Raw genomic sequence first — 69,371 nt, forward strand, 5'->3', positions numbered from 1 at the left:
TCCATGTGAGTAGATGGGGAGAGAAGGGAGCACTGGAATTGAAAATGAACATGAGGGAGGGACTATAGTGAAGCCCAGGGTAAGGTGGTAGGCTGGGTAAGGAGGAAAGAGGCACAAAGGGGACGACAGACTACACAAATGTGGCAGGTCAAAGGATTAGAGAACTGGGAGAAGTATTCTGATATGCTCCAGTTTCAGATGTCATTTTAGAGGAACTTAAAAAAATGCAATAAATACTTGTAGAAGGCCTCCTATAATTTTTAAAACTACGTACAATTTGTTGAGCACTTACTATGTGCCAGGCACTGCACCATGCTAAGTGTTGGACATTTACTGTATCTCATTTAATTCTCGTTGCACTCCATCAAGGTCAATACTGTTATCCCCGTTCTACAGATGAGGACACCAAGGCCCAGCGAGATCTAGTAACGTACACAAGAATGCACAGCTGGTTAGTAACTAGATGGTCAGGCCATTCAGGATGGCTGTTCTCTTGCTCTCTGTACATCCCCTGCTTGACCAGGCTGTGCGTCATTCACATGATTATCCAATTCTCTTAATTATAGGGCTTAATTAGTCCTGGTAACTGATGAACTCACCTGATGTCAATTTCCCCTATAAATAGTTTCCTTCTCCCCCAGGTAGTGAGGAATGCTGCTTTGTCTTGTCCGTCGTCTGCCACACATGGTATCGGTCCAGAACCCTCTGCGTAAGAGCCACCTCCCCATCCAATAAACCACTGATGTCTCTGTTGCTGTCTCTCTGTTGATGTCTTTTTCTTCGGTCTCAAGTCTGGACAGCTACAAAGCTTGCAGGGCTGCGGGGTGCAGCCCAACCGTAGCAAAGAGCTCTGTATAATTACAAGGCCTAGGGATTGTCACTATTGTTCTCTACCACGTGCCAGACACTGAGCTGGATTCTTATAATGATGACGTTCAGCTTCAGGTACTTCTACTTGATCCCAGCCTGAAAACAGGGCACCTGGCTCCAGTTGCCCAAGGGTAGCAGTTGGGAGTAGGGGTGGAGGTCTCTGGAATCTTGCCTTATGTGCAGTCTTGATGGAGCTGTCAATCAAGGTGCCTGCCTTCCTGAGCAAAGGGGAGGGCATGTTCCCTGAGCTCAGCCAACTGGACTCTTGCTCCAGGGATCTTGATTCGGATCAAGAAAGATCTGATCAAAATAAGGGAAGAAAAGGATGGGATTAATTCATTTTGGCTACCTAAACACCCAAAGCATCTTCAGGCTCTGTCCTTTTCTGAGCCTAATCCTCCAGTTTCCTGTCACCTCTGTGAATTAGCCACTAGCCTGCCGGTAAGCTCCTTTTTGCTACAGTTAGCCAGAGTTGGTTCCTGAGACTTGCAATGAAAGGACTTGCACTAACAAATCGGGGCCAGGGCTGAGGGGAGATAAAGTATTGTAAAGCTAATGTGAATGATTCATTCCTGGGATACATGGGTACTGAGCCGGACCAGGACTATGGTGAGGCAAGTGGGGTACCCAGGGCCCAAAATGTAAGGAAGCTTTCACTCTCAGGGTTGTGTCAATGCAGGGCTGACTCTGGCAAACAGATTACCACCCCCCACCCCCAAGAAAAGTCAGTGGCTTAAAGAACAAAGATTACTTCTCTTTCACATAAGCATATGAAGTGACCTAGAAGAATTCCAGGTCAGTAGGTAGCTTTCTGCTCCATGTGATCACTGAGGGACCCTGGCACTTCCTAGTGGTGTTTCTATCATCTCCCAGCACATCATCATCATCATGCCAAGGTCATGGCAAGACCCAGCCAGTGAGAGGAAGGAAGAGCAGGGAAGAGGCAGGCCCACTGACTCAAGGCCTTGCCTGAAGTTTCACACATCACTTCCACTGGCAAGAACTTAATTACCCAGCCATTCTTAACCGTGAGTAAGGCTGGGGAGTGAATGAAGCTTAGCTGGGCAGCTGTGTGACCTTGGGAGACCAGGAAAAGGGGTTTTGGCGGACACCTAGCAGACTCCACTGAAGTCATTGCCCACGGGGAGTCCATTTCCCAGCAGATGCTAGTCTCAGTCACACAAGACTGCTGGGTGTAAGCACGTTGGGGGCTCCAGGCAGGAGAGGTATTCGTGGGCCACAGTAAATGGGGAAGACAGGAAGGAATGGGAGAATGTTCCCTGAGAGGAGAATGACAGGAATGACCCCTGGAGCCTGGGAAAGGTAAGTGAACTTGGCCTGTCGTCTTGCAATGGGGTGGGAAAAAGACCTCTTTGACCAAGGTGGACTCTCCTGCCTTCTCACAACCCAGGGTGGTAGACGGGGAGACGGCGTTGGGAGTGAGTAAAGCTGGATCTGAGTTCTAGTTCCTGAGTTGACTGCAGTTGAATCCTTAACCTTGCCAAGCCTTTGATTCCCCCTTTGTAAAATGATGAGGATGATAACATCATCAACAATAATAATACATTAATAATTTAAAGGGAACGGTATGAATAATAACAAGGTTGCTGTGAGGATCCCACAAAACAATGGTCTGTATAAAGCTTTGATATCCAGCGTGGGCAAGCTACAGCCACAGGCCATGGCCTATTTTTGTAAATAAAGTTGCTCTGGAACACAGCCATGCTCATTAGTTTCCATATTGTCTATGGCTGCTTTCACACTACAACAGCCCGGTTGAATAGTTCTGACAGAGACCCGATGGCCAAAAAGCATTTCCTATCTGGACATTAGTGGAAAGTTGGCTGATGACTTCTGCAAGGGCTGTAGCGATGTTAGCTATTACTAAGCCTCGATCTCTCTGAGCATCCCTGTATTCACTGGTAAAATAAGACTAGTAAAAATCATCTTCAATTTCAAGATGTTTTGAGGATCAAATGAAACAACATATGTAAAACTGCTTTTCAGATGCTTTGCAGACTGTGGCGTGCCACATAATTAGTGGTTGTTATTTAGTCTCCTTGCGGAGTTATCAGTTTCATTATTTAGTCTCTCCGTTGAGGATCTGTAGAAGAGACAACGAAATATCCACCCTTCAGGGAGTTTATAAGGATCTGTGAGGCAAAAAGGTGAAAGCATAAACTTTAGAAGCAAACAGGCTCAGGCTCGCGTCTTGCTCTGGCATGATCCCTGCATCAGAGTTGCTGTGCGCGTAAAGGGCGATAACACGAGTGAGGCCCTGGCACCGTGCCCGGCCTTATTCCGGATCTGCAGGTGCAGTGACGAATACTACCTCCCACGGGTCCCTACCAACAGTACAGCTGAGCTGTACCCCTCTGCCTCTGCACCGCGCCCACGGTCAGCGCTGAGTGCCGGTATAATTAGCTCTATCTCGGTGGTGAACAGCCGCGGCTGCTCACAGCCTCTGACACGACTGTCACCTCCCACTCAGTTCCCCAAACCACAGTTATCCCACAGTTGAGTGCGTAACATGCCTGCTGGGCACGGGGCTGAGTGCTACCAAAGGACATCCGAGCGCTCAAAACCTCTGATTTATCACAAGGAACCAAAGCATTTTCCTTTACACCCGGGCTGTGCCAAAAGAAAAGTCTAGGGGTGGGAGGCGAGGGAATGCTGCTTCTTACATTTGCTGACAAATCCCATTCTTCCAAAGCCCATAGCCCGCGGCGGGTAAGGCAGCCTGTGTCTTTAAGAGGCCTCGGCTAGCCGGGCGGGGACCGCCGGAGTTTCCCCCAGCAGCTGGGCCCGCCTTCTCTTGAGTGACAGGTAAGCAACCCAACTGAAGAAAGAGAGTTCAGCGTGACAGAGAAACGGAACAATAGGAGCCCGGGTCAGCCTGCGCGGGGCGGGGTCCCTGGGAGGCGGGGTGGGCGGAGGCTGGAGGAGCGGCGGCGGTGAGAGCCGGGCGCGGGAGCTGGGCCTAGGTCGGCGTCCTGGTGAGTGAGGGGCGCGCCGGGCCGCGGAGAGGGGCCTGGCCGGAGGGACGCAGGGAGGGGAGGCCAGGCCTGGAAGTGGGCGGAGGGCTGCGGGCTGCTTCTGTCAGGGGGCTGAGGAGCTGGAGAGAATGGGCCTGGGCTGCTCCGTGCCGGTTCTGTAGGCCCCCAAGGGGTCGCGGCCCAGCTGGGTTCTTCGTGCCAGGAGGACGGGGTTGGGGGCGAGGGCACCGTCTCCGACCGGCAAGGGTCGACGGGTGGTGACGAGGGCGGCCCAGGCCTGGAGGAGCGGGCGCTGGGCCGGCCAGGGGTCGGGGTGGGGGCGATGGGGGAGGAGGAGGGTGGGAGGATGGAACCTGGGGGCGCATCGAGACGGTGGGGGGAGGGGAGGGAGAGGGACCGGATGGGAGAGGGCTCGATAGGAGCCCGGAGAGTGTTTGGGGCTGGGTGGCACCCGTCAGAAGCCCAGGAGTCTCTCTTGACATCGCCACCCCTCCTCCTACACATACGGCCACTGCTCATCACCCCGCCCCGTCGATCCGGCCGGCTCAGTAGCCCCTAGTCCATGTACTTGCACCTCTGCTGCTTCCCTCGCCCCAGTTCAGGCCTCTCTCGCTTCTTACCTGGATTGAGGCAGTGTCTTAACCTATCTGCCCACAGGCACTCGGGCCACTCCCCAGTGGGCCTCACACCTTGGCCAGAGGAATTTTTTCAAAATGCAGATCAGATCCGGATACTCTGCGGTTTGTAACTGGCCGGCTTGCACCTCTAGCAGGGCCAGCGCTAGATCCTCAGCCAAGCCCTGGAGATGTGAACCCGCCGACCTCTCCTCCCTAATCTCAGTGTACTTACCCTTCTTGCTCAATACGCTAGTCACATTGGCCTTTTCCTGTTCCTCCTCATACCAAGCTCTGGCCCTCCTCAGGGTCTTCACCCTTAACGTTCCTACTCCCCTGGCTTATCTTCCCTGCTTGGCTTATTCCAGTAAACTCTTCTTTATCTTTCAAATCTTCACTCAAGTATCACTTCCTCCGAAGGCATCCCTGGTCCCCACCTGCCCCACCAAGTGAATTCCCCACTGTCATCACACTGTGTACTTCTCCTTTACAGTGCTTGAACAGCTGCAGTTTTACATTTATTTATGAAAGTATTCATGTCTGTCTATCCCACCAGATTAGTATGTTCCACAAAGAAAAAGACAGTGTCTGGTTTTGCTCCTTGTTTTTCCAGCATCTTGCACAGGCCCAGGCACTGTTAAAAAAAATGTATTAAATAAATGAATGGATGACTTGGCTTTGGCAGGAGGAACAGTGTGTGAGTCGTGTCCCTGATGTCCTACACAAAAAAGTGTGCCAGGCTCTGTGCTAGAGCAATGCTGTCCAACAGAAATAGAATGCACTATATGTAATTAAAAAAATTTTAGTAGCCACATTAAAAAAATAAAAAGGAACGGGTGAGATTACTTTTTGGAATCTACTTAGTAGATTCCAAAAGAATATTATTTTGGCATATAATCAGTATAAAAACATTATTAATGAGAGAGTTCACATCCTTGTGTGTGTACTAAGTCTTTGAAATTTGTATGTTTTACACTTAGAGCCCATCTCAACTCGTGGTAACCACATTTCAAGTGCTCAATAGCCACTCATCTGGGGTGTGCAATGCTGGAAGCTTTATATTCTTGCAGCATTTAATTGCCTTTAGCCTTTTGAGGTAATTATTATCTGAATTTTCCAAATAAAATTAATGAAGCTCCTAAAAGTTATGTTGTCAGCCAGCAGTCATCCTAGAGTTTGTGAGCAGAGGAGGCAAGATGAGGACCAGGACCCCAATCTGTTCATCTGGAGTTTGATCTTTCTGTACCTGTGCTGCCTCTAGGAGGTTCTCTGGAAGCTTGGGGGTGCAGGAAGTGGGGGTTAAACTTCTTGAAAACAATGGCACCTATGAGTATATTGCGTATTCTGTCTTGTTCCATGCACAGACAGGGATTCTGGATGCATCAGTACCACTTGCCTTAGTGGCTCAGGAACAAGTGTATTTGATGCAGTTGAAGGAAAAATCTGCAAGGCAGGTGCTTCTTGATCCAGTCACCATAGCTCAGCACAGCCCGCACCAGCTCAGCCTGGTCCTAGGATCTGTGGCATCTCAAAGGTGCTGGACCTACAGGGCTTGAGTTAGCAGTCCAGCTGTGCAGTTCAACAATTGCTCACTGACCGAGGTCCTCACTACTGTGAGGCCAGCACTGCTCTGGGCCATTTAGGGTGACCGCGGAGCATAAATCATAGCCCTCATCTTCAGGATGCTTGCTGTGTACTTGGAAAGACAAGAGCACATCACACAATGATTTGATGAGGTGTGGGACAGCGTGCGGTGTGATGAACCGGAAATGGTGTGCAGAGGCTGCTGTGTCTGTCTAGGCCAGGCTGCGTAGTGTGTTTAGAAGTGCTGAGTTTGAATTCCTCTAGGCAGGTCGGGTACTTCATAGTTGACCACAGTTCCTACATAGATGCTGCTTAGCTTATTTACCTACCTGCCGGGCTGCTTAAGACATTTAAATTTGTAACCCCATTAAACATACTGGTTTTAATTGAGTCACTAGAAAAGATTTGTCAAGCACCTGTTATGTGCCAGGCATTGTATTGGCCACTGTTCTGGAACTATGAAACTCCCGAGATTCTTCTGCTAGGAGATAAATAATAATAATTTTATGTTAGTTTTCCTTCCTGATTACCATGGAGTATGTGGTCTCATTTTGTCATCAGTAAACTAAAGCCTGGCAGCTGGGGCTTTTTTACACTGCGGAAACTTAGTTACAGTGTTTTTGCATCTTCAACTTCACAGTGTTGGAATTTGGCTTACTCTGTGCAGGTTTTATGCTTTAATGATTTACATATATTATCCCACCTTATGTTCACAGCAACTTTATAGAGTAAGGTTGATTCGAATCCCCATTGTATAGATAAAGAAATTCTTAAAGCTGGGATCCAAATCTAGGTCTGTCCCACTCCAGAACAGCAGCTCCTAACCTAGTTCAGTTACTCTGTCTCACTAGAAGGTCAGGGCTGGAAGAGACCTCACAAACGTCTAGTCCAGTCTCCTCGTGTAGATCAGGACCTGAGATCTAGAGAGGCTCATGCTGGTGGCAAAGCTGGGCGGTCAGGTCTCCTGCATTGCAGAGGCGGGTTGACCGGGGGTGGAGGGGCTAGGCCTTCTTTTATCCCTGACTGGTGGTGTGGCTGGCTTCTCTGGACCTCATTTCCCTTATTTATAAAATGAGAGGCTTGGCCTGATTTTTCTGTGAGAACAATGCTGTGTTGTTGTGGTCGGCATTGAAGGGTTGAAGGATTCAGGCCCACAGCCGGGGATTTCAGTCATAACCCTGGACGACTCCTCAGCTCGGCACACTCCCTGCCTCCTCAAGCGCGGCCTTCCTGCTGCAGCCATGGCAGCCCCATGAAGGCAGCCGGTTTCTTCCACTTCATCAGTATTTTCCACTTCAGTTTCTCTTTGATTTCCAAAAACTGGGGCAAGTGGTCAGTAAACACTGACCCTTCTACAGTCTATCTTGATGACTGTAGATAGGGATTTGCAGAGTTCCAGACAACAGCTGATCCTCTGTCATGAGTGTTTTATTCTGTTTTAAAGACAGACTGGTTTCGGGGCCTCCTAGAGGGTGTTCTGGGTGTGGCATTCTGTGAGAACAGCTCTGTGCCAGGCACTGTGCTGCCAGCTTGAGGGAACAGAAGGCAGGGGAGTAGGCGTGGACTTGATGAGTCCCTGCCCTGATAGCCAACCGCCCTGGCCCCTTGGCTCCTGGCTTGGCCACTCATTAGAACCCCCCGGGGGGGGTTGACAGTGACCAGGGGCAGTGATGAGGCACGACTTGAGTTGAGAACCGCTGGTCTAGAGTCTGCTTCTCAGACGAGAACGTGCATGTGAGCCAGCTGGGGATCCTGTTGGAAGGCCGGTTCTGATCCAGTGGGTCTGGGCCAGAGTGGGTGATTCTGCATGACTGTAGGCTCCCAGGCAGTGTCGATGGTGCTGGAGTGCAGATCACACTTTGAATAGCAAGACAAAAGGCTGCATGTGGAGAATTATTCATCAGTGGGATTATAATGGTTTGGATAAAAGATAGGAACACAGATGAGGGCACAGTTCATTTTGCCTGAGGTGAGAGGATTAGGAGGGCCACATGGAAAAGTGACTGTCTGAGCTGGGCCTTGAAGCCTGAGCAGAAGTTTGGCAGCTTATAGTCAATACCTTGTAATGGCCTATAATGAAAAAGAATATGAAAAGGAATATATATATATATATATATATATATATATATATATATATATATATATATATGAAACTGAATCACTTTACTGTACACCAGAAATTAACACGTTATAAACCAACTGTACTTCAGTTAAAAAAGAAGAAGCTCGTCAGCTGGACAAGGTAGAGGGAATAACGGCAGAGGCTACAGTAGGACTTGGAAGAAGAGCATGATGTTTGAGGGAACAAGGTGGCCTCCTGTGACAGTGTCTCCGAGGGTGGTCTGGAGGCCGCAGTGAGGCTGGAAGGAGCTGGGTGCTCTCCTGGGGGGTCTAAGCTTTGCTCTGTAAGGAGGGGAACCCTGCTGTGGTTTCTGAGCAGGAGAAGAGAAGACGTAGGCAATCCTTAGGGTAGGTGTTGAGAAGCCCAGTCAGTTACCCTGTTTCCACGCCCGTCCTCACCGTGCTCGTGGCTCTAAGTGGCTTTTGACTACATGTTGGGGTGAGTCTTGTGTCTAACAGATTTCAACGAAAAAGGGAGACCTCGGCTGCCATTGGTATGATGGTCCTTCTCAGCATTTCTGGCAGTACTTGTCACAACCTGCATCTGTGAATCAGTCTCCCTCTCTGCACCTCAGAGTCTCACCCTCATGCAAGGGTCTGAACGGAGGGAAGTTGAGTCACTTCTCACTCTAGATTTCAGAGGGAGAAGCCTCTGTTGAGATTTTGTTCTCGATTAGAAAGAGGGTGTGACCTCTGGTCCCTTCCTGGTGCGGTGCATTCCAAACTTACTGAAGTCTCCCCCACGAAATCAAAAGCTAAAGAACAGAACAAAAAGCATGTGGCAATCTCACCCTTAAAGGAATGAGTGGGAAGGAGGGGAACTGGAGACCTTCTGGCCTCCTTCCATCCGAATTCCTTACTAATGGAAAGGGATCATCTTTCACTTCCTCTCTGATCGGCTCTCAGAACCCAGCTCCCTGGAGCAGGGCCTGCTGGGGCGGTGGATTGATGGAGCTCCATGGGACCTTTTGTAACTGTGCTCATTATATACGCACACCTTCCAGAAGCTGCTTAGAGGACGCTTGATGGTGTTTTTCTCTTGTTTCCCCAGCTTTGCCTTTGAAAACCTGGGCTTTCATTCTCATGCCTTAGAGTAGAATTATCTTCGTCAGATCAGTGTGTGCCTCTTTCTTGTTTGGTGACATTTAGAGTTTTCCAAATTGTCTTTATATCTGTAATACTTGAAAGAGGTGGGAGGAGGGGATGGAGAGTTGATTAATCCGGAAGGGTTTATTACTTCTTTGCCTTCTGGGCCTGGTTGTGAATCTATTGCTCCCTTATGCTGGCTGTTTGCTGTTGAACTCTATAGTACTGCTGAGTGGTAGAGCAAGAGGCTATTTATAACCCTGAGAATTTTGCAATGTTATTGAACTGCTTCGACCTAATTTCCACTTCCTTTCTAAAATGAAAATGAAAAGAGTAAGCAGACGAGTGCTGGAAGGGTTCCCCATGAGGAGATCCTTTATCCGGGGACTGTTACCTGGTGAATACTATTCTTCTAGTCTCCTCTCTCCTGACGTTTCCATAGGGATCAAAGCAGAGGGATATTCCCCTCTTTCTTTTAACTGGAGTCAGGGGTGCTAAATCTGATATTCCAGCGAGACACGTCCTGATGTTAGATATGAAAACAAAACTTTAAATGGTGGAGATACCGTGGAGGTAGAAGGTGGTGGGTCATGGAGGGAACACCATACAACCTGAGTGCTTCATGCCAGTCCCTTTCCAGGCAGAGCCAGCCGTGGTTTGTAGGAGCTGAGGTCAGAGCTGTGGGATTTGAGCAGATACAGGTGCTTACTGAACCGTGACTGTGTGCCAGGTGCTGTGCTTGGTGATGAGACTGCAGGGTTGGACCTGCCCCAGAGGAGAGAGTGAAGGAGAGAGCGAAGGAGAGAGCTGTGTGAATACCTGACTATAATGGAGCAGGACAGGAGCCTCCCAGAGGTGTGAAAGAATGCCGCAGAACACAGGGCCCCTCCTCTTTTGCTTTTCTGGGGAGACGTGAGGAAAGCTGAGACTAGTACAGAGGAAGTGACATCTGAGTGGGGCTTTGAAGCTTGAATACGAGCTCTTCTGACAGTCAAAGGAAGGAAGAGAAAGTGCAGAGGTAGAGAAGAGAAGGAGGAGGATGGCCTGCCTTGTAGAAATAGCAAGCAGTGAGGAGAGTCTGGCTGGACTGTGAAGGGCTGAGTACTGCGCAGGCAAGTGGGGATCACTTTAGGCCGTGGGCTCTGTTACTGGTACAGTGGTGAGCTCTTGGTGTTGGTCTTTGAGCTTCAGTGTGTTTAGCTTCAGGTGCCCAGACCCAGATCCTCCACTGAGCTCCTGCTGTAGGTACAGCACAGCCTGCTTTCACGTGGCTTTCAAACAGCCAGACTGCCTGGGGCCAGATTCTGGTTGTGCCGCTTACAAGCTGTGTGACACTGAGCATGGTAATTAATTTTTCTGTGCCTCCATTTTTTTACCTGTAAAATGGAGGTAATAATATACCTCACAGGTTGCTGTGGGGATTAAATGAATTAACACTGCCTTAGCAGTATGTAATTGTTAGCTAATGTCATCATCCTCATCAAAGGAAGTGTTATAGATGGAAGGGAACTGTTGAAGTCGTAAGACCCAGTCTTGAGACCCAGTTCTGATGTGACTTCTTTCTTTCTTTTTTTGTGGGGGGGAGGTGGGAAGGAGACATGTGGAAGACAGGTTTCTCAACCCGTCTGAACTTCATTTGCCTCATCTGTGAAATGGAGATGACTTTCACAGTTCGTAGGAGCATCATAAAAATGCTACAGACGTGAATGATAAACTATAAAGAGGCTGTGTCCATGTTACTATTACATCCAAGATGACTACTATAAAGTCACCGTATAATTGATCTGTTTTAAACAAACCAGACTTATCTAATAAGGTTTTGCTCATCATTATTTCAGCCAGTGTTAATTAAGGGCCTGCTCAATGCCATCATCTTATGCCTGTTATGCTGCTGTCTATTCAGACCTCTGTTTAGAATTCCTTCAAAGCTTGAGGTCAACCTTAGTCTTTTTAGTTGCAATGAATAGAAATGCAGCTAGTTTAATTGAAGGGAGTTTTACTGGCCGAATACAGGGGAATTTCAGGTACCCAAGTATAAGAGATGTAGCCATGGAATCTGGAAAGTCCTCAGATGCAAGCTTTTTCCATCTCTTTCTGGGATTTTGTGGTTTCTGGCCTCCAGTCATCCACACATTTCTGTATTCTTCCTGCTGAACAGCTTCCTCTGCAAGGCTCTTGGTTTTTACTTCTCCATATCTTTGACTTGGAGTGGTACCTGCTCTGAAGCTGAGCATGACCTTTCTGCTCCAGGGCCCATTGTCATCCATTTCCGTTAGTCTGTCTTGAAGCTTACGAGAAAGAATTGGATTAGTCCAGCTAAGGTTCTGTGTTCACCTCGGTCCCACTGGCTGTGGCCTGGGTGGACAGAGTGCCACTCAGCACACGTGCGCTGCCTGCACATTGTGGACCAGGGCAGAGTCGCTGAGAACAGGGGCTTGTAGTATCTCTGGAATAGTCCTGGTGGTTGCAAATCCCCGTGCTTTAGAATGGGTGTGAATTTTTGGAATTAAAGTCGGGGCTGACTTTAAAAAAGAGAGAATCAACTTAGGAAATGCCATGTGGGGTCAAAGTAAAGTATAACTGTAAAATAATGAGCTTTAGCTTTGTTTATCTTCAAAGACAGTATTCAGAAAGGAGTTCCCCAAAATATGGTTTGTTTCTTAGCAGCACCATTGGAATAAAGGTGTATCTTCTTTTGATGAGGACTTTGAAACTGGCAATCTTCATCTGGAGTTTTAAGCTCTACTTTAGAATCTTTGACGGCAACTGACACGTGCTTTAGTTCAACATTCTCACCTCACAGTAGGAGGAAACTGAGACTAGGGTAGTAGGGACACGTGTGCAGCACCCAGACACTTAGCGATGGAGCTGTGGCTAGGTCCTGAGGCCTCTGAATCCAGTTGCTTTCTTCAGCGGGGAAATCATCCCAGCCCAGCACTCTTCCTCTTGTACCTACACTGCCTACTTATTTTTAAAAAGAAGAGACTAACCTAAGTAACAAATGGTCTAAAAAGCCATACTGTTCAGTTCCATATATATGAAGTACAAAAGCAGGCCAAACAAATCTATGGTGATAGAAGTCAGAAGGAAGTTGCCTCTTGGAGGGCTGGAAGGTGGGGGATTGACTGGAAGGAGGTAGGGAGTTTTGGAGGGTGTGAAAATGTTCAGTGTCTTGTTTTGGGGGGTGGTTACAGGAGGATGTGTGTGTGTGTTTCTATTTTATGTATATATATACACATATATACATAAGCTCTGTGCATTTTATTATATGTAAATTATAGCTCAATTTAAAAAAATGATCTCATATCTATACAGTCATACCTCCTAATTATGGCAGATCGAGATAAGGATAAAGGTTCCTGCGCTAGGCATCCAGAGATTCATGGTACCACCCCTGTTTGCTGTGTCACTGGAGCAAAGCATCTCAGCCAGGACTTACTCCAGTGGGCCAGTTTCTTTTCAGAGGTTTGTTGTGTGTCTAGGCACATAAAAATTACACGTGAAACATTCTGCCTGGAGCTGCAGAAGTTGTGGAAGCTCTCGGGGCCATGAGGCCAGCCCACTTTACCTTTAGGCTTGATTTAGTTGCAATGAGCAGAAATTCAGTGTAGCTCAGCAGGGAGGGGAGGAGCACTGGCCAGAGTTTTGTCCCCTTTACTACTTATTAGCTGGCTGAACTTGGGCAACTTAACCAAACTTGAGTTTCAGTGTTGTTATCCTCAGATGGAGGTAATAATCCTATTCTGCCTACATCAGAAGGCTGCTGGGAGGACTCAAAAAAATAAATGAAAACACATTGAAAACCATTTCTTTTAGACTAAATATAGACTTACCATATGATCCAGCAATCTCACTCCTGGGCATATATCCAGAGGGAACCTTAATTCAAAAAGACACCTGTATCCCAATGTTAATAGCAGCACTATTTACAGTAGCCGAGACATGGAAACAACCTAAATGTCCATCAACAGATGACTGGATAAAGAAGTTGTGGTATATTTATACAATGGAATACTACTCAACCATAAAAAATGATAAAATAATGCCATTTGCAGCAACATGGATGGCCCTGGAGAATGTCATTCTAAGTGAAATAAGCCAGAAAGAAAAAGAAAAATATCATATGATATCACTCATATGTGGAATCTAAAAAAAAAAAAAAAGACAAATGAGCTTACATATAAAACAAACAGACTCACAGACCTAGAAAACAGACTTGTGGTTGCCAGTGGGGAGGAGGGTGGAAAGGGATAAACTGGGAGTTCGAGATTTGCAGATACTGACCGGTATATATAAAATAGATAAACAAGTTTATACTGTATAGCACAGGGAAATTTATTCAATATCTTGTTGTAGCTTATGGTGAAAAAGAATATGAAAATGAATATATGTATATCCATGTATGACTGAAGCATTGTGCTGTACACCAGAAATTGACACAACATTGTAAACTGACTATACCTCAATAAAAAATGAATAAATAAAATAAAAATCAAAATCAAAAAAAAAAAAAAGAATACCATCTTTTAGCAGTGTTGGTATTTTTGACAGTTGACTTCTGAAGCAGCCCACCCTTTTCAGGAAATGGTCATGGAAGCTTCTCTCTGAGATCTGCTGGCTTGTAGGGGGAGGGACTTGTACATACCCCTTTCACCGAGGTTTGTGCTTAACGAGTCTGTGAGAACTGACATCTGTTTGGGCTGAAAAAAATGATAGCATCCATGAACACTGGCTTAGCACCAGCTTAGCTGCATATTCCAGGTCTCCATTAGTGAAGCATGAATTGCGGGTGAGTGGTTAAACCTGGAGGATGCAGGAGAAAAGTCTTTTTCATTAAAAGAGAGGCCTCTCCTGAACCTGCAGGCATGGAGTGTAAATACACATTGAAATAATCCATCAGTGGAGTGACTTCCCTTCATCAGACCTTGGGGAGAGGATGCTTTAGCTACTGCTTGGAGCACCACTAAGCTAACAGAGTTGCCTAGGATACCGGTCACATGGGCCCATCTTACAGACTTGTTCAGAATGATTTATTTTCCTTTATTTTGGAGAGCAGTGGGGGAGGGGGTCAGAGGTACTTCCAGAGCCTTGTCCTCCTAGAGTGGGACCTTTGTGTGGGGGTATCCTCATCTCCCTACACTTGTGCTCTCAGCCACCCTTGCCCTTGGCAGTTGGGACTAAAATAGCATTTCCTGTCCCGTTTCTCTTCCCCATTTTCTGAACTCTGTGTCATCCCACACAGAGGAGGCTCCACATTGTGTCCTTTGAGGGGGAAAGAATGGCAGCAATAAGTAGGGAGGAAGCAAGAGAGCATTTGGCCCAGCCCTGCTGACTCCAGGCTCTTCCTGGGATGACAGCAGAACAGAGCAAGCTGGCTCTGTCAGCCAACTGCTCAGCCAGGAAAAGGCTGTGTCTGTTCTTATCTGTCTCAGGGCATATGCTTCTCCCTCTCAGGGTCCCAGGACAAGACTGCAGTAAATATGCTCCCCTACCGCAGACCCTTCCTGGCCCTTAAACTGAAGTGTCTCTTTGGCAGATCCTGCTACTGGCTTATCTACAGTTGATAGATAGGTTTGTCCCATTTCTACTTGCTGATTTAATCTAAAGAGACTAAAAGCCCAAGGAAAAGGTGTAGTGTGATCTAGAAAAATTCAAGCCAAGTAGTTCCATATGTTTCTTTGGACAATATTCTCCGTTTTTCTGAAATAAGTACTAAGAGTGAAAAATGAAGGCAAACTCTGACCTTTTCTTTCTTTCTGATACTTTCTTCCCAGGCAGCTGTGTCTGTGTGTGTGTCTTGGAGAAGCAGGACCCAGTGGGGACGATGCCACCACCATCAGACATCGTCAAAGTGGCCATTGAGTGGCCAGGTGCTAATGCTCAGCTCCTCGAAATCGACCAGGTAAACTCTGGAAATGAGGAGTAGCGATGCAAGGAGAGGGGCCTGGGGAGTGCACGGCAGAGGATGTCTTTAGGGGTGGGGACCACTCACATCATGAGTAAGAACCAGCGGCAGGAAAGCTGAGGCCTGTCCCACCCTATGGAAGTTTGGTCCCCAGGACCTAGAGAGGCTTCCTCTTTGAGAAAAGCTCTCAGAGAAGAAGTCCGTGCTCAGGCCGCAGGTTGACCCTGCTTGGCAGACCCTCTCATATGGGCCTTGGCACTGGCGGGATGGGGCTGCTGGTGAAGAATCTCTCTTGCTTTCTCTTTCAGAAACGGCCCCTGGCATCCATCATCAAGGAAGTTTGTGATGGGTAAGTTGAAACTGCCCTCGTTTTGGACTGTGACAGACTGAAGACTAAGGCAACTGCCAGACCTTGAAGGGAATTCTGCCAAAGGATCCCCAGGGCGGGGCTGTTGTGGATCATTGTCTTAGGAAGGAAGTATAGCAGGTGGGGATGGCCCTAAGACCACCTATCAATCTTTAGTTTTCCCTTTAAGCCCAGCAGTGCCCCACCTGAGGTCCTGGTGGGATCTGAGACCCGTGGTGAATTATTAGCCACCGATTGTGGGGCCAGTCTTTACAGAAGGCTGAGGGGGTTACTGTTCAACGTCTCAACCCAGAGCTTTGTTTTCTTTCCCCTGTACTTCAAATAGACCACCCATTCCTTTAAGCAACTCTATTGAAAATTACTTATTTGCAGCTTCTAAACAGGCTCCGAGGCATGGCCAAACGAGCTGTACTGTTTTTCTCTTACATAGGTGGTCACTGCCAAACCCAGAGTATTACACCCTCCGCTACGCAGATGGTCCCCAGCTCTACATCACTGAACAGGTTAGTACCGGGAAAGCAAAACCGGTACAGGCTTTGCTTTGAAGGGAACCAGCCAAGGGGGCGGGCTGTTTTCCCTCCTTACATCCAGGGTGCATCCACTCAAGGGGTAAGAGCTGCTTCCTGGGCAGATCAGGGAGCGCCAGCCCTTGTTCTCCTGTGGTGGCTGGGAAAATGCGGCTTCTGCTTCCTGAGAGGCGCTTGAAAAGGATCTTAGAAGTTCTTTGCCAAGAAATAAGCAGGAGAAGAGGGCCTGACTGAAGAGTTTCAGTTACAACTACTTTAAAAATGACAGAAAGGAGGGGTGGGAGTATAGCTCAGTGGTAGAGTGCGTACCTGGCGTGCATGAGGTCCTGGGTTCAATCCACAGTGCTTCTGTCAAGGGAGAAACAAAAGAGAAAAAGAAAAAAAAAAACTCATTTAAAAAAACAGATAGCATGATCCTATTAAAAAAAAAGAATGTTCTTGTTGATTCAGCTTGCATGCACAATTTTAGTTTATCAGCTGCTCTTTTTTTTCTCTTTACTACCTAGACTCGCAGTGACATTAAGAATGGGACAATCCTCCAGCTGGCTATCTCCCCGGTAGGTATTCACTTTCCTTAGGAATTCCTTTACTTGACAAGCATATATGAACATCTACCATGGAACAGACTCTGTTCTAGAAACTAAGACTTGTGAAGGCTGAAAACCCAATCTTTGCTCTGACAGCCTAGTTGAGAGTAAGCCAACAAATACAATATAAGGCCTCTCTCAGGGGTCTTGAGAGAAAGTTGCTTAGGGAGCTTTGGGAACTCAGAAAAGGGACCACCTAACTTAGCCTGAAGATTCCCAGAAAGCCTTTCCAGAGAAGGGGACCCTTGGCTCAGATGCTGAAGGATAAGCAAGAATGACCTGAAGAAAGAAGAAAAGGAAGTGTATTCCAAGCAGAGATGTGCTTTGTCTGGGTGAGGCAGGAACGCTGAGTGGCCGAGGACAGAAGCCAGCTGAAGGTTCCTGGGTGGCCTGTGTATGGGTTGGACTTTATTCAGAAGGCAACGTGGGGGCGTTGAAAGAGCTCAAGCAGGAAGGTATGTTATGCTTAGATTTACGTCTTAGAAAGATCACTTTAGTGACTGTGGAAGATGGGCTGAAAAAAGGAAGATTGTGGTAGGAGGAATTTTCGAGAAGCTAATGAGCAGTGTCAACAGCCCATGGAGGTGATGGCAGTGGAGATGAAAAGATGGGCAGGAAAGGTACTTGGAGGTGGACTTGGTGAAGGAGGGCATGCACAGGCTGTGGAAAGAGTGGGAGAATCCAGGATGGCTCCTTGATTTCTGCAAGAGCAGCCCTGCAAGGTGACTCAGGAAGCCCCCAGAAGGGTAGAAAGAAAATGAGTTTGAAATGGCTTAGGAGCTGAGGGCAGTGAGGGTGTCAGGATGGAGGATGGCGTGGTCTGCAGTGAGCAGGGAGAGAGTAAACTGAGGACAGAAAAGCAGTCTGTGATCTGGAAAACCAGTCAGTCACTGGTGGTCCTCATGAAAACAGTTTCATTGGGATGCTTGGGTGGCAGCCAGACTGCAGAGGTTTGAGTGTAAGAGGACCTTGAGTTTGCCATGTTATCAGGAAGCTTGGTTACAAAAGGAAATAGCTAGAGAAAGTCCTAGCTTGGGATATGGAGTTGAAAAGATACGCTTTTTGAAAAGAGGTAAAAAACATTCATGTGTTTTAGAATCAAAAAGGTTCGACAGATAGGGTGAAAGGTCTCCTTCCCACTCCTGTCCCTCCTCTATCCTGCTCCCTGCCTCCTCCAGCCCTTCACAGTGGTTAACTTCTGTCACAGTTTTTTACATGTCCCTGAAAATATGTTAGGATGGAAGAGAGGAAGGCTGATGGTGCAGGAAAGAGAGGGTAAGTAATGGAACAGGACCTTACTAGGTCAGGACAGGAGGCGCCCACAGCCCAAGGGGAGGGATTCGCCCTGACTGCTCTGCCTCAGAGGAGGACCAGTGGTGTGGGGGTAGCTTAGGTACATTTGTAGAAGGGCTGCCAAAATTAAGGGCATGATGGCACCTGTTTTCTTGTGAGGTGAGAGACTGGTCCATCCAAGAGGAAGGGAGGTGTGGAGTAAAGCAGCTAAGTAACATTTGCTGAGCACCTCTGTTTTGCTAAATACTGTACGTATATGACATCACTTAATCTTGGCAAACCCCATGAAATGAGCGCTCTTGATAGCCTCGTTTCTCAGACAAGGAAACAGACTGAGAGGTTAAATACCTCGCCAGCCGTTGACAGCTCAAAACACGGCAGGCACCTCTCAGACCCAGGTGTGTTCGCCTCTAGGCCAGTGTTCTGCTCCCATCTCTCCTCCTGAGCTCTTCACGTCCTGAGGACTTCATTTCTCCCCGCTGAGCTCTGCTAGTTTAATGTAGCAGTCTGCGAGCCGTGCACTTTTATAGAAGTGCCAAGGCATTTTACAGACCTCTTACCCAGAGTAGCTGATTTTCCCGGAAGCACATCTCTCTGGAGCAGGAGGTGGCGGCCTGGAAATGGCTGTCTTGAGAGGAAAACTAACATTTGGAGTTGGAAGCTTCTAACTGTGATGCAGACCAGTGCTCTTCAAATTGTTCTGTCCTGTGATCTTTTCTCGTGGAGCATATTTTCCCCAGCGTGGAGGTAATGGCGGGTTTCTGTGTGCTCACAGGCAGTGTGCTGGTAAAGAGCCGTCTTTGTTACAGGGAAAGGGAGAGAGCAGGGCAGGCCTGACTCCTTGGCAGCAGCAGAACCTGGGCTCCAGTCACTTGCTTAGCACTGTAAGAAAAATAAAGACCACAGGAGCATTTTTCTCTCCAGACTCTTCCATTCCAACCAAGAACATTAAATTAATGCACAAAAAAATAGAGAATGATGAAAAGGTCAATTGTGAGGCAGCAACTATAAAGGTAGTAAGTCCAGCAACAGTACAGATGAGTGAACACGAGAGGAGGGATTATAGCCGCCGCTTACAGGAAGCGGGCGGCTGTTCCTCTATGAAAAGTTCCCGTGCTAGGAGAAGGCTCCATAACCAGCTGTCATTTTCAAAAAGCTATTTTGAAATTAGCTGTTTTTGGCCCCTTGACATTTTAAAAACTTCCCCAGGGCTGTCACTTTGAGGAACAATGATACAGGCTTTGAAGGAAAGTTAAAGAAAATTTTCAGGCTTATCACATTTTCAGATTGAAAAAGCTCTTGAAGGTCATCACATTTAATTCTCCCCCCTAGTGCAAGAATCCCTCTGATAGCATCTTTGACAGGTGGTTGTCCAGGTTGTCCTTGATTGCTTCCAGTGACCGAGAGCCCAGTACTTAAAGAGACAACTTCTTCCACTGTCTGACGGCTTTAATTAATAGGAAGCTCTCCTATATTGAACCAATGTCTGTTTCTTTGTGACTTGTCGTAGTTAGTGGACTGTCATCGCCCAATCTCCCTTGTATTCCCTTGGTGAGTTTTTTAATCCGTAGACCGGAGTGGTACAGGAAGGATACGTGTAACTACAGACTGGTCTTGTCATACTGGGGATATGCTAATTGATTCAATAAACATTTATTTAGCAAATCTTAAGCAGTGTGAAAAAATAGTTCTGCCTCGGGCTTGGAAGTCCACAGAAAGGCCCCTGTGAGCTATTCACAGAGCAGTAACCTGCCACAAGGCGCAGATGGCATGTATCTCATCCCTGGTCTCACAGTCCCGGGCTGCACGCCAGCTGATGGAGAGGACCCAGTCATCCAACATGGAGACCCGGCTGGATGCCATGAAGGAGCTGGCCAAGCTCTCTGCTGACGTGACCTTCGCCACTGAGTTCATCAACATGGATGGCATCGTTGTGCTGACGCGGCTCGTGGAAAGTGGAACCAAGCTCTTGTCCCAGTGAGTGTTACTGAGGTCTTGTTATGGGGACTCTCAGAGATCCATGACACTCCGCAGGGCATCCTAGTCCCACTTCCATTGAGTCAAATGAGCTTATTGAGCACCTTCTGTATACAGAGCAGTGCGCCAAGCATCAGGGTCCCCACGGAGGGGTAGAATTCACTATTGTGGTCCTAATTCTTACAGTCTAGCTGGGCTCTCACAAATTAAATGATGGTACAAAACAGTACTGTGCCAAGTGAGGAGTGAAAATTAGGGCTGCAGAAGTCAGAGAGAGGTCAGTGCATGGCTGAAATCATTTCTGGAAAATGATTGACCTGACGGAGGTTAGGGAGCAGACTGTCATTATCACCTAGAACAGGTATCTGTCTGTTCTTAACCTTGCCCCTGCTCCCTCCCTCGCCTGTCACCCCCTCGCTCCATATGCACACAGAGAAGCACAGGCCTTCCTCTGTGTTTACCATAGCTCACCCCCACCAATTCACCATCTCCCTGCCACCCATTTTCACAGGGAGAGGGAGATCTGGAACTTTGCGATGCACCATGAACATCTTTGTGATAACTCCAGTGCCAAGGTGAACGTGGCGGGAAACTGCCTTGCCATTATCAGCAGTGAATAAACAGATGTTTAGTTTCTAAGCCTGTGGAACCTAAGCTGGCAGAGAGGGAGTCAGAAGTCTTCTTTTAGCTGATGGATCAGTTACTGAAATTTTTAGCCAAATTGAGCAACAGATCTTGGGTATTTGTTTGAAATCTTGGATTTTCCAGCTGCATTGAAATCTTGAAGGCTTTGGCTGCCATCAGCACCGACCCAGGAGTTCTGCAGTGTCCCAGGAGTGCAGGATTGGACTGGCCTTCATTTCTTCCTCTTTAAAATGGGAGTGATACCTCCCTTGCCGTATTGTCCTGAGGAGTATTGTTAACAAGAATGGACCAGAACGTGCTATGTAAATGGGAATATAATTTGTTGATTATAGAGCACTGTACAGATGTATAAAGGATGAAATGTATACAGAGGGAGACAAAGGGGAGAAAACATTTTACCCTTGTTCTCCGTCAGCACTGTGGAAGGGTTTCACATACATCATCATCTTGTCCTCGCCACAACCGCGTGAGGTTAATGCTATGAGATGAACTCAGTTTTACAAAGAAAAAAATAGAAGTTTGAAAACATAAAATTTGCACAGTTAGTAAATAGTTGAACAGGAATTGAACCCAAGTGCAAAGTTCAACCCTTTTCCCCCTGCACTCTGCTGCCCTCTGGCCTTAAAGGTGAACCTGGGACATAAGCCCCCTTAGGTGCCGCCACCAAGGGTTGGGTTTGACAAAGGTCTGATGTCTTTTTTGTTCTTGAGAAATGGATAAGTGATCCAGTTTCCTTGAGACCCAGCAGCCTTTTCCTCAGTGGTAGATGCATGGGGAGAACCTGCTCCACACCTGGCCAGGTGTTTGCACAGGTGCTGGCTCACAGTGGCACCCGCCGGTTCCTCACGTGGTGCTGGCGTTGATATCTGTCCCTGCTGTGGCTGCCTTCATGCCTGTGCTCCCTGGTTCTGAACCACTGCGTTGTTGTGTGTGTGTTTTGTACATGTCTCAGCTACAGTGAGATGCTGGCATTCACCCTGACTGCCTTCTTAGAGCTCATGGACCATGGCATTGTCTCCTGGGACATGGTTTCAATCACCTTCATTAAGCAGGTGAGGCGTCTAACATTCTGTCTTTCTCTCCTCCCTCAGTCTCCAGTTGTTCTCCAGGCTTGAGGGAATACGCAGGCAACACAGCTGTTCCAGTGAGGGTCGGCCTCACTGGTCCCTGAGGCCAGATTTTTCATCCTCAGGCTCTGGCCTTCCTGTGGCTCCTGAAAGATGTACCTCGTTATACTCACAGGGCCTGCACTGAGAAGATGGAACTGTGCTCTCACAACTGCATATGGCCAAAGTGGAGCTGGATTGTCAGTGAGACTTGGGTTAGCGCCAGCCAGCCAAGCAGAACCATCCCTAAGTCTTCTGACCTACTTCCTGAGCCTTCCCTCCTCTTTGGTTAGAAAAAAAAAAATGTTCATTTCGTTTGCCTTATATTTACTACTCTGTCTTCTGTTTACAATTCTGCAAGGTATCCTGTTTGATTGTCAAATTGAACTTAGTGGGTGGGAAGAGATACTTCTGGTTTGGGCCTCCTTTATTCTACAAGGAGGGTCAGTGTCAACTCAGAAAGCTGAATTAAAACCAATGAATGACATATCTGCTGACCTAGAATTACACCTGTCATTGGCTTGGGATGTTGAGAGCTTCCCATGCTGGAGATATTTGGGCAAAAGTGAAATGACCATGTGTCAAGGATACACATGTGTCAATGGTGATTGAGAAAAGGGACTAGATTACAAGACTTCGAGGTCCCTGCTGTTCCACTTGTGTATGGGGACAAAGTGTCTGTCAGGAGACCAGTACATGGAGAGCAAATGAGATCCCAGTATCAGTCAGATCCTCTGCTTTCCACCCTCCACTTTCTCATGCCTGAACCCTTATTTTGAAAACAAAGGATTAAGTCCTTTGATCTAAAGAAGCACAGTTGACTGGATACTGTAATCTGAAATTGAGCTATCCACGCCTAGGGACTGCCTGGCACATTGGCCAAGGTAGCCATAAATGAGATACCTCTGCCCACCCAGGGACAGCTGTCCAAGTGTGGGCAGCACACCCAAGAGGAGAGCCTTGGCGAGCAGGCAGTCCAAGACCTAAGCCTTCAGCTTTCTGGGGCCCTGAGCTTCCTAACTGGCCTGCCTTCCCTGGCTTTAGATTGCAGGGTACGTGAGCCAGCCCACGGTGGATGTGTCAATCCTTCAGAGGTCCCTGGCCATCCTGGAAAGCATGGTCTTGAATAGCCAGAGTCTGTACCAGAAGATTGCAGAGGAAATCACCGTGGGACAGCTCATCTCACACCTCCAGGTGTAAGTAGAGACCCTGCCCAGCCTCCTTTCCCTGCCTCTTCTCTTCTCCCCCCTTTCTCTGTTTAAGTCTTCCAATTCTACTTCTGCTTTGCTTGTATTCCAAGATGCTGGTCTGCTTGTTCATCCACTCATCCCCTTTCCACTGCCAGAACTCCTCCCATAACTCAGACCCGTTCACGTTATGCTCCTGCTTGAAATCCTCTGTAACTCTCCTCACCTCGTAGGATACAGTGAAGTTTTTCCCACCATGGTACCAGACAGAATTAGATGCCTTCTCGTCTATGGGCCAAATAGCCTCTGTTTATACCTATGACAATTATATTTATATAAAATACTGTATTTTTATTATCTGTTTCCCATTTTAAACTTTGAGCTCTCTGGGAACAGGGACCAGTCATTTTTGTATCCCTTGTTTTAATTTAAGTAGAAGAGCAATTAGTATTTGTTGAATGAACTCTTGCTGAACTCTTGCTGGGGGATAGTAAGAAGTATTGTATAGGGCATGAGTTCAAATCCAGGCTCTACTGCAAACTAGGTCTTTGCCTTCAGCAAGTTACCTAATCTCTTCTGGCCTCAATTTCCTTGTCTCTAGACTGAGGTTAATCATCCCCACCTCTCAGACTTGTGAGGATCAAAAGAGATAAAAAGTCTAGCATAGAGGCCAGCACAGGATAAGTATTCGATAAATTCAAAAGGGTTTTTTTGCTTTTGTCTGTTTTTTAAGAAACTTACCACATCGTAAAGCATTTTACTAGACAGTAAACCAAAACTGAAGATAGATGAACCCTTTGGAGCACTGTTCCTCTCCTCCTCATTCTTTTTACTTCACTTTCAAACACTCCACACAATTTAAGGGGACTGGACTTCCCAAAACAAAGGTGGTGATAACACCACTGACTCTTTCCTAACTCTTACTCCCTTCTGGCATACGGGACGTTGACAGAACGCCCTGCTGGTCCCAGGGGAAGCCAGACTTGCTTGTTTACAGCAGCCTTGTCTTCACTCAGCTGTGCTCTCAGCCTGTACCTTCCCACTGGTCCAAGTAAAAAGAAAGCACAAGGAGATTTGCAGCTCTGATTTCTCCTTGTCACTTCTCTAAGGAATTCTTCAGCCTCTGTTTTCATGCCCAGAAAGCGAGAAAGGTTGATTGAAGTCAGGGGGACATATAAACTCCAGATGGAGAGTTCTGATTTTCCTGACCTCAGATTTCTTTGTTTCTGAATTGAGAATGACCTGGTTACCTCCTTAGGGATGGTAGGAGAGCATGGCATTTCTTAGGGGTCAGTCTATGAATACTTTCAGCCCTTTGGTGTCCCCAAAAATTATGTCCTCTGCTGTTGGGCTGAGGGACACTTAGTGCCCTCCGTTAGATGTCCAAGATGCCCCGCCTGACCAGGAAGCCCAGCAGCCCCTCTGAAAAGAAGACCACAGAATGCACCCTCGACGACCTCAAGTGGCAGGATTATGAGATTCCAGAGAAGGCTTGTAGTTATTTTGTTTGTTTCAAATAAAATAAGTTCATAGTTGAAAACTCTGAAAATACAGAAAAACACACATAAAAAAATCATTTGCCTATTATCCCACCTCCAGACATAACCACTGTTAACATTAAAGTGACTGTCCCACTGGTCTTTTTTTTTTCCTATGCATGTTTTTTTAACAAAGTTGGAATCTTACGACACATTCTATGCGTGGCTTGACTTTTTTACAGAATAATAGAGCTTGAATATTTCCCCATGTCAAGGAACCTTCTAAAAGGGTAGTTCTAAAATTTTTTGCATTCCAGATGCCTTTGAAAATCTAATATGGATTCTGATCTCCCTGGAAAAAATGTCACGCAGTCCGCCAGCTTCATGGAATGCACCATTTCCAGTTTTCACAGACACTCTAAGCCCATCCCTAATCCTAGTTGAAGAGCCTTTATGCTAAAACATGATTTTTAATGACTGCTTAGAATTTCAACATACACGCACAGAGTTGCTACTGTGGACATTTGCATTATTTACTGTTCGTTCTTTTTTTAATAGTACTTCAGTGAAACACCTTGCACTGCTCTCTGATGACTGTCTTTGGGTAAATTCCTGTTAGTGGAATTGCTGAGTGAGGGAGTCTGCCCTCCTTGAAAGCTTTTGAGACTTAGCTTCAGATAATTATTTGATTACAGTCTGCACGTGATTGTTTTAAACCATCTCTGAGTATCGTCTTGCAGGTCAGTCTTCTAATCTCCCTCTGCCTTCTTTCTCTGTTGACACAGCTCCAACCAGGAGATTCAGACCTACGCCATTGCACTGATTAACGCACTTTTTCTGAAGGCTCCTGAGGACAAGCGACAGGTCTGTGGCTGTCTTTTCAAGCTTTTCATCTGGGCTCTTCCGAGAGACTTCTCACCGCCACCCCCCCCCCCGCCCCGCTCCTGTAATTTTCCCAAGAGTCCTTCCTCCTGTCCCTCTGTGGTCAGAACCCATCAGAGTGCCTTTGCTAAGGAAAGACCCAGGGAAGAACTAGGAGGGAAACCAACTGGGTCTTAGGGCAGAGCAGAAGCTGCAAACTTCTTCCTCTCGAGGACAAGTAAATGTTTTTCACTTGGTGGGCATTGTGGTTCATGTGGCAGCTATTCAACTTTGCCACTGTAGCAAAAAGCAGCCTCAAACAATAGGCAGACAAGTGGGTGTGGCTGTCCTCCTAAGACCTTCAATACATAGACAGGTTTCAGGCGTCATTTGGCCTTAGTGTGAGAACCCCTGGGTTAGAGGATCAAGGAGCAGGGAGAGGAGACCCTCTGGGCATCACCACCGAGTCCCAGGAGGCAGGAACAAATGAGGTCCTTGCTTAAGGAAGCAGGGGTGGAGGGACTTAGGTCAAAGTTTCATGTTTGAAGATCCTCTGATCCAGGTTCTAAACTTTTCTTCCCTGTGAATTAGCTGTGTGACATGAAGCAAATTGCTCTACTTCTTGGAACCCCAGTTTCCTCACCTGTAATGTGGGGACAACAAACGTCTGCCCTGTTTACTCCATAAGGATGTCTTGAGAAGAAGCCAGACCCCTATTTCACAAGTGAGGAAACCAAGGGTCAGCTGGGCAGCGGAGCGAGCGCCGAGCTAAGAGCCCAGGGCCCCGAGGCTGCATACTTTTCCTGCCACTGCTGGGCAAGTGCCTTTACCTCTCTGGGTCTCAGTTTCTCTTTCTGTGAAATGAAAGGGCCAAATCAAAAGCTAAGGGCCCTTCCAGGACTACCATTCTAAATTTCTCTGGTAGAGGTCCAAGAGATGTCCTAAAGAAAGACTGTCATTCTCTGTCAATGCTATGGACCCAGTAAGTTGGAATTCCTGTCGGATCGTGTACCAAGTTCTTGGAAGGTTCTGGTGGGAGGACCAGGAGCATCTGTGGTTCTGTCTGTCCTTGTCTTTCTTGGATGGCTTTGCTCTGTTAACCTCTTCCTTCCTAGTCCTGTTTTGAATGTAAGCTGAAAGCTCATTCCATCTGCTTTTCTCTGTGCGTTTTGCTTTCTGCCGGCAGGACAAGCACCTTAATCCTCTAGACCTGCCTGTCACTGTAAGTAGCGCTGCCATGTGGAAAGGGCCCCGCTCTCTTCCAGGTGGGGAGGTCAAAGCTGGGCAAGAGTCTCATGATCTGATCTAGCTGTTCAGGGGACTCCAAGATGCAGGGAAAGGTTGTAAGCTGTAAATCTCATTTGTCAGGACACTTAGGAAGTGAAGCACATCAGAGTCACATAAAGGATTAAGGGGATGCCTGCCCCAGGGTGAGTGGCCCAATCTCTCCTTTGTAACCTGCCTTCACATGGTCTGTGGTTCAGCCAGGGAAGATCAAATTCAGAAATAGCCTGTGACTTTCATCTAGATGAAACTACATGCATTGCCTTCCAGCCTGCTGTAGCCAAAAGTAAAGGTAAATCCGTACCCTTTTGGACACTTACTAGACTGTAGGAATTGGGAAAGCTTTAGGCAATTGACGGAGGGAAATTTGGATGCTCATTTCTTGGTCAGAGGGAGCACTAGAGAAGTCAGCTTTACAAGGATATGAAGGAGGATGAGTGCTTTCTGCTCAGCACCACAGAGAAGACTTTGGTCAAAGGCCTTTATGTTCTAGCAGTAGACCATTGTCAGTTCCCCACTTGGTGTGTGGTCTACAACAGGATTTAATCCCATAGCTACCAAAGAAGTTTCTAGTCTACCTGCCTCCTCCGCCAGCCCATGTGTGCTCAGGAATACAGAGTAAAGCTTAATGTTCCTGGGAGGGTCAGCCGTTTGGAATATGGCTGGAAATCTGTAAGTGAGAGAGAAAAGCCTTCCAGCTCTGAGAAAAATGACAACACTCACAGATACTGCTCCATGGGAGAGGTGTGACAGCTCCCTCAGGCCCATTAATTTAGAATTATGTATAAAATTAAATTAAGGCAGCAGTTTAGAAAGTGAAGTCATACTAATTAACATTATAAGAAGTGATGGCTGACGTTGGAAGGAGGAGACAGAAGAATTATGAAAAGCTGCCAGAAAAATTAAAAGCACAGTAATCTGGGACCATTTTGTTTAGGGGAAAATAGCTTCACATTTCAGGAGCTTCTTAGGGTATTACAGTGTCACAACACAGAATGGTAACTGATGGTTTGTTTTTTTTTTTTTTTGATGAAGCCAAGCCCTTGGCGACGATTAATTATATAATCATTATAGTCTCTTCAGAAATAAAGAAGTGTATATATTTTTAGGAGATTTGCATAAGAATGGTCAAAATAATGGTTCTGAGAAGACCCTTAAAGCTTCATTCCCTGGAAGATTCACTTAATTTAGGATACTTTATTTCCTGAGTGTGTAAAATAAATAGTTACTGTCAAAATCTGACCAAACATAAAAAAAAAGGTGACCCTATTATGAAAGATTACCCCCAAAGCACCCAACACATTGTTCTCTAAACTGGTCAGAAGTGAATCACGGACCACCTGCTGTTTCAGCACATCCTGCCCTGACTCCGTCTGCTGGTGTGTTGCTGGGGGGCTAGAGGAGGATGCTAGGGCCCAAGTCCTTTCCTCGATTTGACGTCAGTGTTTCATTAGAGTCCCTTCCAGCATTGGCAGTGGTGTCTGCCTGGAACGGTGCATGTGGCTTGGGGACCATCATGCTGCTCTGTGCCCTGTGCTCATTGTCCATCGCCCAGCATCCTTGTAACACAGGTGTCTTGTCCTGAAGTAGTCTTTGTCCCTCTTTGAAGATGACACAGTTGATTGTGCCCTTGGGAAAGGAAACCCTGTTTGTGTTAATTTGTACTCAAAAACAATGTGTGGGAACTTTTCGGAATTTAAAGTGTATTTGATAGTCTATGAATTTTTTTCCATTTGCCCACTTTTAACTTGACAGGAAAACAAATTTAAGGGAAAAAAGCCCCAGAGCTGTGACATCACCTTCCTCTTGATAGTTGTCACAGCTACATGGCTGCGACCTTGCCTCATGTTTGCTTCTTTTTCCCCACAGGATATGGCCAATGCGTTTGCACAGAAGCACCTTCGGTCCATAATCCTCAATGTAAGTTCCCAGAACAAGCTATATTTTGTTACTATTATTGTTTTGTTACTCCTAACAGCAATTATTACTATTATTATAGTTGAGTTATTGCTATTATTGAAATTACCAGGGAGTGGGATGGGCACTCAGAGGGAAGTTGTCAAAGGTACTGAACACTTCTCACACTGGAAAGCTATGTTTTGTAATCTTCTGCAAGCAGAGTTGTCTCTGGGGGGCCATCCCACCAGGAATTGCAGAGCCTCTAAGGAAATACTTAGGCCTGCTATACTGTTTGTTGCCCCACAACTCCAAAAATTTTTTTTCCAGAGGGAATGTTTTAAAAATAGGCACGGAAGAGGAATTCACTCAGCTAACATTAGTCATAAACCTGAGTCGTGTGGGGCACTAGTAGGGACACGCAGCCTGGGACATTTCAGAGGAAGAGCAGTCAGTCCTGCTTGCAGGAGACGTGTCAGGAAGGCTTGAGAGGCCGGTCTTCAGGTGAGGCTGAGGATAAGCGAGCAGACAGTCAGAAAAGGAATTCCTGCGTGGGGATGGGGGTGTCTAGAAGGAGTGTATGACTGGGTAAAGGGTGGGGCGAGGATTTGTAATGAAGCTGGAGAGGATGAAAGACCAGATTTCAAGCAGGGCCTTGGTCTTTCTCCTGAAAGCAACTGAGGGGCTTTAATAAGGGTCATGAAATAACTAGATAGGCACTTTAGATCACACTACAAGATCTGTGTGTCTCCTGAGGGGTGTATGAGGGAGCAGAGTAGAGCAGGAGTTGGTGGGGAGGGGGAGGTGTCTGGAGGGAGATCTCAGTCCCTGTTCTGCACGGGGATGTAGGAGGGTTACGTGGGGAGAGCAGAGGTGGGGGTGAGGGCGGTGGGAGCCAGGGGAAGAGACCCAAGGATCTGGATTAAAAGGAGGCTGTTTTATCAGTTTTCAAAAACAAGATAAAACTGAGAGACCACAGTGAAGGGAATGAAATGAGAAATTAGGAGTCAAGTGTGAAAGGCTTCATAATGCTGAACATGAACTTTGGAGTCAGCAGCCCCCACTCTGCCGTTAACCAATCTTTGATCTTGAGCAATTCACTTAACTCCTGTCGGCTTCGATTTGCTCATCTGGCCGTGAGGCTCAAATGAGCTAATATATATACAGGGCTTAGCAGGGTGCCCGGTGCTTGGTAAGCACTGAGCTCACATGAGCAGTTCTTTCACTGCAAACAGGATACAAAGGTGATAGGATTCAAGAAGCAACACTGAGCACTTGTGAAGTGGAGGGATCAGCTGCTCTAACCACACAGAGCCCGCCAGATTCACCTGGAAGAACTGGCTCCTGCCTGAGGGCCGTCTCCCTGGTTACAGCCCCACTGCCAGCATGGCAGGAGGAACCTGACCAGATGCTCCCAAGCTGCCTGCCACACGAGTCCCCACATCCTTGTCCACATACCTGAGCGCTGTCCTCTCCTGTGTGGGGGTGGATGCCCTTCTAAGGGAACTTTAATGAATTTCCAGGCTTATTATTTACCTAAATGCAGTTCAGCTCATTTCTGGACAAACCTGGTGAACAAGCAAAAATTCCATCTACTACAGAAGACAGTTCCGTGTCAGGACTCAGGAGTGAAATGGTCGGCTAGGAAGAGGTTAATGCTTGCTCACTTAGTCCAGGGACTGAACAGGGTCGAGCCAGCCAGCAGAGGCCTCAAGATGCTTGACAGTCAAATAAGACTTCATCGGACTGGAGCTGCGTCTCTTTAAGCCATTGATGGCTCAAGTAATTACCCTCCCGCTATGATGTCTCTAAGTTTGAGAAAGGAGGATTAAAGTAAATGAAAACCAATATCACATTAACTTTAACCTCTCTTCAGAGTGGCTTTATGAATTATGGAGAGAGGTGAGGAGGAAGGAATAGGGATAGACAGGTAGGGAGAAATCAGAGTGGCAGAGGGAGGAACACTGAGAGGAAGAGGCTGGGAGTGAGGCACAGGAGGAGGTGTGGAGGGGGCAGGAGGTGGCAGAGAAAAGACCCTGGGGCGGGGAGGGGGAGGAGGAGCAGACCATGGAAAGTAAGTTTGGGCAACAGAGAGACAACTGAGCTGGAGCTGAGAAGAGAGAGAGCTCATTCTGGAGAGACAAGAGGGCGTGCCCGTGGCAGAGGGAGCTGGACAGGGCTCAGGGAGGAGGTGAGGGCACCGCACATGAGCTGGGGTTGGCCAGGAGCAGCGCTGTCCTGTGGAACCTCCTGCAGTTGAGGTGCTGTCCTGAATGGTGGCCCCAGGGCACGGGTGGCTGTTGAGCACTTGAAATGTGTCTAGTGTGGCTAGGGAGCTCAATTTGTAGTTCTTTAAGATTTCAGTTTAAATTTAAATACCCACCTGTAGTTTGTGGCTACTGTATTGGGCTGTGCAGAGGAAAGAAGAGCTCTCTGGAGTGGCACGGTGGAGAGGGGACGCCTAGAGCAGCACTGTCCAGTGGAAATATAATGCGAGCCGCCTATTCCATTGTAAATGTTCTAGAAGCAGCATTAAAAAGGGAATAGGGGGAATTAATTTCAGTAATGTATTTTATTTAACCCAGTGTATCCAAAATACTGTGATATCAACGTGTAATCAGTTATTATTGAGGTATTTTTATTATTAATTATTAATGAGGTATTTTACATTTTCGTTTTTCATACTAAGGCTCTGATATCCAGTGTGCGTTTTATATTTACAGCACATCTCAGTTCAGGCCAGCCACATTTCAAGTGTTCACCAGCCACAAATTGGAATGCACAGATCTAAAGAGATTGATCCAGAATCAGAGCAAGCTCTACAAAGAGCTGATCTAGAGTTAGAGTGCTCTAGAAGTGCTGCTGTCCTGTGATAATGGAAATGTTCCGTATCTACTCTGCCCTGGACAGTGGCCACTAGCACGTGCGTCCTGAGCTTAAAATGTGGCTAGTGTGACTGAGGACCTGGATTTTTTAACTTGAATTAATTTTAACTGACTTAGATGCATGTAGGTCATATGGCTAGCGGCTCCCATATTGGCAGCACAGCTCTAGTGACAAGCTATACTGAGTAAGAGAATGATGAAGGGCACAGAGGGTGGTACGTGTAGGAAACCAGGCAAGAACCTCATTTGGGCAAGAAAAGACCAAGAGTGACAGGCTTCAAGATGGTGGGTGAGACAGAAAGGGAGTGAGGAATACAAGGGAGCAGGAGGTTGCCATGGTTGTGAGAACAGGACGGCGAGAGACAGGAAGGGGATCGGCTTTGGTTAGCCCAGAGGGACAGGGGTGTTGCATGTAGAGCAAGACAGAAATGGAGCATGAGAGGAGGTGAAGGATTTCAGGTGGGCTGGGCATCAGAGAGGAGGTGATGAGCTGAGTGGGATGAGGGAGAGAGTGGGGAGGACAGAGTTAGAGGAGGGAGAGGGCCGTGGTGTGGGAACACAGGGAGGGGGACATACACAGTGATCAGAGGGAAGGGGAGGGACACCAGTGGGAGAGAAGGGAGTGAATGAGGGGGTTGGACAAGGAGCATTAGATACCACCCCCTTTTCTTTGCTCCCTTTGTGTGGGTGTCTCAAGATCATGTAAAGAAAATGATATTTTCAAAACCTCTCTACTTGATAAGACCATCCAAAGCATTTTATTTTTCCCAGAGAAAACAAAAGAATTGTACCATTCAATGGTGCAGGCAGATCTTCCTCCATGCACTCTCTGTTGTCTGGATTGTTTGGAGTAAGGTCCAGCCACTGATCTCCCATATCTTAACAGAACAAACTCCGCCCGCCCCTTATCCCGCTTCCCTGCCCAGGGCAGTCCAGGAAAAAAGATGGTGCCCTTTGGGCCTGCAGTGAATCATCTTGGCATGAGTCAGGCCCATTCAGGTTCCATCCCCTTCTGAAAGTCAAGTCCCTGTGTGGGGGAGGAAAGGCCTACTCCCTGCCTGGAGCACTTCCTTTTTCACCAGCGTGGATGTGACTCTTCAGTAAAAGAATATTGATTCAACCCTCTGTTCCCTGCCTTTGCTTTTTCCAGCATGTGATCCGAGGGAACCGCCCAATCAAAACCGAGATGGCCCATCAGCTATACGTCCTGCAAGTCCTGACCTTTAACCTTCTGGAAGAAAGGATGATGACCAAGATGGACCCCAACGATCAGGTAGGTGCTCAGTGGGACAGAGCTTTCCTGGCTCAAATAGTGTGCTGTTTGATCGGATGCCTTCCACCCCACGTACTGAGCTCCTGCTGTGTGCCTCCCTGTGATCCTTTCCTGCTGGGTGACTCTCTGGGCCAACCCCATCTCTGTCCTGCTAAGGTAGAGGTGATGCCTCCTCAGATTGGTTGAGGCCAGTTATGCCCAGAAAAGCCTGACCCACTCTTTCTTTTCCTTACTTCCCTTGATTAGCTGATTCACCTGCTGACTGTCTGTTTCACCTCCCAGGCTCAAAGAGACATTATATTTGAACTGAGGAGGATTGCATTTGATGCGGAGTCTGACCCTAGCAACGCCCCTGGGAGTGGGACTGAAAAACGCAAAGCCATGTATACCAAGGACTACAAAATGCTGGGATTTACTGTAAGTTTCCCAGAGCATGGACGGTAGTAGACCTTCTCCCCTGACTGTCAGAGGTCCCGCCTGGACAGAGCCCTAACAACCCTCCCTCGTAACATAACGGTTACAGATGACACTAAGAAGCTGGAGAGGCCTCGACTCTTGGTTTGCTTTGTCTGTGGCAGGTTCACAAGTGTATGTGCAACATTTGGCCCATGGAACAAACCCATCTGTGGGCGGGCCCGGGAGGTCAGCTGCATGGGTAGAGAGGGGCAAAGCAGCTAGGTCTTTGAAAAGCTGGAGTGGGTGTTTTGTGAGGATACAGCTTGAGAATGGAGTTAATTCAATTAAATACTTATCGGGCACCTCCTCAGTGCCCAGCAGTACGCCCAGTGCTGGGGACTCAAGGTAAGTCAGCCACAGCCCCGTGACCTTGAGCTCACAGTCTCGTAGTAGACATGGGACATAGTCTCATAGGAGCCCCGACAGAGGAAGCGTGAAGTGCTGGCAGCCCCTCAGGTGAAACCACACACAGGGATACTGCCGAGCCTCAAGTCGGGTCTCTTTATTTCTCCAGAACCACATCAACCCAGCAATGGACTTTACCCAGACTCCTCCTGGAATGCTGGCCTTGGACAACATGCTGTACTTGGCTAAAGTCCATCAAGACACCTACATCCGGGTAAAGGCTGGGGGCCAGCTTTCTCCTTGCTGATGCCACACGGTTTGCCTCCCTCCCCCCCTCCCTCACCCTCCCTTTCCTCTCCCCCCACAGATCGTCTTGGAGAACAGCAGCCGTGAAGACAAACATGAGTGCCCCTTTGGCCGCAGTGCCATTGAACTCACCAAAATGCTCTGTGAAATCCTACAGGTCGGGGAACTGCGTAAGTCTGTGCGGCTCCCCCTCTCCCTTCAGCCATTCCTTGTACTCAGGAGCCTGGTGTCTAGTTGTCCACTGGAATGGACAGCCTGATTGTGCTTTTTTTGAAAATCACTGAGTGAGCTGTAATCTGTCTTACCCTTCTTTATGGGAGTCCCTGGCTGTGGCTTTGTTTGAGATGGTGATTTGAGCATGTTCAACAGTGATGTCACCATCCACTTACCCCTGTGTGTAAGGGCCAGCTGAGCCTGTACCGGGGCAGAGCCAGGCCACGGGAAAGTGCCCGGGGAAGAAAGCTAAGGAAGTGCAGGAAGGCCCACCACACACCCCTCAGGGTCCTCAGTTGGTTTTGTTCCTCCAGACTTTGGAGCAGAGGGTCTCAGGTTTCTGGGGGTGCACACCCAGCTTCACCCTCGGCCTGCTTCTCTCCTTCTGCAGCAAACGAAGGGCGCAACGACTACCACCCAATGTTCTTCACCCACGACCGAGCGTTCGAAGAGCTCTTTGGAATCTGCATCCAACTGTTGAACAAGACCTGGAAGGAGATGAGGGCCACAGCTGAGGACTTCAACAAGGTCAGTGTCGCAGAGCTGTGAGGCCCAGGGGCTGAGACCATCCTGTGACAGTCTGTGACAGCTGGCCAGAGCCCGGGGAATCCCTGAGCTGGGAGACAGCGTGGGCTGCAGTGCTGAGTCAGAGACGGAGGCACTGAGACCCTCAGTTCACTCTGTAACCTTGAGCGGGTGTCTCCCTCTTCGTGCCCTGAGCCCCTCATTGGCCCAGTGGACCAGTACTCGCCCTTCTCCTCTTCCTTAGTGGACGGGAGAATAAGCGTAACAGTGATAGCTGTGGTTTCCTGAGCACTCCTCTGTGCAGGCACTGTTGCATTTTGGTGAACTGCAGATGTTAGGGAGGGGTCGGAGTGGGTCAGTGTGACATGCGTGTTGGAGTACTACTACCTACCAGTAGTCACTCCTCCATGCTTTCTGAGTACCCCACCCCTGACAGCACTGCTAGGCCCTCAAAAGCTGACAATCTAGGAGCTGGCTCTTTTGAAGCTGCTTATCTCATTGTAAAACATTTGTGAATTATAAGGAAGAAAAGTTTATAATTCCCCGACTTGCGATGACCATATTTATGCGTTTCCCTGTAGCCTTTTTTTCCTATAGATTTTGCCTTTATTTTCCTTCATTGGTGGAGAGTTGACTGGATGTGCAGATAGTATCCTGCTTTTTATTTTAGCTGTCGTTGTTTTAAGGGAACTAACACATATCTGGAGCACGCTACAGTGTACCAAGCACTGTGCATCCACGTAGCATCTCATGTTCCTCACAGCAGCCTATATCAAATGTGTCTTCCTTCCTTGCGCTTTAAAGATGAGTAGGTGGGGGCCTGAGGATGTTAAGTGACTTGCTCAAGGAACAGAGTAAGGCACAGAGTCAAGATCTGAAACCATTTCTTTCTGACTCCAGCTCATTTCACCACACCAGTAACTAGTTGAAATATATGTGAAATAAAGCATTTGTCACCATCAGTCATTTGTCCTGCTTAACCGTCTAAAAAGGTGTGCCTTAGAGTCGGTACTCTCGCCCAGCCAGCAGATACTTGTGGTCCCCACTGTGCTTGGGCCCCGGGGAAGGGCAGAGCCTGGTGTCCGTTTGTCAGAGCAGGGGTGGGGCAGCTGCCTTTGTCTCTCCTCTCAGGTTATGCAAGTCGTCCGAGAGCAGATCACTCGAGCTTTGCCCTCTAAACCCAACTCTCTGGATCAGTTCAAGAGCAAACTGCGTAGCCTGAGCTACTCTGAGATTCTGCGACTGCGCCAGTCCGAGAGGATGAGTCAGGATGACTTCCAGTCCCCGCCAATTGTGTGAGTGCCGAGCCGGGGAGGTGGGGGTTGTGGGGAGGTGGGGGTTGTGGGGAGGTGGTGCCGGCTCCGTCTCCCTTCACAAGCTCTGCTGTCCCTGTGACCTTCTCCTGACTTGGGTGCATGTCCACCCCAGGGAGCTGAGGGAGAAGATCCAGCCCGAGATCCTTGAACTGATCAAGCAGCAGCGCCTGAACAGGCTCTGTGAGGGCAGCAGCTTCCGAAAGATTGGAAATCGCCGGAGACAAGGTGAGCCCAGGGCCTGGGCGCTGGGCTGTCTGTCCTCACTGTGCGGAGCCGCTTGCCCTGGGGGCACCTGCCTGGACTGTCTCCGCAGGGAGCAGGCAGAGAATGAGTCATCTTTTTGCCCCTCGTGTGCTCAGGCCTTTCCCAGAACTGTCCTTGCTCACCTGCCCGGCTTCCCCTGTGTTCCAGAACGTTTCTGGTACTGCCGCTTGGCCCTGAACCACAAGGTCCTGCACTATGGTGATTTGGACGACAACCCACAAGGGGAGGTGACATTCGAATCCCTGCAGGAGAAAAGTAGGTTCACTTGTCTGTCATGGTAGCTGGACTCACTGTCAGGAGACCTGAATTTTAGTCCTGGCTCTTTCAAACAGTTATTTTCAAAACCCATTTCCCCATCGATCAGAGGACATCTCTACCTGGCCTACCTCACAGGTTGGAGTATTCAGTGAGATCAGAGATATGAATGGGTTTTGCAGACTGTAAAAGATTAAGTTAAAGGCAGGCGATGGTTAAGAGCAGAAGCTCTGAAGCCAGACTGCCTGGATTCAAATCCTGGTTTGCTGTTAATTCTAATTAATTACAAGTTAATTCTCCTCTCTGCTTTGGAGTCTTCTGTATAATGGGAATAATAGCCACATTTTCCTTGTTGTCTGAATGAGATCTGTATGTAAAGCACTCAGAGCAGTGGCTGGCAGGGCGTAAGCATAATTATTAGCTGCTGTCACTGCTGTTTGTGGTGGTGGTGGTTGTCACCTTCATTACGGTGAAGTGGAAATAAGGTGAGTGTCTGAGGCCCCGTTCCTTAGGGAGACAATGCAAAAGCCTTGAACTGACCCCCCAGTTGGATTTGACACAGCCCGGCAGGCCATGGTCCATGTGGAGGGACCGCAGAGGAGGGAGGATACAGGCCCCCTGCCCTGAGCTCGTACAGGAGTCTGGGGGCTGGGGCCTCCCTTCCAGCACTGATGCAGGGGCCAACTTGCAGCATAAAGCTCTGGAAACTAATTACCTTCATTTATCAGTTCCTGTTGCAGACATTAAGGCCATTGTCACTGGGAAGGATTGTCCCCACATGAAGGAGAAAAGTGCTCTGAAACAAAACAAGGTGAGTACAGAGGCAGTCCTGAGTCTGAGCTGCTGTCACAGTGATGCCTGGCGTGCAGCCTGTGGTGGTTGCTTTTGAGGTGCGTGGCCCCTCACACCCAATCTCTGTTTAAATTATTCCTGAATGTTTTATTAAGAGCAGTTTGAACATGCACCAGAACAGATAGGACCCCCGCCTATGCCTCGCTGAGCCTCATCAGCAGTGGCAAAGCCCACCCACCCACCTGTCCCTCCTCATTGCTTTGAAGAAAATCCCAAGTATTGTATCATTTCATCTGTAAATATGTAGAAAATATCTCTAAATTATAAGGATTCTTTTAACATAATCACAATATCATTTTTCATACCTTTTAGGTATAAAAAGTAATTTATTATTAAATATTCCATTGATGTTTGATTTTTCACTAATTGGCTTATAAATGTCATAGTTTCTCTCTATAAAAATAATGTAAATGTTTATGTATATTCGCACACATACACACACTCATAACAATTTTGTTTGCTAAATCAGAATCCAAGTAGGGTCTACACATTGTGATTAGTCTTTTAAGTTTCTTAATCATAAGTTTCCCCTCCATCTTTTCTTCTTTTTTGTCTTTTTCTTTTTTTCTCTCAGCGGTTTGTTAGTTGAAGAAACCAGGTTGCTTGTTTGGTAGTTTCCCAGAGTCTGAAATCTGCTGACTGTCTCCCCATGGTATAGTTTAACCTGTTCCTCTGTCCCAGATCTGTAAATTGGGAGAGAGATCTAGGGGCTTGATCCAGCTCAGGCTTGAGTTTTGTGGGGGAGGGGCAAGACCCCTTCCTGGACGGTATTATATTCTGTCAAGAAGCCTATATTGTCTGGTTGTCTCTCTCTTTGTGATGTTGGCAGACTCTTGACACTTAGTGCTTTATTTTATTAGTAAATTAATGTTTGCAAACTAATGATCTTCCAGTGCACTCATCCGTTTTCATTTATTAGCTGCCCTACCACTCTGAAGAGAAACTTGCTGTCAACTACTATGGTTTCTCAGTGGTTCAGCTTATATAAGAAAGGAGAATAGATGCTTGATTCTTTCTTTTTATGTACCCACTTTTAAAACAGTGAGTCATGTCCCTGATATTACCCAACAGTGACCTATTTTGTGTGTATTTGTTTTCTTTTGTTTTTTAGTATTATTATGAATTCATGGATTTGAGCCTGTTGTATTTGTTTCAATTCATTACAATTATGTGTTGCTGCTCAAGTTGTCCTGTCTTTGGCCATAATTTGTTTTTGTTGTGGTAGTTTTTTAAACTGTTAAAGCTTTCATTTCAATTACCCAGATATATATTTAAGGAAATTTAGTCATGGGCTCTGTCATTCAGAGGTTCCAAGTGTTGAGAAATGACTTTTCTCCGATCTTGAAAGTATCACCACACCTCAGGTGTGACTTGAGTGGGGAGTGGGTAAGTGAAGGTTGATTACCCAGGTCTCATCTCCAGCCACACTTGTATGCGAGCCCTGGGACCTTGATGACATCACATTTGAATCAGCACATTTGGTGGGGCAGCCAAGTTACTAGGACTTTGGCCAAGATCTTGGTGTATAGAGCCCAGACCACTCCATTGCTCCAAATAACTGAAACCTGAAACCCTTTCTCCTTCAGGAGGTGTTGGAATTGGCTTTCTCCATCCTGTATGACCCCGATGAGACCTTAAACTTCATTGCACCTAATAAGTATGAGGTGAGCGGTGTGGTGCTGCCTTGGACAGCCCGGCCCTCTCTGTGACTCTGCAGCTGGAGGGGAGGAGTGGGCAGAACAGGAATGTCTCCCTAGAGTCAGGGGCCCAAAATGTGTCATGAAGGCTATTGACACCGAGGAACTGCTACACTGGGGGTCCTTCCCCCTGAGTTGGGTTCTCCGTGTCACTCTTAGCAGCAGTAATAAGTTGTCGTTAGAAAGACAGGGTCAACCAGGGATAACTTACTTGCCTGGAACTAGGAAAACCTTCCTCCTTTCAGTTTCTGCATGACCACCCACCCAAGTGAGCCTGACAGATCGTCCCTCCTCAGGGCTCTTGGGTACTTGGTGTGGTGGACCTGACCCCCGGGCTTTGAAGCCAAATAGATCTGGTCTTCCTGATGTGGGGCCTACAGTTTCATCTGTAGCACTGGAAGACACTAAATATTGAAGATTAACTGTGGTTGAAAGCGTACGTGTCTGGTGAACTCAGAGCCATTGGAGGGAACTGGAGGTGGGGCTTCTGGAAGAGAAGACACTTAGGCAGGGCCTGAGCTGCCAGTGGGGTTTTACTGGGAAGAAATGAAGAACTAGCAGGTGGGAGACAGGTGAGCAAAGTCATGGACAAAAATGGAACAACAGGAGTTAGGGATGAGTTGAGAATTCTGTTTTTTCCCTTTTATCATGAGACCCTCAAGTTCAATTTTTCTAGTACTTATTTTTAACATTTATTGACTGAGTTTTTTTTTATTTACTTTTTTTGAAACAATATTGAGATTCTACAGTGATTCCTTGTATGTCCTGCTTTCTCACCTAATATATATTTCCTCCCCACCATTATGAATTTCGGGGGGAATTTCAGGTAGTTGATGTCCCAATACTTAGATCTTGTTTTGCTTTATTGGTTAGTTTTTTTTTTTTAATCATATTTCATACTACCTTAGGGAGTTTAAGTATAAAGCCCTCATAAAAACTAAAAGGTCTTTTGAGAAAGTGAACGATCTCCCAGTTTTTCTTTGCTGTTACCCAGGTCAGTCCTGCCTGTACTGAAAAGGGCCCAAAGAGACTGTGAGCCTTCTCAGCAAAGGGACCTTGCCAGGGCCTTCCACTGACCAGGGGCTGCCAGGTGACATTTTGCAACTTGTTCCCCATAGTACTGCATCTGGATTGACGGCCTCAGTGCCCTTCTGGGGAAGGACATGTCCAGCGAGCTGACCAAGAGTGACCTGGACACCCTGCTGAGCATGGAGATGAAGCTGCGGCTGCTGGACCTGGAGAACATCCAGATCCCTGAGGCCCCACCGCCCGTGCCCAAGGAGCCCAGCAGCTACGACTTCGTCTATCACTATGGCTGAGCCTGGAGCCAGAGGCCACGGTGCCCAGCAAGGGACGTGGGGCCCAGGAGGAACACTCACAGTCTGGTGCCTTGTCTTTTGCTTGTACAGAATCTCTAGTGACCGTGGTGGCCAGTAAATGCCAGTCACTCCTCAAACCCACCTCGGACCACCCAGAGCTTCCTCTTGGTCCCTGTCTACTCTGAGTCATGAAGGCTGGGTGCTCTGCCCTCCCCATCACCGCGGAGCCTGGGGTTGGGCCATGAGGAGTGGACAGTAGATGCCCCTGCCTTCCAGGCCAAGAAACTGCTTCTTGAGCCAGAGTTAACAACCACCACTCACCTTTTCTCCCTGAGCCTGCTCGCTGGTTGGCTGGATCCCCGAGTGGGCAAGAGCTGGCCCAGGAAAGGCTGCCTGCAGTGGACAGACATGCTGGGCGTATTGAGAGCCTCAGAGAGGCTACCTTTGGGTGAGCCGTGCCTCTGTCTCAGATCCAAGTGGAGGCCTCGACCTTTGCTTACTAGATGCCTTGCCGTTGCTTTTGCCGTCTTCGTGAGGGCTCACCCTGGCCTTGTCCAGGGCCAACGTGCTGCTGCTGCTACTGAGGTCTGGCTCTGACATCTCTGATCTCCAGGGCCACCAGGTCCTCCTGACCACACAGTTGTATGGGTGGATGGACATTTCTCCCTATATGCTCTCAGTCTCTTATCCTGGTGAGTCAGAGACATGTGGGCTAAAGCCACCCTCCTAGTCTCAAGGAACTCTGCAGGGAGAGCCCAGATGAGGCCTGGGCCTAGACTGTGGTGAGGTCACTAGATTCTACTCCCCTCCCCCCACACTTACATCGTTTCCTTCCACGGGGAGAAACCTCCCACCTAACCCAAATTGCAGCCCCTCTGATTTGCTTTCCTTTGGCCTGCCAGACCTCAGGAGGTTTGCCTCCCTTTCCTCCTAGCCCAGCGCTGTGGTTTCTGCCATTGGCCATGATTTCAGGGAGCCAGCTGAGGCCAGCGGAGGCCACAGCTGTGCCAATGGGGCTTCCCTGGTGCTGCAGCACTTATAAACCACACGCACAGCCTCTCTCCATGGACACGTGTGAGCACAGTGGCATTCAGTATTGGTAGCTTGGCATGGTGGTACTGCCCAATGAAGAGTGTACTATATATTTTCTTTACTATAGGCCATACTTATACAGACATGTATATATATTTATATAAGATCTGCCTATCCTAGGATGGAATGTTTGAGGAAAAATAAAATGTGATCTGCCAAAAAAAAAAAAGGTAACCCTCCCAGTTGTGAGCCAGGATTGTAACCTGAGAGTGGCCAGGAGATTCCTGTCAGTAACCATGTTTTCAATAAATACTCTTTCATGTACAAACTGGTTCCTGTTAACAGTTGTTTGTCTGTATTAGCTCCCTGCCCAACGGAGCTTTCACCTTGACAAGCCTTCATCTCGTGTCTGGAGGACGTTGGAGAGCTCAGCCACCTTCCAAGAGCCCCTTCCTCCTCTCCAGTGACTGTGCTCCCGACCACGCACAAGCCTGCACACATGCGCTCACGCACACACCTGCTGGTTAAGGATGCTCACAGATTGTCACGCCAGGACAAAGAGCTTTCTGCTCAGGCCTGCCAGGTACAGCAGGGAAAGGCATACCGTACACCCCTGTGGATGTGTTCTCCCTCTTCTTCCTGCCAGGGACACAGCCAGGGAACAGCTCGAGTACTTGTGCCTTACAAAGAAGACATGTTCTTCACCCTGTGTGTTGCCGGTACTTAGTGCCCAGCTTGCCAGCTGGTGTTTTAGTTGTTACTTCAAACCTCAGCTTTGGTAGCTGGGAGGCTTGAATGAGGGCGGTGATGAAATAGATGCTTTATCTTGCTTCTGAGGGAGAAGGGGGTGAGGACAAGCTCTTTCAAAAGGCATGGAAAGTGCATGCAGCCTTGAGGACTGAATAAAGCCAAGAGCTTGGGTGCCATCGTAGGTGTTGTTAAGTACGGAGAGAACAAATACCCCCATGATGCCAGCTGGCGGAGGCGGGGCAGCAGCAGTTTGCATAATGAACTGCTTACACTCTGGCCTTGAGCCTTGAGCCTTCAGTTCAGGGAAGCCAGGGAGCCCAGCTGAGTCATTTGCAAGGACTCCTGTTTGCAGCTTGTCTTAGAGCCACAGATCCAGGAGGGGCTGGAGAGGGAGGGGAAAAAGTCCCCAGACTGGGCCTCAATCTGCAACCCTAGGCTGCCTGGCCTCCAAATGCCTACCCCCACCCCCCACCCAGCGTGCTCTACCTCTTAATTCATCCTGCAAGATGAGTAAGATCTTAACTCTAGCTGGCATTTTGGGGACCACTGAAACCTGCCCCTTGGCTACTTTTCCAACCATGGTTTTTGTTAACTCTTTATAAACAAGTGGTCTCCAAGCCAGGCTCCAACCTCGTCTCCTTATTTCCTGCCTGGGATGCCCTCCCCCCAATTTATTGAAATTGAGATAATTTTTATAAAGTTCCAGGCACACAGAAAATGTTTCACAAATGTCTATATTTACCACCTCCCATTGATCTTCCAAGTCCTAAAATTTAATGCCCCTGACATCACTCCCCAGTTGGCTTGAGGTCCCAGAAGACAAAGCCCAGGAGAGATCTATCTTGGTGTTTCCATGGTTGCCCAGCACTGGGTTGGAAAAAGGTAAATAATTAGTTCAACAGTAGTAGGCGACTGTTTTCTGGCTGCCCGCAGTGCGCAGGGTTCTGCTGCAGGCACCAGGACTCCAGACCGAGGCTGTGGTTGAGCGCAAGAGGTACAAAAACCACAGTACGCAGGGGTGCTCGGCACCAGTCTCCAGTGTCTCCCGGGGCGGGGAGAAGGGCGCGCGGCACGGGATAGCGGCGGACCGCCCAGGGCGGTGGGTCCCGCCCCGGCCCCGCCCCTGACAACGCCCCCGCCCCGCCCCCAGCAGCTTCCGGCAGAAGTGCCCACCCCCGACGGCGGCGCTCGGGCTCGCACTTCCGGCAGGAGGATCCCGGCCCGGTGAGCCCACGGCTGAGGTGAGTGAGGGCGCGGCAGGCCTTCTGCGCGTTCCCGGGGTCCGGGAGGGAACTGGGGAGGGGCGGGGAGTGGGGTCCCGGCCCGGCAACGCGCGCCGCGGCTTGGGCCTATCCGGGTCTTGCCCCTCCCGGGCCTTGGTCTCCCAGCCGTGGAGGGCCCGGGCCTCCGCGCGCGCTCTCCTTGGCATTTCCTGAGCACCCGCGACGTGACCCGGGCAGGCATCACACCGACCTGCTGGGCCTGCAAGCGCAGGGGCCGCATCTCGCGGTGGGGTGGGAATTGGAACGGGCAGTAAACACGTGTGCAAACAAGGAAATGACACGTAGTGGGAGGTGCCACGAGTACTGGGGTGGGAGGGGATGGCCCAGGAGATTTAGCCGAGCATAGGTCTGTGGAAGAGTGTTCTGGGCAGAGGGGACAGCAAATGCAAAGAGGGAAACAGACTTGGTGTGTTGGACAAGGGGTCAGGGGCCAGCGGCCAGCGTGGCAGGGAAGGGAGGGGAGAGTGAAGTTGCAGATGTGGGCAAAGGCCAGAGGGTGGGAGGCCTACATCTCGCGCCTGCTAGGTTGGGATTAGTGCTGTGAGGGCCTGGTTTGCTTTCTGGGCTCAAGCCATCTCTCTGGCTGAATTGTGGGCTCCAGGCTGTAAGAGGGTAAGAGGAAGCAGGGACACCAGTTAGGAGACTTGTTAACTTTGAGAAGGTGCTCCCTGTGGCTGGGTAGTCGTGGGGACTTCACCTGCAAGTGGGGGACCTAGACTGGCTTGTTACAGGAAGGGCAGGGTTTAAACAGTGGAAGGAGGGCTTTGCAGTGTTGGAGTAGGAACTGCACCAGAAGCCAGAAGATGAAAAAAGTCCATTCACAGAAGGGTGCAGACTGCCCTGACTTGGAAGCCATGGGGGAACCTTGGGGAGAGAGTGCCAGGGGAAAACTCTTAGTGCCAGCATGCCCCTGTGGTTGTCTGTGGGATGCAAGCAATTGGTCTCAACAGGGAGCATGTTGCCCCCCAGGTGACAGTTGGCAAGATATGGAGACATTTTTGGTGGTCAGCACTTGGGATGAGAGGGGAGGGATGCTACAAGCATCTACTGGGTAGAGACCAGGGATGCTGCTAAACATCCCTGGAAGGCCCCTTCCCAACAAAGAATTATCTGGCCCCAAATGTCAATAATGCCAAAGTTGGGAAACAATGGTATAGAGGAAAGAGCATGGATGGGCCTGGAGTTCTGTTAGATGTGGATTTGGTGCCCGCATGCTCCACTCTTTAGCTTTGTGAGCAGGAGTCTGATTGTGGGAGGTGTCGGCAGAAGCAGAGAGGACCATAGAGGAGGCTAATGAATTGTGAAGGAGAGAGAGCATGGTGACTTGGATGGTAGTGGTGGAGGTCAGGAGATGGGACTCTATTTGGAATATTCTTTTAAGATAAAGCTGATAGTTGTCTGTTGATTGAATGCGGGCTGAGTCAAAGATGAGAACAAGATTTCTGGCCTGAGCAACCAGGTGAGGGGACCCCTGGCTGAGGTGGGAAGAGGAGCAGGTTTGGACAGAGGGTGGATGACTTCTGGAAAACGGGAGTCCTGGACAGGCTATGTATGAGATGCTTGATGTTAGCCATCCAAGCGAAAATTACAAGGAGGCAGTTGGATGTTCTTCTGGAGTTGACTAGGGGTTCAGAAGGAGGGATACACACTGGGGAGATACAAGCTTACATTTCAAGGAATGGGACCGCAGAGGGTGACCTAGCACCGGCATCTTCAACCCACTGGATACAACACCCTCTTTTTCAAGATAAATATTTCATTAACAACCCCCCTTATTATCCTCAAATGAAACTTCTGGTTAATAAAAACATCCTACACATGCATTTTTTTAATTGACTTTGCCCTTACTATAATATAAAAGAGAAATAAAAGGAAAGCAATTGACAATAAAATAAAGTTATTAACTCAGTATGTAAGTTCCTGGGCACTGGAAGCTGCAATGAAGCAGTCCCTGCTTTCACCTCTCTGTAGAACTTTCTAGAACGTGAAAGCCATGGTGCAGACTGCTGCAGCCGTGTTGTGTGACAGCTCGAGAACCACGTGTGCCGCTGCTGTTAGATGGTACCGTTTTTCCCAGCTGGGAACTCGTCGTTCTGTCTTACCAAAAACAGTTCTGTCTCCTCTCAGTGTCTGTGGCAAATGCATTCTTGGGACATTTTAGTGCATGGTAGAACCATGGAAAATTTACTCCGTGTTCCAGGCGAAACAGAGTTGGGTTCTAGGTTTGGGGAATTATAAATAGATCTTCTACCTGCATGAATGTCTAAGTTATGCAGGTTACAGAACAATTCTTGGTTATGTAGGTGGTGCCCCCGTAGTCTCCACTCACTAAAAGCTAGAGTTCTCCCAAAACACCACAGGTTTCCAGAGTTCCCCTGAAGAGAACCACAGCCTAGGGTGTCCTTCAGGCAAAGCCTTGTGCCAGCTCTGAGTTCGCTTTCGGGGAGGGGAGATGATAAGCCAGACTCCAGAGTACAGAGCTGAATGGAATTTCTCCCTTCAGGAAGGGCTGGGGGTGGGGGAGCTAGGGTATATCTGATCGGATGGTTCTAGGAAGAAGGAGGTGGCATTTCAGCAGGGTGAGAATGTCTCAGAGGAGGAGATGGGGGAAGAGGGACACACAGATGGAGCAGCTGGGGAAAACCACTGGACCTGGGTGGCCCGGTCTCCCACTCATTAGGCTCGGCTGGATTGATAGGGAGGCCAGGAGTGGTGGTGTTGGTTGTCTTTGGCAAGACCCTAGGCAGGCACCGCCTCTATGGGAGTGGTTTTTAGAGGCCAGGGCATGGGATGTATTAGTTTTCTGGTCTATTTTCATTGTCTTCAAGGCCAGATCAGTGCCCTGAAAGTCACGTGCCCTCTCTTGCATCGAGCCAACAATCCATACGGTGAACTTTCCATGTGTCAGGTGAGTGTAAACTAACACAGATACCGCGGCTCCCGTCTGTGTGGAGCTCACAGCCCCCCAGGGGATACAGCCAGCATGCAGATCCTCAGGCTTTGCACACGTGTGATGAAGGAAATGTAGGGGGCCCATCAAGGGGGCGGTGCTCCCCAAGGAAGTGACATTTGAGCTGAAGATAAGTAGGACCAGTTGAGGAGGGAATGAAGGCAAGGCAGAGCGTTTGGTTCCCTCTGGCAGCAGGAAGGAGCCCGGTGTGTTTGGGGAAAGGAAAGCCTTCTGGCAGGATGAGAGCAGGAGACCTGGTGCTGAGGCCGGAGAGCCTGGCTGGGCCGAGCTACGGGAAGAGTTTTGGTCTTTATCATAATAGCCCTACATGCTCCTGAAGGGCTGCAGTCTGATCTGACATGATCAGATTTACATTTTCAAAAGGTCACTTTGGTGGAAATTCATGGAGAACCACTTGAGGTGACAGGGGAGTGGATGTGTTGAGGCCGAATGCCAGCAGGCTCCTTCCTGCTGTCCTGTCTGCTTGTTCCCTGCGGGGCAGGCCTGGGGTGGACGAGTCAGGTAGCCCTCCCCCTGCCTGAGCCACCGGAACTGCCTTTTCATCTTTCTAGCCTCAGACCTGGGGTTAATCATGGAGAGTGTCAACGCGGGCCACCAGCCCCTCAGGTGAGGACGGTGCTCCGTGGACAGTTCTGAATCATGGAGGCGGAGAAAGTACCGGCCAGGAGACTTTCTCGTTGAGAGGTGTGGGCCCAGCCCTCCAGCTCTTCCTGCCGGCCGTCTTCAGGAGAGGTGCTGCCCCCGCTGACCCGAGCCAGGAAGCTGCAGCTTCCCCGGATGGGGAGGTGGGCCCTCGACCTGGCCTTCGTGTGGAAGGCGGGGCTGACTCTGGGGCTGGTCCTTCTCTACTACTGCTTCTCCATTGGCATCACCTTCTATAACAAGTGGCTGACCAAGGTAAGGCTGAGGCCTCACAGTGCCAGGGCTGGATGGAGGTGGCTGCAGCCAAGGCTACAGTCCCCCCCCCCCCCGATATTTAACAGCAGGAAGGCCCTGGATTCAACTAATTCAATTAACTGAAAGCCTGTCACACCAGTGATAGGACAGGGCCGTGCCAGGGATTCTCCTTAAATATTTGGGTAAAGGGGAAATTGGAAAAGGGAGACACTGAGGATAGCTGGAGAACTTGAGCCCAAAGCCAGCAGCTGCTCGCCAGCCAGTGAAGTAGTTCAGTATTTTGATAGTTGCCACAGTCATATGGGTCCACCCCAACTCCTACCTGGGTATGTGCCATGGGGAGGGCTGGAGGGAGCTCACAGTCCTGGTAAAGTGATGCAGACGGCACCAGGCTATGACTGCCCCCTCTTCTGCCCCCTGCTGTCTGTGTGACCTCCAAAACTGGGGAGAATGTAATGTGGGGGAAGGCCCCACGTACACTGCAGAGCCCCAGGAACTACTGAATTAGCGCTGCCACCACCAGAGGGAGGCGAGGAGGGAGGCGAGACCCCACGGGCAAGGCTGTAAAGGCTCCCTCTGTGCTTTGGGCTCCGTACAGAGCTTCCACTTCCCCCTGTTCATGACGATGCTGCACCTGGCCGTGATCTTCCTGTTCTCTGCCCTGTCCAGGGCCCTGGTTCAGTGCTCCAGCCACAGGGCCCGTGTGGTGCTGAGCTGGGCCGACTACCTCAGAAGGGTCGCTCCAACAGGTATGTGCCCACTGGCCGGCCCAGGGGAGAGCCTGAGCGGGCGGAGGAAGCTCAGAAAGCCAGAGGTCCAGAACAAATGGAAACCTCAGAAAGGAAGCCTTGTGGCTTGAAGCTCAGGCCCTTCCCCTCTCACTCCTCTGCCTGCCTCCCTGACCCCCACTTCTGCCTCTTAGCCATCCTGTCTCCCCACCCCCCCAGGCACACCCAGAGAAGCTTTGACACAGTGGTGGCCTTGTAGTCCCCTCACCCTTGAACACACACTGAGTAGGCACTATGGCCTGGAGACAGCAGTGCGCAGAGCATGTAGTGCCTGCACGCGTTCTGCCAGGCAGGCGCCGGGGGCCCACGGAGCACCGGGGAGGGAACCAGCCACAGTCCGTGGGCGGCTGCGCAGGGAGGGTTTCCCGGAGCAAGGGCTGAGTTGGCTGAGACCTTGCGGGGAGTGGGTCTGGCGGATCCTGGGAGGGCAGGCACTCGTGCCTGGGGGAGGTTCAGTGTGTGGGTGGGTCTGAAAGGGAACTGAAAAGCGTCTCAGGATACTGAGGACTCTGTGTTGTTGAGAGGAAGTGGAGTTGCAAGAAATGAGAAGTCCTCCGGGGTCAGATCCTGGCGGACCAGGTCCTCTGGGAGGAGTGTGTGTCTATCCCGCGGGAGATGGGAACCACTCTGAAGAGCTTCCAGTAAGGGATCAGCAGGATCAGGTTAATACCTCCATCAGGGGGATGTTCAAAGTGTTTTTAACAAGTGGGAACAGCACAGTCAGAAGGGACTGCAGCAGCCCCCACCCACCTTTTTGGGGGCCAGGAGTTAACCCTTCGGTTGCTGGGTAGAAAAAGAGGAAGCCAAGACAAAGAGGCCAAAGAAGGGGGGTACTCAGGCGCCTCATGGCAGTATTCTTATCACTGGCTGCGGGTCCTCTGGGCACCCCTTGTCTCCACAGCCCTGGCGACAGCGCTTGACGTGGGCTTGTCCAACTGGAGCTTCCTCTACATCACCGTCTCGCTGTGAGTACCAACCCCACCCCGCCACTTCCCTTTGAGGCTCCGGCTCTCACTGTCTGTCCAGCTGGCTGGCTGTGTACCCAGCGGCGGGCCAGCCACCAAGCCACTGTCCGGGACCAGCCCTTGTCTCTCCACTCCTCCCTGACACCCAGCAGCTCTCCCAGGAGTCTCCAGCCTCTTCAGGAAGCCAGGCATGGAAGGGATGTGTGCCTCCTTGCCAGGCGGCCCGGCGACAGGACAAAGGAGAAAGGGCACTGATGGGTGTGCGGTGCACACAGCTGCTCAGGGGCCGGCAGAACAGTTATTTCTTATCTCTGACTTTGCACTTCAGAGAGCACAGCCCCTGCCTTCTCTTTTCTCCCCTTCTTTCATTCTTCCCACCTTATCCTGGTCTCACTGAGGGGTAGGCAGGTAGTAGGACGCCATAAGCTCAATGTTGGACCTGCAGCCTTTTCTCCCTGGTGATAATCAGAGACCTCTTAGTCAGAGATTTCTTGTGATTAAAAGTCATGTGTCAGCCGAGAGGACTCAGGCCACCTTTCTTTGGTGGTCTGTATCCAGATTGCCCTGCTGCCCTCAGAGAAGTCAGGGGTCTCCCCCAGCCTTTTCCAGAAAGGTGCTGCCAGCTCCTTTCTTGGCAGTGGGCTCCAGTGGCTCATCGTGAGTAATTTTCCCTTCCAGGTACACAATGACCAAATCCTCGGCGATCCTCTTCATCCTGATCTTCTCTCTGATCTTCAAGCTGGAGGAGTTGGTGAGGCCCCGGCTTTCCTTGTGTCCCTCCTACCCCCATAGATGCTAAGAATAAAAAAGGGGAACCTGAGCAGTGGCTTGTCCTTGTGTGTGACCGAGGAGACAAGGCCAGCCCAGACGGCAGTAGCTCCCTGAGGAAGGACCTAGACACAGGGCACTACTAAGAATACTTAGAAACCAGAGTGGCAGGAGCGGTGACCAAAGGAGAGAGGGTTCAAAGACGAGGGCCCAAGCGGCAGGTCCTGGACGCTCCCTGCAGTGGGGCAGGAGCCCTTTGTTCACTAGATCCAGGGGGGTACGCGGTGCAGCCACATGGGGGCCCAGGACAGCTGTAGAAAAGCTCTGCAGTATTTCAGGATGTTGGGCACATGCCAACTGGATGTCAGCTGTGTACATTGATGGGAAGGAGCTGGCCAGGACCCCAGACTAGGGCAGATAGAAGGGTGTCTGGCCTCAGGGCAAACCAAGATGGCTGCTGACCCCCAAACTCCAGGCACTCGAGACCCTCAAGTTGATTGCAACTGCTCCCCATCCTTCCAGCGTGCAGCACTGGTCTTGGTGGTTCTCCTCATCGCCGGGGGCCTCTTCATGTTTACCTACAAGTCCACGCAGTTCAATGCTGAGGGCTTTGCCTTGGTGCTGGGTGCCTCATTCATCGGTGGTATTCGCTGGACCCTCACCCAGATGCTCCTGCAGAAGGCGGAACTCGGTGAGAGAGGTGCCTGGGCACCAGGCGGGGTGGAGGCAGGCCAGGCCAGGTCGGGCCCAATGGCTCATCCATGTTGCATTCTGCAGGGCTCCAGAACCCCATTGACACCATGTTCCACCTGCAGCCACTCATGTTTCTGGGGCTCTTCCCGCTCTTTGCCATATTTGAAGGTATGTTGGGTCATCCACAGCAGGGCCACCATGGTGCAGCAGATCTCCCATCCCTGCTCTGAGCCCATCACGGTGATAGCTGCAAGGTTACGGAGATCAAAGATGCTGTCTCTTCCCTGGCAGTGCCTGGTTTGGGGGCTGGTCAGACACTTAAACCAAATGGCTAGAATCCAGCACAATAAATGCTACCTAGAAAGTGTATGCAAAACATAGCAGGTGGTAATGATGGTGAATGCAGACAAGCCCTAAAGGTATACCAGAGCTGTTCTGATGATTTTATTTTCTATTTTTTATGTTTTTAAATTTTATTTATTTTATTTTAAAAATTTAAGTATAGTTGATGTTGATCATTTTAAACCTGTTAGTTCTTTAATACTCCCCAAAACCCCATGTGGCAGTACTACTACTCTCCCCATCTTGCAGGCGAAAGAAACTGAGGCAGAGAGAAGTAAAGATAGCCTTGCCCGAGGTCCCACAGCTCAGAAACAAGCCCCGAATGTGGAGCCAGCAGAGTCCCTCTTCTTGACCATTATGCCTTCTTTTTCTTAGAAGGAACAGAGGGTCATGAATTGTTTCAGGATGAGGGGGTAAAAAAGCAAGTCAAGGCTTCCCAGACAATGCATTTTGGAGAATGAATGTGATTTTGATAGCCTGATGAAGGCAGGCATCCCAGGAGGCAGGAAGAGTAGGTTCAGATGTGGGGAGGAGAGTGCACTTTTGGGCAGGGGTCTGCTGGGGGCCCCGAGGTCTGGGTGGGGTGGGTGGCACATAAAAGCCGAGGCAGGGAGAATTGTCCAGGCCAGAGATGCAACACCACCTCCCTTTCCCCAGTGTTCTGGAATTAGTCTTTGTCCCCTGTCTGTATATCCTTCCTCCCAGAGTCCCTTCTGTCCTCAGGGTCATTACAGAGAATTCTGTCCCACATCCATTTAAGTTTCAAGCAGTGAAGCGTCTCAAACCTCTCTGAGAAAATTATTCTGCAGCCCTGTTGTCCAGGAAACTTATGTTCTGCAGCCTCTTTTTTTTTTTTTTTCCCCCCCTTTTTAAAAATCTCTCACCATCCCTTCCTTATGCCCCCTGTACCAAATGCTGCACTCTCCCTCCCTTCCTGGGTGTTTACACCATTCCCCATCTCTGCAAACCCTCATCCGAAAGCCCCTGGTAGTCATCACTTAGCAAAGCTGCATGGATTTAGCTCCTTTAATCTTCTCTGGTAAATTAATCCCCCAAGCGCCTTCATTACTATGTTGCTCTTCCCCAAATTCCCTTCAATTTGCCGACGCCTTTGCAGTACTGCTGAGCCCAGCACCAGACGAGATGTCCTACATCAGGAGGCTGTTTGCTGTGGAGCCAGGGAGGGGGAACTATCACTCTGCATTTCTTTGGTCTTTCCCTCCAAAAATCTCAAAGTACTCAGCCGGCCTCCCACTTCCGCAAGTGTCCATTGTGCCTAGTCTGGGGCTCTCCTTCACACCGTGCTGCTCCCTCAGGGGGCCTTTCCTGCAGGGAGGGACCCAAGGAACCGTTCTCTCAGATGGACAGTGTTGAAGGGCTGAGAGTCCTTTGAAGTCTAAGCAACACTTGGTGTGGGTATGCCCGTGTGGTTGTCTCTGGAACAAGGGACCATGGTTTTGTAATACCTTGATATATGTGTATGTGTGTGTGTTTACTTTCTGAGAGCTGTTCATCAAACTATACAGTCTGGTCGAATCCCAGCCCTTTTATTTTGTCATCGAGGAAACGGGTCTAGAAAGGGGACATGTCTCAGCTGAAACCCACAGATACGTAATAGCAAGACCCAGATTAAATAGAGGTTTGTAAGGATAGAGTTTCATCCCTGTTTATAGGTGGCCCACCTGAAATTTAAGGGATTCCTCCAGTGGCTCAGGGCATAGGCACTCCTCGTGTAATGGGCTACCCCATCTCCCTGGCCCACTGGGTTTCACAGCTGCCAAAGCCGCGTGAAGTCACCTTCCCCGCCTCCCCCCACAGACAGGTCGGTACACACTGTGAAGGAGCAAGGTGCTTCCTCCCGATTTCCTCTGCGATGCAGCCCCTCTCATCACCATCTCTGGCTTGTATTAACCCAGGGCTCTCTGGCAGCCATTACTGCTTCCCTGGTTTCCCTAAGTCTCAGGCCATCTGCGCGGGATTCTCTGACACCTCCCGTCCTCGTGCTCAGAGCCCCAGGTGGCAGGTGCTCAGAGAGTGTACGCTGCAGCAGCGGCAGACCGCATGCGGGTGGGGGGCAGGGTGAGGCTCCTGGGCGAGCACACCCAGGACGTGGCCTTCCACTCCCCCCTGTTGCTTTCAGGTCTCCATTTGTCCACATCTGAGAAAATCTTCCGTTTCCAGGACACGGGGCTACTCTTGCGGGTACTTGGGAGCCTCTTCCTTGGCGGGATTCTCGCCTTTGGTTTGGGCTTCTCTGAGTTCCTTCTGGTCTCCAGAACCTCCAGCCTCACTCTCTCCATTGCCGGCATTTTTAAGGTACAGTCTTGGAGGTGACCCCAGTCCTGTCCTAGAGGGGAGCCCCCTGAGGGTGTCCCAGCTCCTGCATCCCAGAGCCCTGCAGAGAAGGGACAGAAGTGCCCAGTCAGGGTTCTGCGTGCTGTGCTCTCACCTGTACTCCCTCCGTCACTACAGCCCTGTGAGGTAGGGATGAGCATCCCTGCTTCACAGATGGGGAAACAGGCATAAAGACCTTCTCATACCCCAGGATACACAGCTAGGAGGTAGCCAGGCTGGGATTCAAAGCCAGGTCTGACTCCACTAGGCCTGGGATGCATTTACATTGTACCAGGAATGCTAACTCTGATCCGTTGGCAGTGGCCTAGAGCCAGTGGTAGAGAAGCCCCCAGCCAGACATCAGTAAAGAGTTCTGTGATTGATTGGCAATGCCTGCCATGGGCACAGTAAGGAATGGTTATATCATGAGTGTGCTGCGTTTGCCAGGCCTGCCTTTACTAGCAGCATCCTTGCCCTTTCATTCCATCACTTCTCCCATTTCCTCCCCCACCATCTCTCCCTCCTCCCTGCTCGGGGCCACGGACCAGGCAAACAGTGATACTAGAGCAGTGGTGTAGAAAACCAGAAGTTTAGGTCTGCCCTGAGGGTCTTCTGGTTACCAACCAAAGGATGAGGCATAAGCTGTCATCCTCAGAATTATCTGACCCATCCCATTTGCAGCCAGTATGTATGAAGAGCTCCTTGACCAGTGTGTGTCTTGTGCAGCCCAGTGTGACTGCATTTCTCCCATGGCAGCAGGGGGCTCTCCATACACAGGTGCCTTCTGGAAGGGCAGCTGTCCATCCCTGTGGACATGGCTGTGGGCTTGACTCCCTGCACTCCCAGCCTGGATCTGGTTTGCCTCTTTCAGTCCTGACAGACCTCTGTGAGAAGCACCTCCCCGGCTGCATCCCAGTAACACAAAGGGAGGAAAGCATTACAGACAGGCCTGGTCCCCTGAGCTTGGGGAGGCTTTCCCCACTGCCTTGCAGGCCAGCCTGCCAGGGCCCAGGAGTTTGGGCAGGTCTGGCTCTACCCTCTGGGTGTGTCCGGTGCCCCTGCCCTCCTCCCTCCTTATGAAGGTTCCACCTCCTCCAGCTGGTCACATCCCCTTCCTGCTTCTCTGCCCACAGGAAGTCTGCACTTTGCTGTTGGCAGCTCATCTGCTGGGCGATCAGATCAGCCTTCTGAACTGGCTGGGCTTTGCCCTCTGCCTCTCGGGAATATCCCTGCACATTGCCCTCAAAGCCCTGCACTCCAGAGGTAACCAGATCTCCCCTTTCAGAGGCCTGTCTCCTGAGAACATTCTCCTGTGACTCTGCCCCACTGATTTCTGCTCTACCCAGCCCTGCCAGAAAGAGACAGGTGGTTCTTGACTCCTCAGAGCAGTTCCAGTCTCATGGCTGACTGTACAGTTCAGCTGCCTCTGCATTGGCTGTCCCTTCAAGTCAGGAAGTTTGCCTGATGATTCTGCCATCACCACTCCTCCAAGAAGTCATAGGGGTCACCTCCAGGGGGTGGGTGGGTGAAGCCCTGGGTGACTCAGCACACATGCCAGGGGAAGAAGACTGGGTCTGTAATGGGGCTGTCTTTATCTCCAGGTGATGGCGGCCCTAAGCCCTTGAAGGGGCTGGGCTCCAACCCTGACCTGGAGCTACTACTCCGGACCAGCCAGCCAGATGAGGAGGACAATGAGGAGGAGTACTTTGTGGCCCAGGGGCAGCAATGACCAGCCAGGGGACCAACTTGGAAACAGGTTGCTCCCCAGCCTTCACACCTGTCAGCGGCTCGGGGACCCACATGGCCCCTCACAGCTGCCAGGGAACGGTAGAGCAGGAGTCTCCTGCATTGGGCCTCGGAGAACACATGACCACATGGTGGAACCAAGGCAGGGAGCTGGTCCAGCAGGGGTGAGCACCAGGCCAGCCTCGGACAGGGCCGGAGGCGGGTCTAAGCTGTGCTGGCTTCACAGCAGGGGAAGAGAGTGGGCTGTTTCTCAGCTGCTTGCCAGGCTCTGAGCGCCAAGATGGCGATGTCAGAGGCATAACAGGTTTCTAAGGGGACTGGGTTTGGACTGCAGAGCAGTTAGGAATGGGAGATAGAGAATCTGGGGCCTCATCACCTGGAGAGCATCTTTTCTCAGACAGCAGGTCTATTTATAGTTTGGAAATAAAGGGTTTATGGTCCACTGGCTGCCTTGTGTTGCCTGGAGGTGCAGGGGCAGGGAAGGGCAGTGTGGGTCTGGCCTCTCCCCTCCTTTCCCTGCCTGGGGCCTTTCTTCAGATGACTGGTCATACTCCAGGCCTCCCATGTCCTTTGTGTGTGTGTGCTATCTCCTGGGGCCCCACCATACCTGCAGTCAGGGAAAAAACAGGTACTGAGCATCAATCCTGGGGATGTCAGCCTGATTTGAATCCCAGCTTTGTCACTAGCTGTGTGACCTTAAGCAAATTACTTAACCTCTCTGTACCACAGTTTTTTCATCAGTGAAATGGGGATAATAATTATCTCAGAGTTGTTCTGAAGATTGAGTCAATATTGGTAACAAGTTAAACGTTATGTAAGTATGTATTTTGAAAATCCTTTTATCATCTGTGGAACCAAGGCCTTGAATGAGTGGCCATATTAGGATTCACGGCCAGGGCTGTGTACCCACGTGCACGTCCAAGGAACAATATAGAAATTTGTGGGCCTCTGGGACTTGGGCCTTCTGCTCACCTACCTTGGACATGTCCCGCTGCCCCTCTAGACTGCAGTCTTTATAAAATGTAGAGGGAGGAGGTGAGATCCCAGCTCTGATGTGCGTTCTGACGCCTGGCCTGCTCCTGTGAGCTGGTTCCCCTACCATCGTGAGAGTTGCTGGTCCCCGTCCTTCTGGGCAGAAGTGCTTTTAGGCACTCACAGCAGGTGGCGCTATTGCACCGCACTTCTGCTCCCATAACTGCCCAACCTGTGCCACTATGCAAACCCAGGTAGGAATCCTGGGAGGACGGTGGTGTCTGCAGGGTGGAGACCAGGTTGGGACTTGTTATGAACTGTTCTAGATCTGAGCCACTATAGCTCAGCCCAGTAAGTCTAGAAGAATGTTAATACTTCAGAAACTGGTTGGCAAACTTTCTATGCAAACGGCCAGATAGTAAATATTTTTTGTTTGGGGGCCATATGGTCCCTGTCGCAGCTACTCAGGTCTGACATTGTAGCTGGAAAGGAGCCACAGATTTAGGTCTAGAAGCGAAAGGGCGTGGCTGTGTTCCAGTGAAAGCTTGCTTGCCGAACCACAGTTTGGCTCGTGGGCTATAATTTGCCAACCCCTGCTGTAGGACAATCTTGAAGAGTGAGCCCCACTCTCAGTCTTATGGTGAGAGAAACTGAGGCCTGGAGGGGGCGGGCAGTGACTAGCCTAAGGTCCCCAGAGCCTCTGGGTTCAAAAGGAATCAGAACCAAGATTTCCTGCCTCCAATTCAGCTTCACAACTCAGACTTCTGGAATGGAGGTGTGACACCCAGATAAGACGCCCTAAAGTGGTGTCTTATCTGGTTCCTGCACCTCTGCCCGCCTTGGATTCTGCAAGCTCAAAGGCTAGGATTAAAGGAAACTTACGCTCCACCCTGGCTGACGTGGGGAGAGCCAGCAAAAAGGAGTGGCCTGCTGGGGGTGTCCCAGCCTCTGCTGGAGAGGCTGCTTGGGATGCAGGAAGCTTGGGTGGTAGGGAGAGGCTGCCAGAGCCCTGCTGGCTCAGGTGGATGAGAGCTTCCTGTCTGCTCCCCGCTCCATCCCTGCCTCCCCGCACAGGAAGCAAGTGCTGTCTGGTGCAGTAATTACAGGGTGCAGAGCAGGGGCCCCCACCACCCGCATGTTGGGTTCAGTGACAGCCCCTCACTTAGCGGCAATTACCAGCCAAGCCTAGAGGAGGGCTCCCCTCCTCCTCTCCAACCCATCCCGCCCAATCGCCTGGCCTCCTGGGCCAGACAGCGTCACCCTCATCTTTGAGCCCTAGAACCCATGCTGTCTGCAGCCATTGCATCTCAGGGCTGCAGCATCACCATAGCAACTCGGTGATTGTACAGGTTGAAGGAAGCTGAGGATGTGACTTATCTCTCCAAGGCTGTGGCATCTGTCCCCACGAAGCCTCCAGCTCCAGGGCTTCTGCTGAGGTGGGTGGAAGGGAGGAGGGCTGACCTAGAGGTACGAGTTTTAAGTGCTTACAAGCCCACTGCCTCTCCTGGGGGCCTCCGGTGGAAGGAAGGTTAATGCCCCCAATATATGAGGATGTCCGCAGTCGGGGGCGTGGTGGGGATGAGAACAAGCTGGAGTTTGTCTTTGGGAGAGAGCTGAGACATCAGGCTGAATCTGGACTACCTTCATCTTCATTCTGGTACCTCCTCTGCCAGGCAGGCTCAGGAGATCACCTCCATCCATTTTTTGCTCCATTCTGCTGAGAAAAACCTAAAACCTCCAGTGGCTTGGGAGTAGAGTTGCATGGCACCAAGAGAATTGTTTGTGGTACTTGCCTTTGTTTTCTGTATGATGGACTGAATTGGGTCCCCAATTTCCAGTCCAGGGAACTTAGGGTGGGGACTTCCTGATCCTCCATTTGGATCGACAGCATTCAGTGAGTGCTGGCTGCATGCCAGACACTGCTGGACCTCGGATAGAGATGTTTGTCCTTGGAGAGATGGCGAATGGGGCCATCATTCCTCCCAGCCCACGGAAGCGTTGAGGCGCAGGAGACGAGGGAAATGGGAAGGAGAACAGTGTGAACGTTCACTGGGCACCTTCTAGGTCTCTCACATCGGTTATTTAATCGCTGACAACCCAGTGCAGTAGGAATTGATTGCACCTATTTCCTAGTCGTGGAAACTAAGCTCGTAGAGGTTAAGTACAATGGTGCCTAAGAACACAGCCTCGGGATGCCGCCAGGCTTGGATTCACATCTCCCTTGCCCAGAGATCAGCTGTGTGTCTTGCGCATGTTGCTGATTTCCTCTGAGCCTGTTTCCTTTTCTATAAAGATGGAATAATAATATATATCTCCCAACGAAGCTATTGTGAAGATGAATTAAAATCATGTATGTAAGGTAGTTAGCACAGTGCTAGGCATGTAGTAATAACCACTCAGCGAATGTCAGCAGTAAGGATGTGGTGACTAAGTAAGTGAGAGGAGGAGCAAGCATTGGAGTCCTGGCCTTTTGAGGTCACCATCCCTGCCACAGTGCCTGGGACAGTGGAGACACTTAACAGATGTTTGTTCCATGAAGGAATTTCCAGTAGTGAAAACGAAAGTGGGAATTTTCCAGGTTCCAGGGACCAGTTTAACTTCTAAATGACTTGCCCTGCAAGAAAAGGCTGTCCACTGCCCCCACAACCCACCCCTTTTTGCCAGCCTCCATCCTCCCAGCATCCCCTTGAGCCTTCACCCTAACCACATGACCCTGACCTTAGCCAGGCCCCTTTGACCTTGCTTGGTAGTAACCAATTAGCTTGACTTCTGTTCCCATGGTCATTTACAGTTTCTTTGGCATCTGGTGCATTTCCCCCAGAAACTAGGCCCTAGTCTGGCTGGCATCCTGCTGGTGGGCCCATCTTTTTCTCCTGGATGTCTGTTGAGAACTCTCCTGCTGGGACAACAGAGGGACAGAACAGAACGAGGAGGAAATGCATTCAAATGCATTCAGCAAATGTTTCTGGAGCATCAACACACCCTGCCCAGTGAGAGCTGCTGGAGATGGAGAAATCATTGAGATGCTATTGCTGTCCTCGAGGAACTTCTGCAGGGCTTTTAAATCCAGCAGGTTCTCTGGGAAGTAAACTCAGAGGACTGCCTTCCAGCCACACTCCCTGCATCTGGGGAAGTATGTCTTTAATTCCCAAAGGAGGATCTGAGCAGCCCGTCACAGAATCTACCACGCCTAAGGTCCACAGCCTGGCTTCAGGAACAACCAGGGGTCTCTGAAGAGGAAAGCATCATCTGGAGCTTATGTGCCTTTCTCTGGGGGAGGTTTCCTTGGCCCTCCAAAAGATTGAGAATCACTGGTCTAGGGAAAGCCAGACTTGTCCAAAACTTAAAAACAACATGATCAAAGATGCACCCTATTGGTGCTCAATGAATATGGATGGATGGATGGATGACGGATGGTTGGATGGATGGATGAGTGGATGGACTGATGCCATAATAGAAGAATATGTGGGAGGCACAGAAGAGGGAGCAACCAATTCTGCCTGGGGCAGGAGGAGAGCAAAGATTCCCAGGAGCAGCTGAGCTGATGAAGTCAGACTTGAAGACTGAATACAAGTTTCCAAGCAGAAGAAAGGAGATAGGCATGCCAGGCAGGAAGCAGATGCAAAGACACGGAGGTCCGGGTGAACATGGGGGCAGTGTGTTTTGGCGCCACAGGAATTAGTTCAGCGTGGCTGGCCAGAGGTGCATGTGGGTAAGAGGAAGAGAAAGGGGGTTCCCTCCTTTGAAAAGCCCACAGGTTCCAAGGAGGTATCCTGATAGGAATTGCTCAGGGGGCTTTTGAACAAGCCGGTATCTCCCCTCCCCCACCAACACTTAACAATTGCCCTGTCTTTAGGTGGGGGGAGGGGGAGGTCCTAAAGATAATCCCACACAAGTGAAGAGCATCTGATCGTTTACCACCTCCTTTCCCATCCTTCTTTGCTCCTGCTGTCCACCCCTGGGGGTTGGGTGTTATCAACCACCCTACTTTCCAGAGGAGAAACAAACTAGAGAGGCCAGGTGACTTGCCCAAGGTCACTCACCTCCCTTGCTCCCAAGCACAGCCAGGAGCCATCCCTACGGGACTCACACATCCCAGTGCCCTGCTTTCCACTTCTCTGGTCTGAACCCCTCTGGTTGGGATGCCAGCGATCTCACTCGCCTCCGGGAATTTGGCTCCTCTGGTTAGGAGTGCAAAGAATTGCATGCCACAGGGGTCTAAGGGTCTGGCGGGGGCAGCATCCCCGCTGACCACGTTTTGCTCTGGGAGGAATCCCCCACTGAGCCAGAGCCTCCGTCCTCTTCCAGGGCTGCCCCATGAATTAAACATGCCCCCGTGGTTAACTCAGTAATGCTTTTATTAATAGTTAATTACTCAATGCGCACTGGGGAAATGAGCCTCACTCAGGCCTCGTAAATTAAGGCAGTGATCTCGTGAAGGAAGCCAGTGGGAGTTCATTACCCCCTCTCCCTTTGCTACACCTCCTGGCTCGCCATTTAGCAGAGCTAAACGATGGTGGGGAGGTGGAGGGGAGGGGGGCGCGATTAGGGGACAGGCACCTTCTCAGGGTGGAGGCGGGAAGCGGAGGAAGGACATCCAACGAGAGAAAGGGCCCGAGGAGGGTGTGGAGAAGTGTGAGTGAGCTGCAAGATGTTACTCCCCCACTGTGGTGGTTGTCATCGGCCGTGTTCCCTGCCACTGCTGGGGACTCAGCACAGTCCCCAGGGACTCCAGTCCAGAGCAAGGCCATCTGTCCCAGGTGTGGGTCTCCCTGGCAGAGAGGAGCAGATCTCCGGAGCTCCGGCCTCAGAGAAATGAAATAGGAAAGGCCTCCCTCCCCCACTCCCGTCTTACCCATCTCACCGGCTTCCCTTCCCTGGGCTAGGTTTTTGTTGTGGCTGCAGCCAATTTGCCATCCTGATTTTGCGGCTGAGCTGGATACGGGGCTTGTTCTAACCTGGTTTGGCTTTTCTAAATTTAACTTTCTTCCATGTTTTGTTTCCCCGGAGACAGAAGCCCCTCTATTTATCTTCCCGGAAGGTGAAAGCCAACATTTGCTTTGAACCTACTATGTGCTAGGACCGGTCTGCTGGTTTATGTTGATTTCTTTCTAATTTTAAGCTGTGACTTTGGGCCAGTGACTCCACCTCCCTGGGTTTCCAATTCTTCGTCTGAAAAGAGAGTGAATAATACTACCGGTGTCTAGAGTTACTGTGACGATTAAATGAAGTACTTCGAACACTGCTGAGCGCACAGTAAGTTCTGTCTAAGGGGCAGCTACTATTATTATCTCCTTCACAACTGTGCTGCCATTTTACAGATAAGCAAAGTGAGGTTTTAAATCCGTGCTTTGGCTTGTTCCAGGACGTGTGATCCAGAACTTCACGTTGCCAAAGCTCATCACTTTCCTTCCATGGAAGCGAAGCGGGGAGCCAGTCTCTCCTCATTGGCCGAGTCCCAGCAGCCAGGAAAGATCTGCCCTTCTGTCCCCATGTGCGTCACAGAGTTTCTCCCAGCCAGCCTGGGCTGAGACACAGGAGCACAGACTAGCTGGGCCCACCCAGGTCCAAATCCTGCCATAACTGTTAGGCATCACATGGGCCCCTGGAGCCTCAGTTTCCACTTCTGGCAAAATGGGCTCATGGTCACACCTACCTCCCTGCACAGATGTAAGGATTTCTGTTTGCAAGTGCCTGACATTTCATAGCCTTCTTTGAGAACTCTCTGCACCTGGAATACCAAAAACCTCCCTCCTTGGGTTGTTGGAGGCCCCATGGCCATGATGGGCATCAGTCTGCCTTGCAAGTGGGAAACTGTGGAACAGGTGAGCTGCTGTGGTTCTTGGCCAAGGCCACTCAAAGGCAGGGATTTTCCGACAGCCCCTGAAGGTTAAACACTGCCCCAGTGGACACGATGACCCTTGGTCTGATGGGGGCTCTCCTGGGACAGTTGATACAGAGGGCTGGGGACAGATGGCCTCCCGACACCCATGCCAGCCACCAGCTGCCTTGCAAGCGGAGGCTGGCCTCTCTGCTGTGACACACCCCCCCATACTGCCAGACCCACACATGGACAAGGAGTCTGGGGTGGGAGTTTGAGGAGTGCGGCTCCGGGTTCATCTATAATATGTAGCGTCAGATTTAAATGTCACTGCTGCAGGCGGCTGACCCGGGTTCCCACACAATGGGCCGCGAGGGGCACCTGTGCTGCCTCTTCATCTTCCTGGCGGTAGCTGACCAAAGGGAGGGAGATTTGGTTTCTTAAAAAAACTAAACAGTTGTTGAGCAGTCTGGCGTTGCCTGGGCAACAGCCGAGGGGGAGCAAGAAGCATCTTATTGTTTAAAGTTATTCTTGCTCGATTTCAAAGGATTGTTCTGAAAAGACCACATTCTCCGGCTGATCCTCTCTCTCCCCCGGCCCGGCTGGCCGTGCAATCCCGGCTCCTGTCCTGCCTCAGCCTCCAGGGCCACTTTCCAGTCCAGGGCCGTGGAAAGGATCCTGGCCATGCTGGATATCAGGGCACCGGGGACAAGTTCCCTCCCATACTCTGTGAGTTCACCCCAGGCCCAGAGGGCGCATGTGAAATAAACACGCAAGCAACAGGCCTGCAAGGAGGATCCAAGCTCCCCTGCCACGGGCTGCTTTTCCAGCCATCCCTGACCTGGGATATGGACACAAGTGTGGCTCCATGACTTAGGGGTCAGCTCATAGAAGTGCTTGAACTTGGTGGGGTGGGCAAGGAGGGGAATCCCTGCCACATAATCCAGAGGTGGGCATCTTAGTTCTCAATCCCAGCCAGGGGCAAGACGCAGGTGGCCATCACGCCAGGTCACTGCTTGGGGGCCATAGCTGAGTGCAGCCGCCAGGATCATTAGAGACCGTGTAAGTGGCACCCCAACCCCCCTACCCGTCATGTGACACTATCGGAATTGTCTACTCAGCTCTCTTCCCCGAGAGACTGTCAGCTTCCTGACAGCAGGGCCACATCTATTCATCTCTGTGTATTTTTGTAAGCTGCCTCAGAGCCTTTCAGGAGCAAGGCAAATTCCGATAATCCAGATGAGATGTACATATATTTTTAATTAAAACATGTTTAGATAGTACATACACATGATGCAAAATTCAAAGATTCCAAAGGAATAAATGCCCATGTCCCCTGCCACCCAGCCTCTCTCTGTGGGGACAGTTATGGTTTCCAGCTTCTGATGTATCCTTCCAGAGATAGTCTGCTCTTAAAGAAGCAAATGGGCATCAAATAAAATGTATTATTCACATCTCCAGCTCCTATGTCTACACAGGGCCCTGGCAGATGCTCAATGAAGGTTTCTTGGATAAATATATAAGTGGAAGGATGATGGGTGGGTGGATAGATGGATGGGTGGTGGTGGTGGATGAATGGATGGACGCCACTCTTGTACTGTTAGTTCCCTTTTCTCCCAGGTGTCTGGGTTCCCTAACAAGAAGTTCCTTGAGAGAAAGGTGGGAGGCCCAGCAGCAGATACGTTGCATCTGAGGGGCCCATGTTCTTCAGATGGAGACGTTTCATAGGCAGTTGGATTGTGGTTGTATCAGGTGGGAATCTTACTCAACTGCTAATAACAGAGATCCAACTACAATGGCTTAAATCCAGAAAGGTTTTCTTTTTCTCATGATGAGAAGTTTTGATAGAGATTGAGCCCTCAAGGATATCAGAGTTGAGGTCACTGTGATATCCTTAACCTTTTCCTCGTGGTCTCCAAAAAGCTGTTGCAGGAGGGGGCTCCAACCATCAAGTCCATGTAATAGGGAGGAAGAAAGAGGAAGAAATGGGGCAAAAGGATGAGTCCACCTCCTATAAGGAGCTTGTTCCTGGAGGCCCCACCAAATGACTTCCAATTAGATCTCCATGGCAACCCCTAGCTGCAAAGGAGGCTGGGGTGTGTGGCTTTTAAGACAGGTATGTTATTCCCCCAGATAATATTGGGGCTCTATCAACAAGGAAGAACAGGCAGCTGGACAGAGTAGGCAACTAGCAGCCCCTGCCACATGGGTGGAGGCTCAGAGCAGAGTTCTGGGCCCCGGGAATGGACCCAGCAGGAAGATGTGTCCCAGGGAAGAGCATAAACTATGGTTCAAAGGTGTGAAAGCTTGGGACTCACTGTCAGCTCTAGCCTCAAATACCTCTGAATAGGACCACTTCTCCCACCCCTGCCCTGGTCCAGGCCCCATTGTATTTCACCTGGGTGACTGCAGTGGCTTTACTCCTGGTCTCCCTGCTCCACCTCTGGCCCCTTGCTGGGTGCTCCGTTGTCTGCCCAACACCCACAGTGACCCCCTCATCAATAAATCAGAATTCATGGCTCCCTGCTTCCCTCCTGGTGGAAGCTCGCATCTCACTCAGAATGAAACCCCAGGTCCTCACCGTGGGCTGCTTGACCCTCCTTGATGTGGCCATTGCCCTCCCCATCCTCTCCCACTGTCAGTCACTGGGCTCCAGCCACGCCGGCCCCCTGGCCCCTTCCCACTCTGGCGCCCTTACACCTGCTGCTCCTGCAGCAGCCTGGAATGACTTTGACTCAAAACCTTCTCATGGCAGCTCCTCTGCCTCCTTCAAGTTGCTGCTCAAATGTCACTACCCCAGAGAGCCCACCCCACACGGCTCTACTTAACCCCCCCTCCCCCCATCACTCTCGACTCCAGGACTTAACCCATTGGGGGCCACGGACCCCTAGGCCACTTGTGAAACCTACAGACCCCTTCCCAGAATAACGTTTTTAAATCCACAGAAGATGCATAGAATCACAAAGGAAGCCAATTATATTGAAGTACAGTTTTCAAAATATTTACAAAACAAACATGCTGCAGCGCTATGTGTACTTCCGTATGAACGCGTATGGCATCTCTGTTAACCCCCACGATTGTGAAGCAGTGATGAGTGTCAATGATATTTTGAAATGTCTGCAACCCCCTAATGGGATGGGAAATATCCAATTTCTGTGGTGACGAAATCACAGGCAATGCCAATATCCCCGCGATGTGTTGCCAATACTTTTAATTGAGGAGAAATACTATATTTCAGTGAAATTAGTGAAATAAAAATGTAACTTTCCCCCCCTTTAACTTCCCTGACCTTCCCCCTCCCCCGAATTCTGTCCATAGATTCCCTTGGAGGAGCCTGGCTGGTTTTGGTTTTGGTTTTCTTGAAAGCCCCTTTCTTTCCCTGATGCGACACAGTTACTTGTTCACTTGCTTACTGTCGGTTCCGCCCAGGAGGGCAGACTTTATCTACTCTGTTCTCTGCTGTATCTTCAGTGCCCAGAACACTGCCAGACATGTAAGTGGTCAATATATATATATGTGTGTGTGTGTGTGTGTGTGTGTGTGTGTATTTTTTTTTTTAAAAAATAAGTGAATAAGCAAAGGATGAGGCTGGAGAGACAGGGAGGCTAGAGACCGATCTGAGGGGCCTTGAATGCCACACTCAGGAGCATGGCCGTGGCCAGTGGTGATGGACTCCCCCTGAGAGAGATCTGCCTGGGGGCGGATGCTGTCAGCCAGGCTGACGGGATGACTGGGGAGGGGAGGGACTGGCCGAGGCTGCCTTCCAGAGGCAGCTTTCTGAGGGAGGCTCGGGCATAAACCACCGGGCGTCAATCATGAGTGTCATCAGTGGATTCACTCACTCCCTGCCTTCCCGCCCGCTCCTTCTGCCCCCCTGGGTGTGAAACAGGAACCTCGGAGAAGCCACTGTTTCTCAGTGTTTCCAGGGGCAATAAGGATGTGCCAGGCAAGGGGACAGGGCCCCCAGGGCTGAGGAGGCAGGCCCCGGGGGTGGACCAAGGAGAGGCCCCAAGGTCCACCTCAGAGACCGCTCCTGCAGAGGGACCTGGTGTGTCAGATCCTGGAGTCGAGAAGTCGAAGGGTCACCCCTCCCAGATCGCAATTGGCTATTCAGAAGCAGGGATTTTACAGCGACCTGAGAATCTGGAGAAAGAACACACTTCTGGAACCAGCCCACCTTCGGCCACTTGTTCCTTAACTGCACGCAGTTGAACAGGTCACATAAACACTCCCCACCTCCATTTCCACACCTTGAAAATGAGGGTGGGGGAGGATTTAGTGGGGAAAGTGATGGATCTAAAACAGCCAGCTCAATGCCAGGTGTGTGGCAGACAACCGCAACAAGCGGTTGTCCTTGTCACTGTTAATGTAGCAAATGACGGGACAGGGGGACCCTGATCCCTCTACTGTTAGCATTCCTTAACAATCCACTTTATCACTGCCTGGAAAGAGGGAGTGGGGAGGCAGTACCATAGGAAACAAGTGGGTAGTGGCGAGAAAAAGCCATTTCTGGAGTCAGATCTGGGTTCAAATCCAGCTGTGTGACCTTGGGTAAGCCACATCACCTCTCTGAACCTGGGTTTTCTCATTCAGAAAAAAAGGGTAGTACCTTCTTACCATAGTGCGGTGAGAATTACCAGATGAGAAGGCTGTGTGGAAGGAAGCAGGCCATCTGCAGAGCCTGTGAATACATGATCACAGTCCCAGCCCTACGCAGGGCAAGGAGGACGCAGACAATAATAATAATCCCCCGCTTTTGTCAAGAGGTCCACACTTTAGAAATCACTTTTTTTTTTTTTTTTTTTTAAGAAAGCACTCTTTCACATCCATCATTTCATGTGAGCCTCACTCCAGCATTTCACGATGAACAGGACTGAGAGTTTGATCCACATTGGACAAATGGGGACACAAGAGCTCTGGTGGCCACGGACTCACAGAAGCGATCGGCTCAAAGCTCGCACAGCTGGGGAGATTTAGGGATAGACGTGAAATCAGGTATCTAAACTCCCATCTATTTTCAGATCAATCGCTTGGTTGATCCACTCAACATAGTCCCTGAGTTAAGCCCCAGGGATATGGGAGTAAATGGGTAGACACGACTTCCGCCCTTGAACTTGGAGCCTGGTGGACTTAGGATGCAGAGACCAATTCCGACTCTGCATTAATCACGAGGAGACCCATAATCTGCTCATGGATGATAGTCCGGGGAGCTCCCTGAGCCCAGAGTCATGACTCTGGGTGCTCACCTTGGGCAGTGTGTGGTCCAGGAATAGGATACTTCTCTGTCCTCAGGGATGAAGTCTACTTGTTAATAAGCCCAGAGATTCACCCTAGGATCCCAGCATGAACAAGAGTCCTAAAATAAAGTGTTCCCTGGCCAGATGCATTCAGGAAAAGGCATATATCTTTCACCCTCTGAGAGTCACGCAGCTTTAGAACATCCTGCAGGCTCTCTGGAAAATCCTGCAGAAAAGAAACCAGTTTAATTCGATGCTTCTCAATTGTGCTTAACCACATGAATAGGGTTTTGTTTGTTTGTTTTTTCCCAAGTCACATCTGCTCACTGGGGAAAATGCCAGGGTGGTGGAAAGAGCACAGTGTCTAGAGCCAGCGACTTGGGTTTGAGGCCCAGCCTTAGGTGTAATTGGCACTTGATAAACCATGGAAACATTACAACCTTGAAGAGGGGACTTGACTTGCCCAAGGTCACTCAGCATCAGACTTAGAGCCCAGGTCTCCACTCAGTTGATGTGAAAGGTATCCTTAGGGTACATAGCACTTTGCGGAAGGCAGCCCTAACAACCTGCTGGGTGGGTGTGATTTGGGTCTACTAGTCCATGCAGTGCCTTTGCAGATTACAAAAAGGTGCCTCCTTCTCGGGGGTCAACAACATTCCACATGAGAGCACATGGATTGATAAAGCATTGATTGCATGGGCTGAATTTTAGCCCCCTTACTCCCTTGGCCAAGTATCTTTGTGCAGGTTACAACCTGTGCAACTGTATGCAGCAGACCTTATTAGCCTCTGTCTCCTCGTTCCTCCTCACTCCTTCCATCCTCATCCCCTTCATGGGAGCGACAGCCTCCCCTTAGGGTGCCGGGTAGAGGCAGGCGTCGGAACAGCCCAGTTGGTGGGCTGCATATCCTAAACCCCCAAACAGCACTGGTCTTGGCCAAAGGTGCCGACTCAGCAGACCTTAATTTATCTCACAGGCCAGGGGTGCTCGTGAAGCAATTAGTGAAATAATGGTTATGTCGCACTAAAAATTATTTATAGAGTCGCCGTGCACACAGCTGTGATTAAATTAGACAACCAGGGGGACTTTAACTGCCAATGGAGCCAGCATCCAAGGCCCAGGCTCTGGCTGGCTGGGGATGGGGTGGAGTCACTTCTCGTGTCCACTTACCCCCTGCCGGGCAGGTGAGCCCACCCCAACCCAGGCAGGGGTGAGGAGGGGCTGCACAGGCAGGGGCAGGCTGAGGGCTGTCCATCCCAGGTGGCCTCATCTGCCAGCACCTTTGGTCACAAACAAGTCAGGGAGGCCTTCACACATTTGAGGTTTAACAGCCCCTACAACTCTTTCAAAAGGGAGTCTTCTGCGGACCCTGATGAGTGGAAGGGGTGAGTGGTGGGTGATGAGTGGTGAGTGGTCTGGGTGAATTAGAAAAGATGGGCCTGGAGGCCTGTGGGCTTGACAATGACCCCAAAAGTGGCCCCTGAGAGCCCAGAGTCAAGTTAGAAACCAAAGATCCATCCAGCCCTCCTTTTACAGGTGGTAAACCTGAGAGCCAGAGATTTCGCCTCCCGTGTTCCCCGCCAACCTCCCTGCAGGTGTCAGAGACCTTTGTTCCAATCCTGGGTCCTGGTTGAGCCTTTACCTCTATCTGGACCTTGGTGTACCCCCTGAGAGTTAGTGTTGGACAGGGAGCTCCTACAGGGGGATCCTATTTTGAGCACGTATTGAGTACTGAAAACCATCTGTCTTTACATTTATCATCTTTTTCATGTTTAGCTTTATATTCTTACGTACTCCTTATATCATTCTTATAAGTAATCTCATTTCCTCTTTACAGATGGGAAATCTGAGGTTCAGAGAGGTAAAGATATTTACCCACAACCGCACAGCAAGAGAGGGCAGAGCCATTTTCTAAAGGCCCATCAGACTCCAATGACAGAGCCTCGTGGTGCTTTGAGTATTTCTCGGGTGCCTTCTGGGTGCCCAGCGTGGTGCTGGCTGTGATGCTGAAAAATGTTAACAGGGCTTCCTTTACACTGGACACTGGGCAGACACTGGACACACATCATCTTGTTTCATCAGCAATCCCTTGGATGCACGTGGGGAAACTGAGGCATAGAGCACTCAGTGATGAGCCCCTGAAGGCCCAGATTTTGAGCAGCAGGGTTTGCATTCATCAACACTCACTAAGTCTTGCCACGATGCAGTTGGCTCCCTATGTAGGAGCCACATATCTTTGTCCAAAGGCTGGAGCTACCTGTGTGATTCCAAGATTCTCTCCAGAGGCCAGAGGCTGAGGGTGCTGGCATCCTGAGGGGTGGTGGCCAGGGTCGGGAATGTGGTTGCAGCCAGGACACACTGACTCCCAGCCTGATACCAACCCAGGCCCCACATCCCTGGCAACTTCATCCTTCCTTCTCTGAGCTAAAGATGGTTGCAGATCATTTCACAAGAGTTCTAGCCTCAGTCATCTTTTAGCAGCTGGGTCCACTTTCTGGACCTCACTGGGCCTCCCGCTAAATAAGCCACTGGAGACACAGAGCAGTGGGGTGATTGAGCAGGGTCCTGAGGCTCAAGGTCTCACCCCTAGTCTCGTTCTTCCCCCACCAGCTCCTTTGCTCCCTGCCGCCCTGCGGTTCCCTCCCTCCAGTCACAGTTCCCTAGCAAACAGGACCAGCTCAC

At 49.9% G+C, this 69,371-nt stretch overlaps 2 protein-coding genes across 6 annotated transcripts; both read left to right on the plus strand.

Annotated features, from left to right (window-relative positions):
- Positions 1-3,806: 3,806 nt before the first annotated feature.
- ELMO2 (engulfment and cell motility 2) lies at positions 3,807-41,450 on the plus strand. 4 transcript variants are annotated; one of them, XM_031433697.2, is made up of 22 exons: positions 3,807-3,866; positions 15,046-15,173; positions 15,485-15,525; positions 15,974-16,046; positions 16,577-16,627; positions 19,746-19,927; positions 21,525-21,624; positions 22,723-22,874; positions 25,129-25,207; positions 26,391-26,426; positions 28,358-28,408; positions 32,420-32,542; positions 32,825-32,959; positions 33,513-33,617; positions 33,711-33,819; positions 34,254-34,390; positions 35,519-35,682; positions 35,816-35,928; positions 36,115-36,222; positions 36,951-37,033; positions 38,661-38,738; positions 39,890-41,450. In XM_031433697.2, the coding sequence occupies exons 2-22, from the start codon at positions 15,096-15,098 to the stop codon at positions 40,088-40,090; spliced, it is 2,199 nt and encodes a 732-aa protein (XP_031289557.1). In that variant the 5' UTR covers positions 3,807-3,866; positions 15,046-15,095; the 3' UTR covers positions 40,091-41,450. The 4 variants fall into 4 exon arrangements, with proteins under 4 accessions (XP_031289557.1, XP_031289559.1, XP_031289560.1 ...); XM_031433699.2 differs by lacking the exon at positions 26,391-26,426; XM_031433700.2 differs by lacking the exons at positions 3,807-3,866; positions 15,046-15,173; positions 15,485-15,525; ... (2 more) ...; positions 19,746-19,927; positions 21,525-21,624 and adding an exon at positions 21,672-21,966.
- Positions 41,451-43,024: 1,574 nt separating this feature from the next.
- On the plus strand, positions 43,025-55,101 carry SLC35C2 (solute carrier family 35 member C2). Of its 2 annotated transcripts, XM_031433701.2 has the most exons (11): positions 43,025-43,113; positions 45,984-46,063; positions 46,678-47,023; positions 47,622-47,772; positions 48,713-48,776; positions 49,455-49,527; positions 50,067-50,235; positions 50,322-50,405; positions 52,720-52,895; positions 54,047-54,176; positions 54,515-55,101. In XM_031433701.2, exons 3-11 carry the CDS (start codon positions 46,904-46,906, stop codon positions 54,640-54,642), a joined length of 1,095 nt encoding a protein of 364 aa, XP_031289561.1. In that variant the 5' UTR covers positions 43,025-43,113; positions 45,984-46,063; positions 46,678-46,903; the 3' UTR covers positions 54,643-55,101. The 2 variants fall into 2 exon arrangements, with proteins under 2 accessions (XP_031289561.1, XP_031289562.1); XM_031433702.2 differs by lacking the exon at positions 45,984-46,063 and having other exon boundaries at positions 43,033-43,113.
- Positions 55,102-69,371: the final 14,270 nt, after the last annotated feature.

Source organism: Camelus dromedarius, chromosome 18 (assembly GCF_036321535.1).
Source record: "Camelus dromedarius isolate mCamDro1 chromosome 18, mCamDro1.pat, whole genome shotgun sequence".
Taxonomy (NCBI): domain Eukaryota; kingdom Metazoa; phylum Chordata; class Mammalia; order Artiodactyla; family Camelidae; genus Camelus; species Camelus dromedarius.

What these genes read in the sequence shown, in the direction of transcription:
- ELMO2 (XM_031433697.2), top strand. Translation starts at nt 15,096, where the DNA reads ATGCCACCACCATCAGACATCGTCAAAGTGGCCATTGAGTGGCCAGGT. An exon ending in AGCTCTACATCACTGAACAG is followed by an intron (nt 16,047 to 16,576) that starts GTTAGTACCGGG and finishes TTTACTACCTAG; the next exon opens with ACTCGCAGTGACATTAAGAA. An exon ending in TTCGGTCCATAATCCTCAAT is followed by an intron (nt 28,409 to 32,419) that starts GTAAGTTCCCAG and finishes TGCTTTTTCCAG; the next exon opens with CATGTGATCCGAGGGAACCG.
- SLC35C2 (XM_031433701.2), top strand. Translation starts at nt 46,904, where the DNA reads ATGGGGAGGTGGGCCCTCGACCTGGCCTTCGTGTGGAAGGCGGGGCTG. An exon ending in CAGAAGGGTCGCTCCAACAG is followed by an intron (nt 47,773 to 48,712) that starts GTATGTGCCCAC and finishes TTGTCTCCACAG; the next exon opens with CCCTGGCGACAGCGCTTGAC. An exon ending in CTCTACATCACCGTCTCGCT is followed by an intron (nt 48,777 to 49,454) that starts GTGAGTACCAAC and finishes TTTCCCTTCCAG; the next exon opens with GTACACAATGACCAAATCCT.